This window comes from Mixophyes fleayi, chromosome 2, assembly GCF_038048845.1.
Source record: "Mixophyes fleayi isolate aMixFle1 chromosome 2, aMixFle1.hap1, whole genome shotgun sequence".
Classification (NCBI taxonomy): Eukaryota; Metazoa; Chordata; class Amphibia; order Anura; family Limnodynastidae; genus Mixophyes; species Mixophyes fleayi.
Genome location: NC_134403.1, coordinates 261,552,544 through 261,624,632, shown reverse-complemented (window position 1 = coordinate 261,624,632; position 72,089 = coordinate 261,552,544). Strand labels below are relative to the sequence as shown.

Below are 72,089 nucleotides of genomic sequence, written 5' to 3'. Positions count from 1 at the left end.
TGTATTTTGTGGTCCTGCTACATTGCTGCTCATAATCAAACACAACACCTGTTTTTTTGCACGCTTAATAAAGATGTCACTAAAACTGACCCTCACAAAATTGCTTCTTTCACTGGATAAACTTTGGATTTTAAATGAAATAAATGTATCTAACGCTCTAGTCACTCTCTACACACTATTTTAGGAGCACAACCTGCAAGCCACCTTCCTCCCTACAAGCTGTCTGTTCTAAAATGGCAGATGAGAACATGGGAGTGGGCCAGATGTCGATTGGGAACTGGCGCTGGCAAAAATTCTTGAAGTGGCCTCTTGTGGGCGGGACCAAATCAACTGTAGGTGGGGCCAACACAAAAGTAGGCGGGATTTAGAAGTCTTGGCATTTGGTTGGAGTTACATTTAGGAAAACCTAGATGTGATAACATAGATGTAGATGTGGGATCATTTCTAAAGCAATGCAGGGAAAAGTTGCCAGTCCTATGATATAAAATGATATGAATCCATTTGCATAATCTGCAACTGGTTTATACCTCTGTGCTCAAACTTGTTTAGTTGCCTACTAACACATCCTTCCAATATTCCCTTCATAGAAACATATCTGACTTTGTTTAATAAGTTTAACTATTACGAAACATGTTGGCACAATCATATTTGATCAGTCTGCCAGAGCAGCATATGAGCATCTCACTCACTGTTGCATGTTTCCCTGACGTCATTCTATGCAAACTATCAGCAAATCTCTCTCTTTAATATTTAAAAATGTGTACTGTGTGTTTCAAAAAATGCATTAAAAATAATCCTTATAATAAATGGTTATCCAGTGCGATCACCACAAACATGAAACGCTTCAAGCATCTGCAAGAAAACACTTCTTTTGTAACAATTGTGTATGAGCCCTTAATGTGCCCAGTGATTGGGGGTGGTTTGAATTAAAAACAGTGCAGGAAGGGAAGGCAGACAATGGCATAAGTGAAGGGGAGAGCTATTCAAAGGGTTTGTTGGGGATATAGTAAATGCAAAGGAAGAAGGATTATATTGGCAGTGTAATGGGGGCTGGCCATATGTTCTACAAAGTGATCTGAGAATGGGACCAGTGCATGGTAGAAGGCAGGCAATGGAATTAATGCACAAACCCCTAAAGTATCACCAAAGCTGAAATAAGGCTCTGGGGGACTTGGGGCAAATAAGACAATAGGGTTATCATTTTAGGTACATTTTTTCACAGATGTAGCCCCCCTCACATATAGATATAATATTATAGAATCACATAAAGCGCTAGATATACAGTGGCAGCAGAGATACAGTTCCAAAACAATTGCACATAAGTTGTAGAGATATATGGCACCATTCATGTGAATGTTACTTTGACACATACCACCTACATAAACATTGCGGAAGACCAAGTACACAATTTAATGGCAATGGTATTCCTTGATGACAGTGGCCTCTTTCAGCAGGATAATGCACTCTGCCACACTGCAAAAAATGTTCAGGAATGGTTTGAGGAACATGGCAAAGTGTTCAAGGTGTTGAATTGACCTCCAAATTCCCCAAATCCCAATCTGATCAAGCATCTGTGGGATGGAGGTCCCACCACGCAAGTTACAGGACATAAAGGATCTGCAGCTAACATGTTGTTGTCAGATACCAAAGGACACCTTCAGAGGTCTTGAAAAGTCCATGCCTCAGCCTCGAAGGGTCAGAGTTGTTTTGGAGGCACAAGGGGGACCTACGCAATATTAGGCAGGTTTTTTTTAATGATGTGACTAAAATCACATCATTTGGCACTTTTTTATTTCTACATTATTATTAACCTCAATACGTTAATTTCGCCTGAGAAACTGATCTCATGTACCACTTGAGCTCTCAACTTGCTCAATAGGAGTTGAGATCTGGGTCAGTTGGAAAGGAAGAGAAAATATAGCTCTTAAACCTAGGATCAAGCACAGTCATCAAAATGTAGTGATCTGATGTTGATAACTCTTAGATCCTGAAGAAGCAAATAAAGTTCTTGAGCTACAAGTCTGACATACTTAGCAGAACTGCTTTGTCTAATTAGAGGAATCACTTGACTGATGCTAGCAGTTTCTGAACTCACTTCACAGGTGACTACTTCGAATGGTATCAGCACCTTGCACAACACGGAAAGCATTATCCATTCTGCTGGACTAAAGTACAATCCACCTTTCCCAATGTCATGGCTTGTTGATTAAGCGTGGATGGCTTTTCACCGATCCTCCATCCTACGACGCATATAAAAGGTGAAATTCCACGTTGTTATCAGCAACAGCATGTCTGTTTGCTAAATGCCGAAAATGTCCTGAAATTTTTCAGGCCACAGACAGCATCTCCTGCACGTCCCTGTTTTTTTTTTTAAAAAGCTCAGTAGCGCCAAGTTGATTGTGTGAGCAAAACAGGGAATGTGATAGAATTCACCCAGCTGTAATGGTCACAATATTGGTGGCATTATCAGGAATCACATATCCTGAGGAGATTCCAAGTGGGATAAGCCATGTTGCAATGACATGCCTCAGGTTGTCAGCAGTATTATTATTATTATTGTTATTATTATCATTGTAGATTTATAAGGCGCTACAGTGCAGTAGGAAAGACAAGGACATGCATAAAGCAGAACATACGTAAAACAAGAACAGACAAGGCAGACAAAATGAATGGAGACATGAATACAAAGGGTATGGAGGACCCTGCTCATTAGAGAGCTTACATTCTATAGAAGATATGTCTCTTAGTGTAACGGGTGATGCACAGAGTAGCCTGCCTCTGAAAGATCTGGTGTTGCTTGTTAGATACTGCTGCTTCTGCTGCTGAAAGCGATTCACCAACCCAGTGGGCTGTCATAGTCATATAATTTTTAGTTTGCCCAGTTCCATTTGTCGACATATCTGTGGTTAAGTGTACAGTTGGAAGTGTTATGTTCTTATCTATGATCACCAATAAATATTATCCGATGCGATCACTGTGGTTCCAAAGCACATAAGAGATTTAATATCAATAAGCAGCAAAATACAATAAGAATGCTACAAAGTACAACCTATACATACACTGCTCAACCTGGATCCAGGAACAGCCATTAAAGGTGATGTCTGTTGGCAAAGAGACTGTTCCTGTAACAGAGGACAGTTTATATAATGTTTGGTTTAGAAAAAAACAATGATGATGTTACAAATATACTTTAAGTTCAGTGGTACATTGTTTACGATGTTCCAGTAAACTGTTGGTTATAGGTCAATTTATTTCACCCTCTTTCCAAAGAATGGGGCAACTCAATCCAACTGCTGCATATGTGTCTTCTCGCCGAGAAACCAATTTAAACTGACCCATAAACAGAATGCTTTTGAGTATTAATCTCATACTATTAATAACTCTGCTGATACCGGATTTCTGCTGGTAAAATATGGATCAATACAGAGACCAAACTCCATGCATTTCTGAGGACCTGAACCATAATTACCTTTACTGTAATATTATCTATGTATAAACAATGTTTAATTCATTTATTAATAATTGATTGTGCATTGGAACTTTAGCAAATGTGTACTATTCTAAAAATGTAAGTGTAAATGTAAGTGTGTGTGTGTTGTTTACCTGTGCGATTGCGTTAATAGACGTAGCATACTAATCGCAATCGCACGGTAAAATAATATTAATCAATTTAGTCGACTTCATCCAATTATTTTACTTTGACAGATTGAATGGCATTTTGTAGCCAAATAATTGGGGTTTTTCTAACCTCCTGGTACAGGTGAAGAATTGATTGTCTAGTAAAATGGTGTAGAGATGGAATTTGGTAATTGAGGCACAGGACCTCAATTAACTGTCTAAAACCTCCTGCATTAATTGTGGAAATTGGACATAGATATAGTACTAGCATAGTCGACACGGTGTCTGTGATCCGCTGTGCGACTGGGTGACAGCTGTCATTCTTGCTTTTCCTTGCAAAGGATTGTTTAACAGTCAATTGTTGTAAACTTTAGTAGTTCTCTACTTCTGGAATGAAGATACATATCCAACAGCAGCAGGCCTAACACTCAAAGATTCTTCAGAGGAAATCTGGATAGGGAAGGAGTCATCTAGCCTTAGCAAGAACTAACTCCAATCACTAGCGAGGATATTGATGAGGAAGGTATTGTCGGTGTAGATTAAAGGTGCTGGGATCTAGTTGAGAAAAGGGAGCTAGCTGATGATGGACTGCTTATTGTTATTTTTTTAGCTAGAGATGCTCAGGCTCGGTTTTCTGAAAACCAAGCCCACCCGAACATAGGGGATCCGAGTAGGCTCGCGAGCCGCCTTGTTACTTTTGCAAGTCCTCGGATCTGAATCGAGGCAAAACATCATCGTTGCATTGTCGGATCTCGCGGGTTTTGTATTCCATAAGTACCTCCCTATACAGGAGATCCAGCGCCATTGCTCACACAGAAACAGGGGTAGCAGTGTTCTTGTCCCTCTCCAGTCTCCAGTGCCATTGCTCATACAGAAACAGGAGGTGTTCTTGTCACTTGACAAATATTGACTGGAAATGATTGGAAGTGAATGTTATTGAGGTTAATAATAATGTAGGGATAAAAGAAGAGGATCCAAAACCAAAACCAAAACACACGAGGGCACATGGGGGTCAGTGAACATCTCTATTTTTAGCATAAGTTTCTGATTGTCACGCTCCGGTCCCACATACGGGCACCTGTCTCGTTACCTGCCTCTCACTGATCTTGAAACTGGCATGTCCTGGGGTCAGGCTCACACCATACATTGCTCTACAGTCAGATCTGCGCAGGTGCAGAGTCTGTTTCCCTTCAGGACCTCCTCCTTTTTCCTTATTGGCTAAGAGATATTGGAGCACTATTCAGACCTCCTGGATTCACCTGTCTGACGCCTGTTCTTCAAGCTCACTTCCTGCAGCCTGTGGTTCTGGTTCCTGTTCTCCTTGTGGATTGTGTGTACTTCAGTCTGCTCTCAGCTTGTGGCCTGTGTTGAACTATCGCTGCTCCAGTATCTCTATTACCATCTCCAGAGTACTTCATCGTGACAGCCTTGGTTCTCTCATAGCTACCTCTTAGAGCCGCTACTACTTCTGTGACTCATCAGCTGTTGTCCCGAGTTACCACCGCTGCTTCACTCTGCTCTCAGCTCGTGGCCTGTGTTGAACTATCGCTGCTCCAGTACCTCTATTAACATCCACAGAGTACATTATCATGACAGTTTCGGTTCTCTCTTCGCTACCTCTCAGAGCCGCTACTACTCCTGTGACTCATCAGCTGTTGTTCACAAATTACCATAATTACCTCTGACACTTCTCAGCTTCTGCTCGGCATAGAATCACTGCTGTTCCAGTATGTCAGTTATCATGTCCTGAATACGGTTAGCACGGTGGCTAAGTGGTTAGCATTTCTGCCTCACAGCACTGGAACCAAGTCATGAGTTCAATTCCCATACATGGCCTTATCTGTGAGGAGTTTGTATGTTCTCCCCCCGTATTTGCGTGGGTTTCCTCCTGGTGCTCCGGTTTCCTCCCACACTCCAAAAACATACTGGTAGGTTAATTGACTGCTAACAAATTGACCCTAGTCTGTCTGTCTGTCTGTGTGTGTGTGTTAGGGAATTTAGACTGTAAGCTCCAATGGGACAGGGACTGATGTGAATGAGTTCTCTGTACAGCGTTGCGGAATTAGTGGCGCTATATAAATAAATGATGATGATGATGAGGATGATGAATACTACACTGTGTCAGCATCTTCTCTCTCTACTGCCGTGCAAGCTCCTATTGTTCCTAGTATTCCTCCGTTGTAGTCCTAAGTCCCCATTGTTGCATTCTTCTCTGTGACCATCAGTATATATTACCACTGTTCCAGTGTCTCTACCACTCACCTGCTGGTACCAGTGTAACTTCTTTACATCTCCGGGCTCCTCCACATCGTTCTGTTGTTCACTTACTCGCACCACCGCGACCTGCAGATTTGGTGTCACTGAGACCATACTTCCTTGCGGGGATTCCAGGTGAAAACCACCTTCCTTTTAGACACCGCGCCCGTGGGTGGGCCTAGCTATGCTCAGCAGAGCCTAGGGATCTATTTCCAGTATTGCCAACCGTGACACTGATTTTCCCAAAAGCTTGCCATGAACTCGCTTCAAATTGTGTAACGTGGATGAGGCTCCTAGATGGACTTTGGCTATACAAATGCTACAAATGGCTAGACAACTGTTGTCAGGATTTGGGTAAAAATAATTCCACACATAAGAGGTGGATTTTTTGGTCTTATGCCCAGGCATGACATTGGCCTTTTTCTTATCATGTGCAAGAACTGCTTCCACTGGTGCAGGACTTACTCAAATAACATTATCATCATCATCAACATCCTCATTAGCGCCTTCGTCAGCTACACAAATATCCCCCTCCTCCTGTTGCAATTCCAAAGTGGCATCCTCAATATGTGTATCACTGAATACACTTGTGCTGTTCATCTGCAGAAATTCTGAAAGGGGCCTTCTTTATGGGTACACTATCAAAATGATCACGATTACACATATCACTCGTGGATAAACTCTCCTCAGGTATTTGTATCATTTCTGAATCTGAACATACATTTTACTCTTATGCCTTTCTGTATTCTTCCAGCTTGGCTTTTACACGTAAAAGTATTTGGACACCACTTTTGGAGTCCGAATGACAAGGTCTTGCTTGGTCATGACTGACCTTACAAGAAGATGCCTCAGTCACAGTTGTAGAACTAGCACTCAAAGTGTAAGGCGAAGGCCTCATTCTTTCCTTGCCACTGCGTGTGTAGATTGGCATTTTGGCAATTTTATTTTTTTCTGCAGATAACGTTGCCTGGATTACAGGTCTTTTTTTCTTGACCAAGGTGAAAGGTGTTTTTTTACATTTTTGTTTCCTTGACTTAAAAACACTATGCACTCTAACATAGGCTTTAGCAGATGACGTAGAGGGATTACTATAATCATGGCTGGTGCCAGCAGCTGCTTGGTGCTCCTGGTCTTCTGTGTACTGCTGTGTAACAAGAAGACTCATCCATGTGTCTGTCTGTCTTCCCCTCCCTTTAGATTGTTCGCTCCTTTGAGCAGGGCTCTCCTACCTTCTGTTTCCATCACTTTTAACTGCGCTCTCCAGCTACTCAGCTCACCTCCTCTCAGTCCCTCTGCCCTCTGTCTCCTCTTGCTTCTCTCCGCTCCCCTCAGTGACTCTCAACCTGTCATCCGTGCCCACCCTCTTGGGCCATAGTTACCTGCCTATACTTACTTTTCCCCTCCCTCCCTCTCTTTCATGCTGTGCCTGAGCCCCCAGAGTTATAGTGCTTACTGTTACTTGTACTGTGCTGTTTCACCTTGTACTGTGCCATTGTTTGTCCTTGTACGGCGCTACGGATACTTTGTGGCGCGCTATAAATAAAAATTAATAATAATAATAATAATAATAATACTGCTGTGAATCTATTTTGATAACACAGTACAATGTAACTGCAGATTAAGAACAACAAAGCCAGCCCTATTATTTATATTTCAGCAATGACAATTAGCAATTGAGTAATGGAACTTTCCTCTTTGTGTTTTACCTCTATAACACAGTACAATGTGACTGCAGATTTAGAAGACCAAGCCTGCCAGCCCTATTATTTCTATTTCAGTAATGACAATTAGCAATGGAGCAATAGAGCTTTCCTCTTTGTGTTTTACCTATATAACACAGTACAATGTGACTGCAGACTTAGAAGGACACTGCTAACCCTCCTCTTTCTTTTCTACCTATGATGCTGCCCAACTGCACTAGAGACTGCCAAGAACTGTGCTGCCCCTTCTGTGTCCCTCTGTAAAATGACGCTGGATCGCCATGGAGGGCGGTACTTATAGGATCCAAAACTTGCGAGATCCGAGATCCAACAACGTAACAATGACGTTTTGCCTCCTTTTCAATTCCGAGGGCGCGCAAAAGTACCAAGCCAGCTCAGCTCGGTACTCGGATCTGCTAAGTTCGGGTGTGTTCGGTACTCGGGCACTGTAAACTGGAGAGTAACAAGAACACTGCTACCCGTATTACTGTGGAAGCAGTGGCACTGAGCAATGGCACTGGACAGTGACAAGAACAGTGCTAACCCTGTTTTTGAGTGAGCAATGGCTCTAAGCAATGGCACTGGAGAGTGGCAAGAATGCTGCTACCCCACCTGTTTCTGTGTGAGCAATGGTACAGTAAATAGGACTGGAGACTGGAGAGTAACAAGAACACTGTCATCTCTCCTGTTTCTGTATCAACAATGGCACTGGAGACTGGAGAGTGACAAGAGCACTGTTACCTCTCCTGTTTCTGTGTGAGCAATGGCGCCGGATCTCCGGTGGACGGAGATACTTATGGAATCCAAAACCCATGACAATTGACAACGGGACAATGACATTTTGCCTCGATGTCAAATCCGAGGAAGTGGGAAAGTCGTGGCTTAGTATTCGGATTTATGCTGTTCCGAGGGCTTAGTTTTTAGAAAACTGAGCCTGCGCATCCCTAATATATGCTTGTTTGGTCTTGCTGCAAAAACATGATGCTAGAATATCAGCCAACATCTCCTCTGGGCCATTCTGCACATTTAGCTGCCTGGATAATTAGTGCCTTCTCCATTTAGTGTGTTTTATTGAGCAGAAAGCGAAATCTGGCATCCCTAACCAAAGACACCACTTGTGACACTGGCATCTCTAAGATGACACTCACAAAGTATTTTTGGGTTAACAGCCTGCTGGTTTATTTTATATATAAACCTTAATAACCGCATACTACATCTATAAAGGGGTATAGGTGAGATAACCACCCCTGTGGCTGATAATACCCAGATGAGGAGTGCTTAAACATGAAAAATAAGTTGTTTGCTTTCCTTTGAATCCTGAAATGTGGGTCACCTATGGGCCCAACATCCAACATTACAGGAACCTATAAAATGACTCCTCTCTCAATCTGTACCAGTTTATCGACTGTGAGGAGGCTTAAATTGTTCAAGGTGATTCCAATGGTGGAACAAAAAGTAGTACTGGCTTTAGTCAATTCAGAACTTAACCTTGTGTCCAGCACTGCGTTGTCCAAGACTGTGACCAAAGCGAAGATTCAGGTACTCTGCATACATAGAACCATGGAAACCTACAACAAAATTTTGTTGCTAATTATGGTCAAGGTTCAAATGGTCCCTGCAGTAGTCACCATTGTGCCAAAGGTGCAATTCTTTCTCATTTTAGGATAGGACATTCCATACTTTTGGGAGATTCTATGGGAGCAACTAATGGGGTAGGAAGGTGTCCTAAAGGAATTGTCCTATTGTAAACCCAATCTTGGACATGGGGCAACTAAACCATGGTAAACTTGTCAGGAGAAACCACGTAAAAAGTGTTCACCCTGCTCGACATTGCACGGGACCAGCAAAATGATGCTACCCTGGCTAATGCTTTTAAAGCTGTGGTTGAGGTTAATGGAGGAAAGACTTCTTGATCTACTAAAGGTTCAGTTTATTTTATGGTCAACATAATCTGCTGCACAACCAAGGGGAGAAAATAGATCAGTTGTTGGTCCCACAAGTACATGTTCCAGTGATGTTGAAAATGGTACATTCCCATATATGTAGATGACATCTTGGGGAAGACATAACATGTGAGCAGTTGTTTCATGGGTTCTTCTGGCCAGGGATATATGAGGCAATTGAGAGGTCTTTGAAAGAACCTGTCGTAACCTGCTTACTGAACCTCCCCCCAACCCACTCCTGTTCTGCAAGTCCCTTTTGAGCGTGTTTTATTACACTAGAAAAGTCAGTAGCTGAACATCAGTATATTCTAGTAGTGGTAGTGTATGCCACCTACTATCCAGAGGTGGTACCTCTAAGAAATAAACACTGTAGCACCATAGCCAAATAGTTCACATACAGGGGAATATCTATAGGGATTCTGACAGACAACTGCTCCCCATTTATTTTTAAGTTGATGAAAGACATTTGTCAACTGCTACAGGTAAAAGCTAATTTTACCTCTGTTTACCATCCCCAGATTTGGTAGAATGCTTAAATAAAACCCTAAGAAGTTGGAATATGTTCCTGCCTTACATAATGTTTACATTACGGGAGGTACCTCATGCTCCTAAAGGCTTTGGCCATTTTGAATTGCATATGTGAAACAGTTAAGACGAATATTGGATATTTTAAAAGAGGGGTGGGTGCAACAGACAGCAAGGGAACAAAACCTGATGTTGTTTGTAGCCAGCACGCAAAAGAGGTAACTTAAGATAGCCACTACTGGACAACTACATCTAGAGGAGGCACAAGAAAAGTAGTGGCAGAATCATGACAGGTCATCAGTGATCTCGTCAATTCACTGGGAGATAAAGTGTAGGTGGATAGTACCTACGCAAGAGAGCAAGCTCTTTGATCAGTGGCAAGGGCCTTATGAAGTAATAGAGCCGTTGACCCAGTAAACTATAAAGGCTGTCAACATAACAGGAGAAAAGGGGGTAGATATATCAAGTCAATTTCCTTACATCCTAGCAATAAGAAAACCAAGTACTCGCATTGATTGAGACTGATGAACTTAATAGCCTGTAGGGTTTGATTTGTATCTTTTCCAAAGAGACCAGGCAAAAAAGATGGTGCACAGGTAAAGACATAAAATCATGTCAAGAAAATTTGTGCTTCACACAGAATCTATTTCATCTGAGATAATTGTGGCTGTAATGAGACCACACACAGGCAAAACAGCACACTCGTCCTAATCACCTTTATCTAAGGGAGGTACGATTTATGATGCTTAGGAAAGAGAACACATGAGCTTGATATCTGTCTATCAGATTAGAACTAGGAAGGAGCTTAGGGGTTAAACGGCTTGTGATTGCTGTGGGCAGGGTGATCAATGCTGGAAAAGCTGTCCATCTAATAGACAGATGGTATATGTTAGATTAGTGCTAGTGATAGCCAAGGGGAAATTGATGTTTATGTTAATTTTGTTTACCATCCTGACAATAAAACAGAAGTCTGTTATACCTGAAAATACTCTGCAAGCATCATCTTGGAGATGTCAGTGTCACTATCGGATGCTTGACCATTACACCAACAGGGACTGTAATGACATTGTATTCAAATAGTGTATCTGTGGAAATTTGTGCCCATTCATTCTGTAGAGCATTTATGAGGTCAGGCACTGATGTTGGATGAGAAGGCCTGGCTCGCAATGTTCCTTCCAGTTCATCCCAAAGGTGCTTGATGGGGTTGAGGTCAGGGTTCTGTGCAGGCCAATCAAGTTCTTCCACACCAAACTAATCAAACCATGTCTTTGTAGTCTTTGCTTTATGCACTGGGCACAGTCATGTTGGAATAGAAAAGAGCCTTCCCCAAACTTTTGCCTCAAAATTGCAAGCATAGCATTGTCCAAAATGACTTGGTATGCTGAAGCATTAAGATTGTCCTTCACTGGAGATAAGGGGCCTAGCCCAAACACTGAAAAACAGCCCCATACCATTATCCCTCCTCCACCAAACTTCACATTTCACATAAAACAGTCAGTCAGGTAATATTCTCCTGGCATCTGCCAAACCCAGATTTGCCCATCTGACTGCCAAACAGAGAAGTGTGATTCATCACTCCACAGAACACATTTCCACTGCTCCACAGTCCAGTGTTGGTGTGCTTTACGTCACTCCATCCGACACTTGCCATTGGTCTTGGTGATTTCAGGCTTGCATGCAGCTGCTCGGCCATGGAAACCCATGAGCACTCATTAATTACATTAATGCCAGCTGAAGTTCGGAACTCTTCAGCTATGGAATCAGCAGAGTGTTGGCGACTTTTACGCACCATGCGCCTTTGTAGTCGTTGACCCTGCACTGTGATTTTATGTGGTCTTCCGCTTCGTGGCTGGAGTTGCTGCTGTTCCTAAAAACTTCCACTTTCTAATAATATCCCTTACAGTTGACCGTGGAATATCCAGCAGGGACGAATCATCTTATTGCAAAAGTGGCATCCTATCACAGTACCATGCTTGAAGTCACTGAGCTCTTCAGAATGACCGATTTTGTATCACAAATGTTTGCAAATGGAGACTGAATGGCTAGGTGCTTGATTTTATACACGTCTGGCAATGGGTCTGACTGAAGCGCCTCATTTCAATAATTAACAGGTGTGGCCAAATACTGTTGTCCACTCACACAGAAGTTCAAGGGGTGATGGTCCGGATACCCTAATTTCCAAATATATTAAAGGGTGCTACACTGCTGTGACTGAAAGTACAATACACAATCCAAGATGCAGGTGCACTCTTTATGCACTGAGAGCATATTTAAAGACAGATATATGTTATACTCTGCAGTGATATAAACTCTATAACAGAACTAGAATAAACGTGAGGTTCTTAGTTTATATATATATATATATATATATATATATATATATATATATATATATATATATATATATAATTATATGTACATACACACTAACTATTAAATTCAATTTCAGATTTGTCTTATGTTTCCTTGATAAATAAAAGTGTTAGCTTCAGTGTTTGCTTTGACTTCTTTTACCTTTCCTAATTTTATTCTCTTTTTTTCACAACTCTCCCAACCATCTCCTATTTTCTTATTTTCTGCACTTTCTATTTTCACTGTTCTCTGTGATCATATAGTACTGAGGAATGTTTGGCTGTCTCAGCGGTAGGAAATCTGACTTTTATTAACACAATACAGAACCCAGGGAGCCTAAGAGACCTGCGCTCTAGTCCTGGAGTTTGTTCCAAACAGAAGAATTTTTCTGGAATTGGCCAAATCATTTGCCTATTTCTAATTAATATAGAACTTGTTTTGCACCTCCATGTGGCATTTTGGTGGAAAAGGACAGACTCACTTTGAGTAATGTAATAATTTGCTGCAAGTTATAAATGTATTCCTGATATCCCTTCACTCTCATGATTAATTTAAACCATAAATGAGACTAAAGCAAATGAAAGGAGTGTTACTAAGGGTGTAGGAGGTTGGTGACATTTACACTGAGCCTTAAAACATTTTTCTGAACTATCCGCACATCAAGGTATAATTGTATTTAGCAATTTTTCCCCCCGAATTGGGGAAGAAGGATAAACCTTGCAGTGTTGGAGCAAAGATGCACACTTGTGCAAAACCTAGTTATTTTTATGCACTTCATAAATGACCTCCACTGAGTGAAAGGGCCATAACATTGGTGGCGGATGTCAACAATTGCAGTCTTAAGGCTTGTTGTTGATTTGGATGCATTTGCATCCAAAATGTGCAAATAAAACATTATGAGCCTGAGTCATTAAGGGACGCAAAATGAGCGCAGCGTACGTACATACATGCACTAATGCACGTACTTTGTGGCTGCGAACGGCCGAAGTCATGAAGCTGCGTATTCTCACATACGCAGCTTCATGACTTGCGGCGCAAGTGTTCCTATTCTACCCATTCACGGCCGTACACGCCGGCACATACTTGCATAACGTGCAGAAGCGAACACTACGCTGTTTAGTGCATAGTAACATCATTGGTGTATCTCTCAATTGTTGAATCATGGTGCTGGTTGTAATTAACCGTAAAATATATATTCCCCTTGTTATGCTACTTTGTTTACCCTGTCAAGATGTTTTAGTTTTGATGAATTAAATTTATTGATATGGAAATATTTTCACTGTTTAATCGTATATCATATATCAGTGTATTATGTATATTTGATGTGGTTTTATAATGTCATATGTATTATATTATATATATACATATATTATATTATATAAGCCTTTGGTGTGAGCTGGAAGGAAAAGAATATGAACAGGAATGAAGTAGTTATTCAAATAACCTATGTTTCCAATCCAGAGATTTTCAACAAAGACTTGCACAGACTTCTTCGACTTGTCCATTGCATCCAGGAGACTCAAAAGGATCAGGATACGCCTAAATACTTTCTCAGCCAATTGTTATATGATAGGTGTAAATTATAGTACAACCTTCTTTTGTTCAAACACAAAGTACATCTCTGGTCTGTTTAAGATCAGAGTTTTCAGCATAGAAAAAGAGTGGAAGCTTATTATTTTGTAAATAAACAATGATCCAATTTTATTCGTTAAGTGTCTTTTGCTGAAGGAATTTTTTTATGACTTTATTAACCTATATAACACCAATTATTCCGCTAGCCCTGTTTTCCCTGTGTATCAGGTTGTGTCTTGGTTCTGTTTTCAGTATATGTTTTCGAAAGAGGTTATGTCGTACATAACTGTTAATTCTTTGGGGCCTTATCACATTATATCCCGGATGCGAGGTGTGACCCTATTGGTTGGCCTCTTCTCCATTGGCTTTTAAACAACAGCTTGACTTAAGTGTATAATGCTAATACGTAAATTAGTTAAATGAAATCACACACATACCAGTTTTTCTTTTAACAAAAATATTTTAATTTATAAACTAAAACTATTAAAACTATTTTTTTTTTTGCTTTTTCTTTATGCTTTTTATATATTTTTTCTTGTTTTTTTAATTCACACAAAAGCCTCTGGCTGTGCCTTCGAGGACCCATCGACTCCTCATCAGCTGCAAAAAACGAAAGACAACAATTTAGTAAATGCACTCTTAATACATTAATGTAGTGAAAGGCTAGCTGTCGGTTCTTGTACCTTTGCATTTTGTAAGCTCGGTATAGTGCATAAATGAATGTTACCCAAACACTGGCCCCATTCATTAAATTTTGATAAATGTAGGAGTACATAACATATACTGAAAACAGAACCAAAACACAACATGATACAAAGACAGGTGACAGCAAATCAGATTATCTCTGACAGATAGTGAAAGGGATGGTAGAAATCAGCAAGAAGAAGGCCTAAGCTTAAGAAAACAGTTAAAACAGGCCTATCGAAGAAGGCCAAGAGGGTGAAGGAACTGTAGAAGGAGCACACAACAAAAGAGGGCCATGCGCATGAGAGCTTACAAGGGGGAGACACAAGTAATACGAAGTATATAGTATTATATTGTTTTGGTGTATACATTAACTTTCTGCAAAATTTTGCCAAGGAGAATCTCACCCTCTATGGTGCATTTTTAAAGCCTGCCAGCTGAGTTGGCCTGCGCACAAGACAAGAATTGGTAGGAGGACATTTTTCCCATTGTGGGAACTTAGGATGCCTTGTACTGTGAATGGGCAGTGAAAACTGTTTGTCATGTTCTACCCAAAAAATAAAAAATTCATGTCTTGACAAAAAAAAACACAACTCAAGTATACGAAAATTACCATGTAATGTACTTACTTTCCTCAACCAGCACTTGTGGTTGCTGAGAGGTGGATTCTGGTTGGCTCTGGAATAGCAGAGGTGATGCTGCCAGGTCAGCGGACTGCGGCGAATCCTCCACCACCGCTGACTCCACCTGTGGCTGTTGGCTTCCACCTGGCGCCTCCGGTGTGACCACCTGTTGATGTTGGCAGTGGTGTTGGGAGCTGCGTTGGCGTCCTGTTGGAAACCATGATGTGTTATCTTACGTGTATTTTTGTAATGTATTCACCATACACAGCGAATACCTACATACATGCAGCAAATGGTAGCTTTGAATGCTAAAATGGTACTCATGTCAATAGCATTAAATTTGTCAAAAAATGTACACTAAAATTTTTAACATATATATAATAGGAAATAATCAGAATAATAGCAAATAAGACTAACATTATTCATACGTTTAGTATGAGACTGGTCATAAAATAGGCCTTTTCTGTCCATTTTTCCTGTGAGAAGAAAAAATTACATTGCCATATTATATAGTGTTTGAGCGCGACTTACTAGCAAGAATTTCCGCCCTCAAATCTGCAAGAAGGTCGGGCTGTCGTCTCCGCAGATCACTCCATCGGCGTTGCAACTGCACGATGGAGCGGCGGGTACCAACCTGCAGACGCCTGCGCACGGCTCTGTATGCCTGTAGTTTGTCATAATTTCCCACGTATTCCCCTGCGGGCTCAAAACAACGGTCCATCGTTGCTGTCAGCACCCGCAGTTCGGTACGTGAGAATACTGCAGACCTCGTTTTCTCTCAGAAATGACAGTTTAATATCCTGCTTACCGATTGGTTCTCAGTGCACGTCAGTGCGTCTGCACGTCCATCACGGAACCTGTACTAAGATGGCTGACTGACCTGTCAATCACTGCTCAAGCGTGCCTAGCGTTCTGGCGTGTATGCAACTGAACGCACCACTATAAAATCGCATACAGCATGCGATAGTTCGCCCTGACAATTTCTGCATGGCTTTTCAAAGTTGTTGCTGTCAGGAAATGGTTGATATTGGTGGATATTGAGGTAAGTAACATGGGCCTAGGTCTGCTACCTGACATAACGTCGCAGGAAATGGAATAATTGCACTTTCTCTTTTCCTTTTTTAGATTGTGATCACTTCTGTGGCCAAAAAACAGGAGAACCTTGCTCCATTTTGGGGTAAGTAACATGGGCCTAGGTCTGCTACCTGACATAGCGTCATAGAAAATGGAATAATTGCATTTTCTTTTTTCCTTTTTTAGATTGCGATCACTTCTGTGGCTAAAAAACAGGAGAACCTTGCTCCATTTTGGGGTAAGTAACATGGGCCTAGGTCTGCTACCTGACATAGCGTCGTAGGAAATGGAATAATTGCACTTTCTTTTTCCTTTTTTAGATTATGATCACTTCAGTGGCTAAAAAACAGGAGAACCTTGCTCCATTTTGGGGTAAGTAACATGGGCATAGGTCTTCTGCTTTTTGGTCTAGTGATGGAATAAACTTCTTTTATTTCCATTTGTAGACATGTCTGAACAAGACTCCAATCAGCCATCGGGCTCATCATCTGCTGCTGCTGCAAAAAAAACGCCAGCCAAATTAAAAAAAAAATTAAATCGACATTTTGGTCGAATTGGCTGTTGATAGGCTCCACTCCACTCCGCGTCCACTCTCTGCACCATCCAAAGCAAGAATATGGGAAGAAATTACAAATGAGGTCAATGCCGTGGCTCCAATCAGACGCAAGGTTAATGAGGTCCAGAAAAGGTAAATATTGAAGCGTACAAAAATTTGTTAAATGTGTCAAGATTTTGGGGATAATTTTATCCTGCTAATGTGTCTATTTTGCACACAGGTGGCAAGACTTTAAACGCCGCCTAAAAGATAAAATTTCTGAACACAGCAGACATGCCAGAATGACAGGTGGTGGATCTCCAGCAACGCTGGAATTGACTGCATTGGAGACCAGGGCATTGGCCTGTTTGGATGGGGAGATGGTTCAAGGTGTGGGCCGCATTGACACCGGACGTAGCCCACCCGCCAGCGAGCCTATCACAGCTACAGGTATATACACACACATATATATAAATATATAAATTCACACAAATTTCCTAAGGACGGCATTATTTATTTATTTTTTTCCCCTTTACAGCGGAAGAAATTTCAGAGGATGAGCTGGTGGAGGAGCCACGTGATGTGGAAGAGCATCAGATGAGTGAGGAGGCAGAAGTCAGTGAACGGGAATCACTGCACGCATGCTATCACAGTATTAGAGACACAAATGCCACTATTCAGTCCAATACCACAGATATTGCCACAACCCTCACCCGTATGGAGTACACTTTACACAGTAGCCTCACCCGTATAGAGAACACTATGGACTTAAACCTTTCCTCTATCAACACTACCCTTACCCGTCTCACTAACCTTATTGCAGTGTATATCACCAATCCCCGAACACGCATATCACAGGAATCTTCTCCTACTTCTTTCTCTCCATCTCTTAGTCCCATGTATCAATCATACTACACTTTACCCGATTATCGTTCCACAAGTAGATCTTATCGCGCACACCCGTCTTCACATATTGAACAACTCCACTCTCAAGGTTCTATTGGTTCTAGTCTAAGACCCGAAATGCATCGCCATCATTTACAAAGCAACCCATATGTTGACATTGACCCATATTCACATTCTAATCAGCAATACAACTATTATTTACCTCCACCTGGCCCTTCTGCCATCTCTGCCCCATCTGCCATCTCTGCCCCTTCTGCCCCATCTGCCATCTCTGCCCCATCTGCCATCTCTGCCCCTTCTGCCATCGCTGCCCCTTCAGCCCCATCTGCCATCTCTGCCCCATCTGCCATCTCTGCCCCTTCTGCCATCTCTGCCCCTTCTGCCCCATCTGCCATCTCTGCCCCATCTGCCATCTCTGCCCCTTCTGCCATCGCTGCCCCTTCTGCCATCGCTACCCCTTCTGCCATCTTTGCCCCTTCTGCCATCTCTGCCCCTTCTGCCCCATCTGCTATCGCTGCCCCTTCTGCCCCATCTGCCATCGCTGCCCCTTCTGCCATCTCTGCCCCTTCTGTCCCATCTGCCATCGCTGCCCCTTCTGCCATCTCTGCCCCTTCTGCCATCACTGCCCCATCTGCCATTGCTGGCCCATCTGCCATCGCTGCCCCTTCTGCCATCCTTGCCCCTTCTGCCATCTCTGCCCCTTCTGCCACCCATGCACCCTGTGCCCCCCGTGCCACACAATTGTCGGCTGCTGCACAGTCACTCACTGCTGCTCCACTGGCCTCTGCTTCCTCCCCACTGTTGCCTTCTATATCACGGGTTACCAGAAGCTAGACTCATCCTCGAAGCGATGCAACCATTTTACCAGCAAAGAGGCCCCATAAAAACAAATAATTGTTTGTTTAATGTGTTTTTGTTATTGTGTAAATAAATTGTATAATTATAAACTTATTAGCTATGTATGTTGTATTTTTTAAAAACATAACAAAAACACTTACAAGAGAAGTAGGTGTCCAGGACATATTGCTTGAAAGACACAGCATCAACTGATTCTGGAGGGCTGGGGTCAGCATCTAACACCTCCTGGACAGCAACCTCAGCCTCCTCCACCCAAGGAACCCCACTCCTAATGGCGATGTTATGGAACACCACGCACAGAGCTATGATATCACACACAGTGGATGGAGCATACATTAGAGCACCACCAGACCGATCTAGGCACCGGAATCTGGCCTTTAAAAGACCAAATGCCCGCTCCACAACCGATCTAGTGGCTGTATGTGCGGAGTTGTATGCCATCTCCTGCTCCGTACGTGGGTTTAATAGAGGAGTGAGGAGCCAAGGGCGAAAAGGGTATGTGTTATCTCCTACAAGGGGGGACAAGAATGAAAAAGTTTAAAAATATGAGCGAGTGTCATAATTGTAGACACAAATAACTATATCTATGGCAACAAGACAGGCAACATGGATGACAAATAATGGCAAAAGAAGCAATTAGACACAGATATGACTTCAGAGAAGCTTACATAACATATTCAATGTATTTGTAACCAAGGTTTAATTTTATAAAAAACTTTTCATATGGGCAGCTATCCAGGTAGGATTTTAAGGTAAACATCACAATTAAATGTACTTTTGAATGATATTGCAATGTGCCTTTGTAATATATCTACTTAGCTACCAAAATTAAGACATTACTATTTCCACTTTAAACTACTACATACATGACATGTTTGTTAAATAATAAAAATACCTAAAAGCCACGCATCACCATTCGGCCTTGCACCACCTTGCCTCAGTTGCAATCTTTGCCACATCCCTGATTGCCAGAAGGCAAAGGAGTCATGTGTGCTCCCTGGCCACATAGCTACCAGGTTACGAATCTGGAGAGAGGCGTCACATATAGCTTGGACATTTATAGAATGGAAATGCTTGAGATTTAAAAAATTAGCAGCATTCCCACCGGAGGGGACCAAGGCTACATGAGTCCCATCGACTGCCCCTATGACGTGCGGGAAACCGTCTATGTGGGAAAACTGCCGTTTTATCGGAACCGGGGACTCCTCATCGAGTGGCAGATGTATGAATTGCCTTAGACGCGACACAAACGCCCCCAGAACAACCTTTAGCACACGACTGAAGGACTTCTGGGACATCCCTGAAGCGACTCCCACAGTGGTCTGAAATGACCCTGTCGCGCAAAAGTGCAATACCGCCAACAGTTTAGTCAATGGCGGTATTGCTGTTGGGCTGTTGCGCTTGGGCTCCAGGTCAATCTGCACTATGCGCAGGGTGTCCAGGATGACACGAGGCAGGAGCCGATAACGACGCACCACCTCAGCACCAGACATGCCAAAGAGGCTGACACGTGGCCTGAACACACGCTCCCTGGGTCGGCGACGATGGGTTACTTGCTGATTTTGGGGGCGGCAACGCTGGTTGTCCTACTGTGCTGCCACATGTGCCTCGGCTATTTCTAAGAAACGCTATATTTGAAAAGAGAAGGATGTAAAAAAAATACAATTAACTCATAGTTTGGAAAATGTCACTCCTATTTGCACAGGAAACATTTACAATATACTTACACCAACAAGTGGGTTGGCCAAACTCATAATGTGGCCAAAAAAACAAAACAAAAATTGTCAGAGGGTGAAAAAGAAGTTATGGCATCTGCTTCTATGCTATGTCAGGTTGCAGACCTAGACCCATGTTACTTACCTCAAAATGGAGCAGAATTATCCTGTTCACTTGCAAACAATTGTCAATGGAAAACTAAAAAAGAAAAAATAAAGTAAACAAAATAAAAATAATCTAAAAAGTACTACACAGCCCAATACAAGAAAACTATTATCTGTAACTATTATCTGAAACAAAGTATAACACCCAAAATAACCAAAAATTCCAAGACAAATAAAACAATAAAGCAATAAAATGTTAAAACAAATCAACCAAAGAAACCATAGTAATATCTTAAAATATATCATGCAAACATACCAGTAAATGAATCAGCAGTGAACAGGGCATATCATCTACGCAGAGCTTTATAGCAGTGGTTAATTATCAAAGAGTATGCAGGTGAGGGTCTGCATGCGTCCTGATCACATGGGCGTTCCTTTGGATAATTTGTGTGTGCTCGTGGTTCAGATATGATAGATTAACTAGACCCTTGGCAGGCGCATAGCGTACGCCACCACAAACGCGATCGCCTGCGTTCGCACCAGTATGACTTGGACGTAGTTAGACGGGAACGCCCCTATGAGAAATTGACTACGTCACCACGCCCCAGAACCTCCCTGTTCACGCCCAGAACTCGTAGCTCGTCGCAAATGGGTTTTGCGATCGCGCCCGTACAGTTTTTGCGTTCGCGAAAGTAAACAGGCCCGGCAACCGAGCATGCGCACTAAACTTTTGCGTTCGCTACGCGCTGAAAAGGGACATACGTTCCTTGATGACTAAGGCCCGATGTCATGTTCAAGGCAGCAAAGTATGAGGTCACGCAACAGAGCAATGGCATACGGGGACAATGCGCTCTGTTTGTAGATCGATTGAACAACACCCAGATGGTCGGAAAAGAAAACCGCCTAAAATTGAAGCCCATTGAGATGATTATCGGGAAGTGCTCGAGAACTAAAAGGTAGGACACAATGTCACACTGATGCCAGGATTCTGGGCAGTGCGCGGCGCACCATTCACTGTTCAGGCAAGCAGCAAAGCCTTGGCTCCTGAAGCGTCCGTTTATAGATCTAGTTGTTTGCTAGAAATAGGGGGCATTGGCCAGATACAGTTGCCATTAAATTCTCTAAGAAACCTTAGCCTTACCTGTAGGTTGTCTTTGATTTCGAGAGATAAATGTACAGAATTTTGTTTGGCCTGGTTCTACCTGCCATGGCCCTTTGCAGTTTTCTGCAGAAAACTTGGCCCATGGGGATGATCCAACATGCAAAATTGAAAAGGCCTAAAAGGGACAATTCTTTGCATAACTGTGTCAAATTTGTGCTATGTGTATCCACTATGGATTCTATATTTTTTTGTATTTTCTCTTGGGGAAGTCGATAGCGACCTGCAACAATGTCGATTTCTATCACCAAGAAAGACAAGCGGGCACACCTAACACAACAAATAGCGCTTGCACTGCTGCTACAATGTTACTGCAGGGGAGCCTGCTGGGCCCATTATTAGAAAGTCATCCAAATAATGAGCTATTCCATGATATTCAGTTCCTGCTTGATTGCACAAATGGAGCAACAAACTGAACCTTCAAAGTATGCGCAGGAAATTGAAAAACCCATGTGTAGGCAACAGTTGATGTGAAACCCGTCCCGATGTCTGAAACCCATGAATGTAACGTGCTCTGATCCGGTGTCCAAATTGGCTAGTAGAGCACAGAGACTGTATTCCTGTACTAGTGCCAGTGCAGATTCAAACAACTGCACTATATAAATGATGATAATGATTATAATTCATTGTGCTGTGAAGGAGAGGAGGTCTATGTCATTGTTCACCGAGCCTCTGATACGATAAATGTTGAATTAGCAGGAATTTGTCTGCTGTTTTCTGGGGAACGACCCCTCTTGGGGAAACTACTAGACTGGAAAGGGTTGGGTATTCAAAATGGCCAGCACGCGGCCTAACTTAACCTTAACCTAACTTGGCCTGGTTACTAAGCTGCATCAAATTCATCCAGGTGTCAATATCTTTGAAACCTAGTGGAAGACTTGCCCGGGCGCTCATCTTCATATAAATGTGTCATTGCATGATCGCCATATCGTAGCACCGTCCTATATGTTGTTAATTTTGTGTAAATAGTCTGTGCGTTCGTCTGGTCTATATTCAGTGTAAATGGCTGCGAAAACACAGTAGCTATTCACACAATTGAGGAAGGATCAGTGTGCTTTTTCACCCATGCCATTCTTCTCATGTGCAGCAGCCACATTCTTTTTGCCCATGTCGGGAAACGTGAACATGTCCGCAAAAATGCCTTTATAACACTGGGTCTCATTCCACACATGAGAGCAGTGTTCATGCACTTCGCCATTACGCCAAAGCGTCCTCCTAAATGAATCCCTAAATCTGGATTAGATTAGTCTTGGCTGTTGGCTTGCGCAGCACAGGGCCGTAACTAGGGCTGTGCGACAGGGGTGACCGCCCAGGGCGCAATGCTGAAGGGGGGCGCAATTTAGGAATATTTTAGGTTAATTTGGTTAAAATTGAGGGCTAGGGGGGCGGCATTTGTCTTTCTCGCCCAGGACACTAGAATTCTAAGTTACGGCTCTGGCGTAGCAACTGTGTCTGTAATAGCTTTATCAGCTTGTGCAAGCCCTGGTCTCTGTCTAAGGAGTCCTCGATAATGCTGGCAATAGGGGGGCTAGTGTAAGGTGTAATAGATCCTCACTGGAAATGGAAGCTCCACTTGCCTCAATTGTGTATCCCATTGGTTCTTGCCCTCTTGCCAGCTGATACATGCTTCCGACGACTGTCTGTGGTCTTCTATTGCTTGTTGAGGTCGTCTGGCGTCAGGAATGCTCTGATAATCTGAAAATAGAGACACGTTAATATCCATTGTAACATGACTAATCGCCTCATTTGTGCCTGCTTACGATATGAGGGAAAGTTAAAGACTTCGGGCGGCAGTTTACTGGCCTGGCATCAGGCGCATGTGGGGGTGCGTACCCCATGGCTTGAAAATCACTGAGTCTAGGGTGGTCGCAGCTTGTGTCTTGTGGGGCTGAAACACTGGCCACTGGAGTGGGAGTAGTGGCCAAAATGCTCCAGCATGGAATATCTACGCCTCACTGGGTAAATTGAACCGGGCCTAGTGGGTGATGCTTCATGGTCACATGAAGCAAAGTGTAATTGAGATAGATTGCCCGAGTGTGATGATAATGAACAACCAGCTTGCTTGGGGGGCCCGACAAGGACCTACAGTCATGGCCAAAAGTTTTGAGAATCACACAAGTACTGTGTCATTGTGTATTTTCAAGACCATTTTTATGAACAACACCAAAATGTCTAAGGAGACTATAAAGTATAATGTTGTTTTTAATATTAAAGCAAATGCTCCTGTATTGTAATTTTTAATAATCGTTTAGTCTTCTCTATTTGTATCAAATTACAACCACATTTGCTCATAAAGGCAACAAATGTGGAATTGCATGTAATATGGCTTTTATTTGTAAAGAAATCATTTTTCTTGTCCATAAAGGCAGGTCGCCTCATAGTGTAATATTATAGGGAACAAAACCTATAAATATGGTGGTGTATATTATGCGTACCAGATATCTTCTTGTTTGTTCAACGTATCAGATTTTGGTCCTAACACCTTTACACAGGACGCCATTAAGGATCCCAAAACATGTATAGGAATAACAGAATATGGAAATTCCTGGTACATGCTATTTCTGGTACATATTCTGGGTTTATACTTTAAATAATTACTTCCATTTCCTCCATAATTCACTGTATTTAGCACTTATAAATAGCTGAGACCTTTACCTAGTGCCTTGTGCAATGTTCAGCTCACTCCGTAACAGAAGAGATCCAACACAATAAGCTCTAAGACTTTCAATTACTGATGTGACGCCACATCTAATCTGCAATGGAGAAAGCCAGGCAACACTAAAAGCAATCTGGTAAGGTCCATGCTATCCTATTGCGGTACCGGCACCCCGAACAAAGTGTATTATTGGGATAGTCTGGCATTAGTAAAATTCATATTGTGGGGTCTATTTATCATTTGTGGTTAGTGAGCGTCAGTAAGTATAATTTGTATGCAGTGTTACAAAATATACTGCCGCTGGTATTTACTAAGCCAGGGCTCTTTGGTGAGCCCTGGCAAACCTCCCTCATGAAGTAAAATCTACTTCACCAGCAGCCTAACATTGTCGGTGAAAGGAGGCAGTGATCCCTGTGTGGGAAATTATAATTAAATATACAATTATATGTTTTTGTTGCTATTTATGTTATGGCAAAAGGTTTGCCTACGAGGTGATGCATTTGTAAATGAAACTTCTTGTGCTTCTAGGTTTGGCTGTAAAGACCTTTTTATGAACGTGCAGGTTTTATGTGAATTTGTTCCACTTTATGTATTATTACAAGAATATGCTATCCAGGCAGTTGTGCCTGCATTATATTATTTTAGTCTGGAATCACGCATAGAAAATTGACTTCCCAGCTGTTGTCAGCCATGGCATTCTGCCTTACAGTTGGACACCATCTATAGATCCACTGTTAAATAGAATATACTAGTGTATGTATTATTAGTGAATTAGACTGTCTAAAGGAAGGAGCCAAGTGTAACTGGTGAACTATCTCTCTTTTTCGCAAGATTTATTTTTTTTCAATTTTGATACTAAGAAAAGATTGACATATTCTTTCATACCTACAAACAGTCTCTATTTTCACAAAGGTCCCAATTTTGACACCATAAAGGGGTATGGACTACAGGGAGCTGGACATAGGCTCAGTAAAAATTGCAATGATTTAGCATATCTAAATAGAACGGGGCTTTACTAAAGAGATGGACCATAACATTTTTTGTATTAATATCTTTATATTGCATCAACATACCCTGCATCTGTGGGCAATGCAACAACTTTATTTAGGTAAAGCCTCAGTAGGGCTTACAATCTATTTTGTCCTACACATACCATGACAATGGTTGCAGAGATAGCCTCCTCACAAATGAGAAGCCACTTCAAGTGAGCTTTCTGAGCTTCCCGGACAGGAATTCTTTCACAAGTGATGACACCTGTACCTCTCTTTTCATTATCAGCTGTACTTCTTAAACACTGCATATTGTATCACAAGTACGACTGGTGTGCGCAAGATTTGTCCACACATTACAAGCATAGGAAGTTCTCCAATGTCCTCCAACTCAGAGATGGTGCAAAACTCAAGTCTTTTTGCAGACTGGAAATGGCTGTGTACCCCTGCTGACAGCAAAAAGCCATGCAACTATCTTATTTTATTAATGCAACACCATAAAGTAAAAATATTTTTGCACAGCTCCACAAAACTAGGCATACCGCTGCATCCACTCTGTACTCTGCAGGTTATGGCCAACTGTTCCATCTGCTAGTGCAAACTGCTATGCAAACATCTTACCCTGCTTTAGCGGATACCTGTGTGAAATTGAGGGTAGCGGCAAAGGCCGGCTCTACAATTAGACGAACCAAGGAGCCAATGGTTAGGGGCCACTTAAAAACAGAATGAGTGACATGATGTAAATATAAAAGGCAGTGGGGGTGCAATGCCTGAGGGAGGTGCCAACAAAGCTTGCACCAGTCCTGTGCGCAGTGCCTCCAAAGAGGGTTTTGCACTGTGCCCTGGCAGTTTTGCACTTTGTAGTGAGGTCAATTATCAGTACACTTACTATGATGGAGCATCTCACACTATAGACATAGCAAAGTTAAGCATATTCAGTTAAAGGGTTAATAGTGGTGAGGCATGCAGGTAATCCTTTGGAGACCATTGCATCCACACTTATCATTTACCCAAGTATTGTTATTATTTATTTAGAATTAGATGGCTCACTTTTGATTAAAATGTAACCACCCTTGATTATAAGAAGCAATTGACTGACTTCCCCTATATAACAATTTGCAATCCACATTTAGAGGGCATTTTATTAGGCACATGTACATACTAGCAATTCCCTTTCCCATTTCTCCTTGAACACAATGCACTCCTGCACTTGTCAACAATTCCTGGTCCTCCAGACTAGACTTTTTTTTACAACCCACCTTTGTCCAATGTTTTTGTACATTTGTCTACTGCAACTGTATCTTCTTATGTTTCATTGAAAATAGAGTAACATTGTGGCACACTGCATGAAATACAAGGTGCAAAGAGTTGTGCACTTTGTTAATGATCTTTTGGAACCACACTGCTTTTCGTGTTTCTGACCTCAAGATCACTTTTGGCAGGATGTTTTTTTGGATGGTGACCTATTCATGATACTCCATGACACTGTTGTGTTTAAAACTGCTTAAGTGATATAATCATGTCAGCGAATGAGATGCCCAATACAATCAATTTCATTAAAATCTTTGGTCTTCCCAATTTACACTCTGAAATGTGCAAGCACAATATGCTTGTACCTGCCTATCTACTTTAAATAACACAAGGGTCATTGACAAACTATATAAAATGCTTATTTTTTTTGTCCAAGAGCACTTACACTATATGGACAAAAGGGATGAAGCATTAAGATTGCTCTTCACTGAAGATAAGGGACCTAGCCCAAATCCTGCAAAATAGCCCCATACCATTATCCCACCACCAAACTCCACAGTTGGCATAATGCAGTCAGACAGGTAACGTTCTCCCGGCATCCATCAAACCCAGACTTGCCATCTGACTACCAAACAGAGAAGTGTGATTCGTCACTCAACAGAACACGTTTCCGCAGCTCCACAGTCCAGTGTTGTGTGCTTTACACCACTGCGTTTCGTGGCTGAGTTGCTGTTGTTCCTAAACGCTTCCACTTTCTAATAATATCACTTACAGTTGACTGTGGAATATCCAGTAGGGATGAAAGTTCACAAACCATCTTATTGCAAAGGTGGCATCCTATCATAGTACCACACTTGAAGTCACAGAGCTCTTCAGAACGACCCATTTTGTATAACTAATGTTTGCAAATAGAGACTGCATGGCTAGGTGCTTGATTTTATGCACCTCTGGCAACGGGTCTGATTGAAACACCTCAATTTAATAATTAAAATGTGCGTCCAAATACTTTTGCCCATATAGTGTACTTGTTCCACACTTGCATATTCACTTTCTTGTCCTTGGGATTGCCCCCCAGAAATCAATCTGCACTTAGCTTTGCTGCTTTGTGAACACTCCTGAAAATGTCCATGGTGGAAAGTGTGATTCGTCACTCAACAGAACACGTTTCCGCAGCTCCACAGTCCAGTGTTGTGTGCTTTACACCACTTTACACCACTGCGTTTCGTGGCTGAGTTGCTGTTGTTCCTAAACGCTTCCACTTTCTAATAATATCACTTACAGTTGACTGTGGAATATCCAGTAGGGATGAAAGTTCACAAACCATCTTATTGCAAAGGTGGCATCCTATCATAGTACCACACTTGAAGTCACAGAGCTCTTCAGATTGACCCATTTTGTATAACTAATGTTTGCAAATAGAGACTGCATGGCTAGGTGCTTGATTTTATGCACCTCTGGCAACGGGTCTGATTGAAACACCTCAATTTAATAATTAAAATGTGCGTCCAAATACTTTTGCCCATATAGTGTACTTGTTCCACACTTGCATATTCACTTTCTTGTCCTTGGGATTGCCCCCCAGAAATCAATCTGCACTTAGCTTTGCTGCTTTGTGAACACTCCTGAAAATGTCCATGGTGGAAAGAGTGAAAGATCACTTTAAGATCCACACTACTAACACTCTAGGATTAGAACTAACCGATTTATTTATATAAACCTTTCAGTTTTTCTTAAAATACTGCTCAGTTTAGCTTGGATTATGCTAATGAAGTTCATTATTTCATGTAAATCTTAAAATAATAATTTGTGTGAGAAGTATTATACCTTGTCTTTAATACATGTGTCACTTTTGTGTTTGAAGGTTTTTACTACATTAGTAGGATTGTGTCTAGAAATGTACTTTCCTAAGTGCAAAGTATACGATAAGATCTTTGACACCTTAGAAAAAGTTTTTTTCGTGAGAAAATTGCGATGCGCACTCAGGGTAAACAGGGAATGTCCACCTTAAATGTGTCTGCATTCATTTATCTCATTTAAACAGTCTGTGAGTGCATAAGTAAGTGTCTAGACAACATCCACCCAGCTCCATCAATAGGAAAGTGCAAATAGTGTATTGCTAAATTGGCCTGTAAACCAAGCAGGTCCATTTATGCAAAAATAGGTGCGTAATGCTACAAACAGTATTACTGTACTCTCATCTATTTTGGGACCAATCAAAAGTTTGGAATATAAAATGTTAGATAAGTCTTTGTACCAGATAAAAAGGTGCATGGTTTAGAAGACAAAATATTACTTAAAGATATAAAATGTAAACTGCTGTGATAAATAATGCTGGGCATTTAAATGACTGCACATAGAGCTGACAGCCAATCAAGCAATAACTTGATAACAGACTGTTATGATAAGGTTTTTGTAACTGTCTCATGTGTACTTTAGGCTGAATGAGCATCTTTACTCATTTACTAGAAGAATAATATATACAGTCCTTAGAATATTACAATTTGGTGGGACGTGGCCTGAAAGACAGTTAGAGGTGCCTATTGTGAGCTCCGTACCAGCTTTAGTCAATTTTCCACAATATTTGATTTCCCCCAACCCATTCTCACTTCATATGCTGGGAAAACTGTCATTTACCCCCTGGGGTCGACTTTTAATCCAAATTGGACCAGTACCAGCTCCAACAGAGAACATCAGTGACCCACGGCCTACCACCCCACCAATGGATTTTGTCTTAAGAGACCATCCTAGCCCGAGCCTGCACAAATCCCATCTGAATAGCTAAGACCTATGCAGGCATAGTTGCTGAAGTGACCTACCTGGTGGGAACCTTCATCATCGTTGACAGAAGTTGAGAGTTGGGTCCCGCTTGCAGTCTGCTTCCCCACTGCATGGGTGCAGCCCCTGCACTCTCTTGTCTTTGCTCTGTGTCCAGATATTCCTCTAACGGGATGCTCTTGTTATTCGTGCCAGCAGTAAAAGAGAAGACCTGCTGTTCAGCCCGAAATCGATATCATCTGGAAGAATCCTTCTTGAGAGTGTTTCCAGACTGCTCCTATCTCCTTATCTCACCACAAACATCACAGGACCTATGCTCCACCACAATATAGAAGAGATGGCTCAACTAGCCCCGATCGTCTACACCAGGTGGATACTCAGTAGCCTCTAAATTGTATTTGGCTTCACTACACTTCTGAGCTGCGTACAAACATTAGCGGGTTTTCCAGCCTACTACTACATCCTCCCAAACAAAAGAGTCTTGGTACATAACTAGGGGCGGGCTGCAAAGTTTTAGCCCAGGGGCCAAGGCATGACTCTGAAGTCCATTTTAAAGAAAAAAAAGTACAGGTGGCCCAGTGACCCAGGCCAAGGGAGCCGACTATTGGACCGGCCCAGCCTGCCCTTGTATATAACCACTCAGGATGCACAACCATTCATCAAACTCCAGATAGTAAGCGCCTGGGCCTCGTGAATGCACACCTCGGGCTGCCTCTGGTGAGTCTTCTGTCAGGGCTTCACACAAGAAGGTATACTCATTAATACCCTTTAATAACTCTAATTCCGAATGGGCCCCCCGCTGCTTCTGGTGCCAATATTCGACTTACTCCTTCTAATCCAAAGCCCCACCATGTACACAATAAAGTGGGAACTGACTATACAAGCAGACAAGACTGATCATCCGCCAAGAGCAGGTCACTGATCATTCATCAGTTACAACAGTGCAGACAGATTGTAACCCCCATCCTGGCTGCTGTGAAATAGGTACTATCATCCCCCTGTAGTATTTTCAAGGTCCCGTGGAAAGCTAGACATACTCAGCCGCAGCGGGGTAATACCCCCATTATTAAAGGCTTACTCTACACATTGCCTCTCTACACAAAGCACTGAAAATATAACCTTTGGTAATATTTGTTTTTTTCACCTTGCAGTTTCTGATACTTTCTGCTCATTAAGTGTAATTATCAGATAAACTATCTAAAGCTGGGTACACATTATAGGGTGTTTGTCCAATAATCGGCGCAACCAGCCGACATATGACCGCTCGTTCGAAAGTCAGGTCAGTGCCTGTAGTGACAGGATGGTCCAAAGTCTGCCCAAATGGACGATTGTTGCCTCATTTGGTTGTCGTATCGTTCAATATTTTCATTCCAACCGATTCACAAAAATCCTCCGATACTTCCTCGACCTGGGGGGCGTGTGTATGTAAATTTGTGATGCCTGTACCAGTCCCACGTGGTGCGGTATCCGCACATCACTGACTTGTGTTTTGTATACATGTGTATTGCACCTGTCTGCTTGTACACCATTACACTTGTGTAAAGCACGTGTGTTATCAACCTTTGCATCTATATTGGGAACCTATTCATATTTACCCTTTATAAACTTATACCTTTATAAACTATTAAACTTATAAAGTCATATTAACCTTTATTAACTAATATTTGTAAAATACCCAGAATAAATCACACAGTGTTCATGCAACAGTTTTATTGCAGGAAAAAGTACAATTTTTTTTATTGCAGAATATGACAAGTGAAAAAAATAGTATTACACTTTAAAGGTGCTAGTGGTTGGTGGCAGAAGAGTTCCAAACAGCATACATATTTCAACAAAATTTTTCTCAAGGTTTTTCATTTTTTTCTTGATATTCCCTTTGATCTCTTTACCTACGAAACAAGGATATAAAAAATGCTTACCATTAAACTTCTATATCTGTAATCTATATCCAACACCAGAAACACTCTAATTTGCTCACCTTGCACACTGCTCGAGATCAGTTAATGTTGTGGTCCCTCTGGCACAATCGCAATAATACCAGGCTTAACCTCCATATAATCTGGAAAACAGGCGCCATTTTGGTTATTATAACGGTACAGGTATGTGCCCAAAGCATTTAGTTGTCTACACATGTTCAATGAGATACCTTTCATATTTTGGTATTCAACATCAATTTTTCCTTGTTTGATAACAGGTGTTACATTTGTGATATCCATGGTATCTAAACAGGCCTTCTTACTGTTAATTCTTGCTTCTGACAAAAAAAAACAATGTTACAAATCAGGCGTTTGCATTGCTTCGTGTGAAACTAGATTGATATAAAGTCCTTCAAAGAGGTACACTACACGTGCCACTCACTTTTTTAAATGTCGTAGTCTTACTGGTCCAGTACTTTAACCATCATCTCCACCTCTCTTGGGCTCATTGACTTTGCTCTTTGCTCTTCTTGAGCATCTCCATCCCCCACCTTAACTTTTTCAAAAAATTTTGGCCCTTCCAGTATCATCTCTGACTCTGTCTCCGTCTCCATAGCTGCAACCCCCACTGACACCTTCTCCTCACCCGCCATCTTCTCACATTCCTTGGCGCCAGACAGGCTCCTCTGTCATCTTATACACTCCTCATCATCATCAACATTTATTTATATAGTGCCAGCAAATTCCGTAGCGCTTTACAATTGGGAGCAAACATTAATAAAACAATACTGGGTAATACATACAGACAGAGAGGTAGGAGAACCCTGCTTGCAAGCTTACAATCTATGGGTACACTCAGACAGGGGCGTTCGTTTCTGCTGTGGACCAATCAAATTTGATGTCCGCAGAGAATGGAGCATTTTGGGCGATGCCTATTCATGTATAATAACCTTGTGTATGGAGATTTTGGGCTACTACTTTAACCCGTACAGGACCATTACATACAAAGGGATTTTATTTTCAGGGAATAATTATTGCATTGCACTTTACAAGTTAAATGTTTTTTCTAACTTTTGTGTATGGTAATAAACTTCTACCTTATAGGAATTAATGAAGAGACAGTGTTGCCTTCTCTTTTTATGTGGTTTTGGGTGTTAACTATAGTGAAAGCTCTGTCCCTTTATGCTAATGTCTTTGGTATATCATTACATGCCCCACAAATGTTGCTTCAGTGTGTACGAAATTGCAATCATTGCTCACAACAACATGGCTGTAAAAAGTCGCTAACAGGACGGCCGCTCTTCCCTTTATCGTCTAAAACAAATCTAGTGTGTATGTAATCCATCGACTGAGCGATCTGACCATCGATCAGATGTAAAATTGATCGGCATAAAAAGTTGGAAAATTCTGTAGTGTGTACCCAGCTTAAACTAATGACACTTTCACTTACATCAACTTCTGGAGTGATTATATTAAATACTACTTCACACTGTTTGCAGCCTATCTATTATTCTGATTGCAACTCTGCTGCCATCCACTGGCCAACAGCTTAACTAAGCTAAGAACAGTGAGAGCTCCTTGCCAATAGTAGGAGTTTCTAATTTTCTATCTCCTGTTGATCTCACTTCTTGCTGTGCCAAGAATACTCATCAAGAGTCTTCTTTCTGACTCATACACTGTACTCTGAGCTGTTAATTACTGCATAGCCCTCCTCAGCGAACCACACAGTAAGTTGACTGGCACCCATTTACCATTGGAAAAGGTACTCTCTAAGAGACCTGCAAGTTCAGTTCTTTTTTTATTGCAAATCTTCTGTACATACTGATACCACAATGCAAAAATCATTGGTTAGAAACAAAAAAGACAACACTACGGAGATAACATAGGAATCCCCTGGTCCTTCTCCATCATCCGCTCTAGGTGTACAAGATAACAAGATGCAAATATATAGACATGAAAGAGGTTTTTGCAACCAAAAGAGACATTACAGAATTATTATGGACCAAAAAGTTCCTTTACAAGTGAATATCAAAAAACAGTGTGGGAACTAACGAAAGACATAGCAGAACTTAACCAATGTACGACTGTCCTTGAACAATCTTACACTCATCATCAATGTTTCAAGAAGTGATAAAAAGAGGCAAGAAACAGAGAGTTGAAAATCCTCAAAAACTAAAATAACCTACGTATAAAAAACATCTATCTAGTTAACTATTAGTCATAGAAAGTGTTCATAGGGCCCTCAGACCCAAACCCAAAGACTCTGATCCTCCAGAGATGTAGTTCATAAATTCCTCTACTTCAAAATCAGGGAACAGATTACATCTTCATATAGGAACACCACCTTTATTCTATTCAAATGGTCCTGACTTTGGGTTTTTCAGGACTTAGCTCCTATTAAAATAGCAAACAGTCATGATTATTATTATTATTATATTATCATTTATTTATATAGCGCCACTAATTTTGCAAAGCTGTACAGAGAACTTACATCAGTCCCTGCCCCATTGGGGCTTAAAGTCTAAATTCCCTAACACATACGGACACAGACGGACTCAGATAGAACAGACAGACAGACACAGACTAGGGTCAATTTGATAGCAGCCAATTAAGCTACCAGTATGTTTTTGGAGTGTGGGAGGAAACCGGAGCATTCGGAGGAAATCCACGCAAACACGGGGAGAACATACAAACTCCTCACAAATAAGGCCATGGTCAGGAACTGAACTGATGACACCAGTGCTGTAAGGCAGAAGTGCTAAATACTAAGCCACTGTGCTGCTCACATGATCTGACATAACCAGCTCTCTCCGCAAACATGACTAAATACAGATGGGGATTTCCCTTTCATTTTATAGTGGCCTTAGGAGGAACACAACACATCATCAGAAACATAGAGGAAGGCAAGAGCCTTCTTCCTCTGATCTTCCCTCTCAGGAGGGAGCATCCAGATCCCAATACTGATTCTGGTTTCAGCTTTTTATTCTGGCTAAATGTGTCCGGCACAGGTTTGCACAGGTTAACTGTCTCTATTACCTCACTCACACATGAATCTCCAATGAAGATCCATCATCGTGATATAGTAGTTTGTTTCTGTATACATCCTGTTTGTGACTCTCTGATTTAGATTTTATTACAATTTTTTAAAAAATAATTTTTTTAAGATTTAGGACACCCCCATGGATAAACACTTCTCTGGACCAGGACACAGTATGACAGATTTAAAAGTCTTAATACTGAAAGTTTTTTTTAAAATGACTGGGAGAGAAAAATCTGGGAATTCAAGCTGAACATTCCAGTCATTGACTCAAGGACTCAACCTAACAACTGTATTTATGACCCACTACATGGACACACTTCACATCCCACAGCAGAGTGACTCCAGATCTCTGAACTCCTAGGATTTTCAATCTTCCATCCGTAACGAAAACCTCAGTTTTATTACTTTAGCTTATCTTTATGATGTATTCCTCCCCCTGTACAAATTGCTTGATGTAACATCTCTTAAATGTTGTGCCCTTTTCTCAGTCATTCATTTGTAAAATTGCCTGATGAAGGGGCCTCTGTGTTCTGAAAGCTAGCAAATATAAAAATTTCTTTTGGTTAGCCAATAAAGGTATCACTCCTATAATACTGTTGGGTTTTTTTACACAAAAGTATTAAACATCACATTACAATTTTTTTTAAATGTTTATAAGAGGCAATCTGCCTCCTGCATGGTTTGTTGTATGTTCTCTTCAGTCCGTACTCAATATTGCTGCCCATCTAATCTTTTCTCTCTCACCTTTCTATATCTACCTCCCCCCTCCGTCAAGCTCTACACTGGCTCCCCCTTCACTATAGACTCCTCTTTGAACTCCTCTCCCTGACCTACAATGCCTACTCTATCTCTACTCCTCCTTTTGTCTTCAATCTCATCACTATTCATACTCCCTCTTGCCCTGTATGATCAGCCAACGACCACTGCCTAACCTCCTATCTGGCTACCACATCTAATTCTGCAGACAAGATTTCTCCCGTGCTTCCTCTGTCTCTGGAACGATCTCCCATGTTCTATCAATCTATCCCCTAGCCTGCGAATCTTCAAATGGTCCCTCAAAACTCAACTGTTCAACTCTTCAGCTCCTTTTACTACCCTATTGCTCACCTCCCCTCCAAAGTACTGTCCTCTCACCCTGACACCCCTCTTCATTTCCTGTAAGTCTGCCCCCACCCTTTAGATTTTAAGCTTCCGCGAGCAGGGCCCTCTTTTTTTGTGTTGTCCTCCTCCTGTTACCTCTGCCTTCTGCTTCTTAGCTACATTTTTGCACATCGACAATAGGACTCTGCCCTTGGGTCTTCTTTTCTGCCTTTCCTTCCCATCTCCATCAATTCTCTGTCCCTGTTTGTTGCACCCCACTGCAGGGCTCAGGTCAGCCTATTTTATTCCCCACCTCTCCTCCTTCCCTTTCCTTCCTTTCTGTTACTCACTCATACTGCTTTGTCTCAACTGAGGTTTTTTCTTATTTGCACTCTGCTTTTCTTTATGTAATGCCATGTGTGCTGTATTTTATCCATGCTCTATGTTTGGTGCCACTCACCCTTTGTGGTGCCATATAAATTAAGAATAATAATAATAACCCCGACTTGCTGGTCACAATAAATCGGCAATATTTAGATGTGTTCAGGTTAAGCATTGGGACTAGACATGGCTGCTTTGTGTCCCCTTTAATCTATGCCCTTTGTATTGAACCCTTAGCAGCCAAAATTAGAGCAAACTAGAACATTTCTGATATCCCCCTCGATAACCACCACTACAAAATATCTCTTTGCTGACAATGTGCTTCTTACAATGTCCTACCCGCATATCTCCACACCTAACATTTTATTGGAACTTAAACAATATGGGGCATTATCAGGGTATAAAATAAACAATACCAACTCTGAAACTCTAGTGCTCAATGTTCCTCGCAGAGCCTTGCAATATATTGAATCTAATTAAAATTTCAGTGGCACCCTCTGGCAATTTGTTATCTGAGTTTCTGTATCACATAAAACTGTACTTGTTTGTTCCAAGCTAATTACACCCCCCTGAAAGACAAAATATTTAAGTGGAAATCCTCTTGGATTGGGAGGTTAAATTCTAGTAAAAATGAATATTCTACCACGATTGCTTTACCATTTCCAGACCTTACTGGTACACATCACCATTTCAAATTTCATAAGGGAAAATAAATCAGACTTAACAGAGCTATACTAACAAAATCTATAGAGAGATGGGGCCAAGGCCTTCCTATTCTTTTGAACTACAAGCGTCAGCATTCTCAAATCAGTAAGGAGAGTTATCATGCGCTTATTATTCTATGCCTACCTCTGCCCACCCAATCACTCCCCTGTTCTGAGCTTACAAAAGCACAACAAGGAAATACTTTACAGACTGAGAATGATTCTACGCCGCATGAACAATAAGAAAAAGTGTTTTTTGTTTTTATGATTCAAACTTAAATCCTGACACTACATGACGCCCATAATCTTTACATTAAACCACCATCAAGTTGTGTCAAAATATATTGCAACTTTAAACAATATCTACCACCTCAAACTAACATATGCATATGAACATCCCCATGTAAACAGCACCTAAATGATCTTGAATGTTAAAAGGGCTCTAGGCCAACAACTAAGCTTAAAAGTTAATCATAATAATTTGTTCTGCAAAATGAAAGACATTTGGGCATGTAATCTGGCATATTTGTGCTGTTAACCGGCATTCAGCAAGAAACATGTCCATATCTGTCAACTCCTCTTACTAGTAAGAAAATGTTTGTTCCCCACAGTTCAATCATCAATCAATCTTGATGTGCTAAACCATGCAAGTACCCATAAGAACAGGTCATAGTGCAAATAAGGGCAAACTGTGGCTCATTTAGAGTTGTTCAGTATGATGGATCTCAAGTCTCAAGATACATCCAGTTAAAAAACTATAGCTTTGACACCCAGTGAGAGAAAGGAAAGCTGTGGTTTGATAGTATTAGTAGTAAATGCTAGAGTATTAGACTATTAACCTATTTCTACACATTATACTAACATAATGAAGCATACATAGGAGACAATATTGTCTTGACAGTGTTATTAATAAATGTGAAATTTGCATGTGTCATTTAAAATGTAATTGAATACAAACATGAATACAAAATGTCAATTAAATTAAATACAAATAACTCTCAGTTTCCCCTTTAAAATCAAATGGGAATCTTTTGTGCAGTAGTCCAAATGAAAATGTCAATTAATGAAATAGATGGCAGCAACTTCATGTAATATAGCCACGACATTAATTAATTAATTAAGTAATCAACTGAAAGAGTATAGACACAATCAGCCAATCAGAAGCTGTTAGCTAGTGCTGCTGATGATCATCATCGTTGCATATCCAGCTCCTGCAAGAGATACACCTCCTAAAAGGCATATTTGCAGATGCACCCACGTCTACTTGTGTTGCAATTATTTACATAAAAATGCCATTGCTGTATCATGGGCTACACATGCCAGCCTCAATTCCTCCTCACCAGGCAGAAAGATATGCAAGTCAACTATACACATAGTACATACAGTCCACTTTATGTCTTCAGGACTATTGAGAGTCTTTCTTTCCATCATGCTCTGAGTATTTGCTGGTCTTTAGTGCAGTTTACTGCTGGACCTACATGATGTCTGGTGTTATTCATCACTGTAGGTCAAGTAGACTACAACTAACGTGGAACAGCATTATATTTGGAATTGTGTTTTTCATTTATTTATTTTTTAAATCGGGCAGCAGACATAGGTACTTTCCCATTCATAGTCCATCTGCTCATCCAATATGAGTCATCTTTGCAGTGAAAATGTAATCACTAAGCATGACATATTTCACTAATTTTTTTAGCCCCCAATTAATTTATACTTTTTCCTCTTTCCAATATACTACTCAAATATGTATGCATTATGGAGCATCAGACTTATTTGAAGTTATTGGTAAAGTACTTATTTTTAGTGCCTATGGAGTATGATTTAAGCCAATTTGTTCATCTGAAAAGTTTTACAGTGTCCCCACAATAACACCTTTCCTGATCATGAATATGGGCCTGATTCATTAAGGAGTGTAAAGCAAAAAAAGAAGTAACTTTGCACCTTGGCAAAACAATGTTGCATTGGAGGGGGAGACAAATTTAAAATGTGGGGACAGATTTATAGATGGGGTGGGGCATGTCCTAGATCAACTTTCAATTTCAGTGTGTAAAAAATGCACCACTTGCATTGTAGCATGGTTTGTCCAGGAGAAAATGTACTCCTTTTCTTGCCTTACTTTCTTTAATGAATCAGGCCCTATATGTCATTGCACAAAATGAATCCTGATTTTACCATGATTTTACCCTGTGAAAACATATATAGATGTACTTCACTGTGCCATATCCTAGATAAATAATACCAAGTAAATGTATTCAGCTCATGGTCTATAATGAGTTTCTTGCAAATAGCTGGCAACATATGTGAAGCACGATTAAATTGTTACAGTATAGTCTATCCTCCCCAAAAAAATGGCTGGGAAAAAAAACAAATTTTGGAAGCTGAAATTTATTTGAAAGATAAATGTAAATGTAGAAAAAGTCAAGAAAATATCTTATTAAAATCAGTAAATCAGTAAACCAGGAATTGTTTTTGGCCTGAGGGCCACATTGAGAGATTGTACTTATGTGAAGCGGAGCCATTAAAACTTCTCTTGCTTGAAAGTGTAATATACATGGAATTTGATACAGGACAAAAGGAACCACTTTTAGTTATGCCATATCTAATTTATGCCATACTTCTCAACATTGGTAAAAAGTCACTGTAGAGATAGATGTTTGTTAGCCACCGCAAGCCATTAGTGCACCATCAAGGGGTTTGGTCTTGCAACACAAAAAGTTTGATCATATCACGTAGAGAATATGCCATGCCCTATCACAGTTTGCATCATTCATATCTGTAACACATTTCTTACACCCACCTTTTCCCTGTAACTTCCCTGTAACACATTAACCCCCACCCGGCATTACCTCTGTAGCAACACATTTCTTCCCCCCATTTCCACCCTTCCACTGAAAAACATTCTCCCCTTAATCTGAGGAGTAACAATTTCAACCTTTCCCCTGTAGTAACACATTTCTTCACCATCACTTCCTCCGTCTCTGTAGCAACATATTATTGTTATTATTATTATTATTATTATTATTATTATTAATAATAATAATAATAATAATAATAATAATAATAATAATAATTTATTTATGAGGTGCCACAGATTTCGTAGTGCCAAATACAGCACCAAGTAACAGATAGATGAGTTAATACACATAAGCAAAACAGATGAGTGCGAGTAATGCTATGGAGACTCACACAGAGTGCAGCAAAAGACATGACAGGACATACCAGGGAGTCAGACAGTAGACAGACATGGGACAATAGGTATAGAGGACCTTACATTCTAGAGGGAGGGATGGTGAGAGACAGTATTACTGACTGGGAGAAAACGGAGATAGCAGGTGGAGGAAGAGGAGGTGAGGGATAAGATGGTCAAGAGTTGGTAGAATAGGCAAGCCTAAAGGTGAGTCTTGAGTCAGCATTTGACAGTTGGAAGTGAGTCGAGTGAGGCAACGTAGGGCGTTCCAAACTTTGGGGGTAAAACAGTAGAATTCTTGGAGTCAAGCATGGGAAGAGGTAATGAGAGGTGAGATGAGGTGAAGGTCAGAGGCAGAGTGGAGCAGCTGTGTGGGTATGTACCTTGATACAAGGTCAGAGATGTAAGGAGGAGAAGAGTTGGGGTGGACTTTGTAAGTAATGATAAGGAGCTTGAACTGAATTCTGAAACGGATAGGGAGCCAATGAAAGGATTTATGTAGAGAAGTAGCGGAAGATGAGTGACAGGAAAGGAAGATGAGCTTAGCCACAGCACTCTGGATGGATTAAAGGTCAGAAAAGTAAGAGACAGGAAGGCTAGTGAGAAGGAGGTTGCAATAGTCATGACGAGAAATGATTAGTGAATGGAGCAGGATTGTGGTTGTTTCGTAAGAGAGGAAGGGATGGATTTTCATGATATTGGATGAGGAGGAAGTGACAGGATTTGGTGAGGGACTGGATATGAGGGGAAAAGCTGAAGCCAGAGTCAAGGGTGATTGCAAGGCAGCAGTCTTGGGTGAGAGGAAAGAGAGTTATGTTGTCAACCAAGAGGGAAATATTGGGAGGGATGGCAAAATTGGCAGGAGGATAGATGATGAACTCGGATTTGACGATGTTGAGTTTGAGGAAGCACAGTGACATCTAGGTAGTTACAACAGAGAGACCGCTAGATACTTTAGATTGGAAGGAGGGAGGTCAAAGGAGGAAAGATAAATTTGTGTGTCATCTGCATAGAGGTGGTATTGGAGGCCAAATGAATCAATAACTTTACAGAGGTAGGTGGTAGAGAGAGAGAGAGAGAGAGAGTAGAGAGCAGAGAAAAGAGCCTTGGAGTACTCCAATAGAAAGAGGGAGAGCTGGGAGCAGAGACGCTAGTGGAACGACCAGAGAGGTAGGAGGCAAACCAGGAGAGAGCTGTTTCGCAAAGACCTAGAGTGATGGGTGGTGAGGAGAAGACAATGATCAATGTTGTCAAATGCAGCAGAGAGTTAGAGGAGTACGAGAAGGGAGAAGTGACCTTTGGACTTAGTTCAGACTAAGTCGTTTGTTACTTGAGTATGGGCAGTTTCAGTTGAGTGAAGGAGATGGAAGGCAGACTGGAGAGGGTCAAAAAGAGAGTATGAAGAGAGAAAGTGGGTCAGAGGATAGAAGACAAGTCGTTTGAGAATCTTAGATGCAAAGTGAAGCAGATATGTGGTGATAGTTGGAGAGAGATGATGGGTCAAATTAAGGCCGAGGGGAAGATACCAGTGTAGACAGAGAGGTTAAAGAGGTGAGCAAGGTGACGACAGAAAGAGGGAGTGGAGGAACTTGCAGAGAACAGGGTCAAGAAGACATGTTGTAGAAGAAGAAGAGGAGGATCTCAGACACAGTTATAGGAGGGTAGGAGCCAAGGGTGGCAGAGGGATTGATAGAGAGACCGAGTAGGGGGAGGCAAATCTAGTGGGAACAGATATAATTGTGGATAGAGTCAATTTTGTCATTGAAGTAGATGGCAAAGTCAAGAATGGATGAGGGGGGAGGAGGTGGGTGAGTACACAGTAAAGAATTATTGGTAGTGAAGAGGCGACGGGGCTTGTTGGACAGGGAGGAAACGGGGGAGGGCTGGAAAATTTTAGCCTATTTTAAAGGAAAAAAATGCAAGTGGCCTAGTGACCCAACCCAACCCAAGGTAGTCCAATATGGGACCGGCCCACGGGGAATATGCCCCCTCCACCCAGCCCAGCCAGCCCCTGGGAGGAGATGAGGGGTAGGAGAAATGGAGCAGGATTTTCTCCATTGGCTTTCAGAGGAGCAGAAGCACTTTCGGAGGAGACGAGTAAATGGTGAGTGCCAGGCTTGGAGTTTAGATTGGCAAAGACAAAGTTGGCTTCAAGGTGGCTCTTCAAGGGCAACAGAGAGTTTTGAGTTGTAAAGAGAGACAGTGGCATTGGGGCATGACAGGGAAGAAATGGAAATCAGGAGGGGTTCGAGGGAGAATGCAAAGAGAATGAGGTCAATGCTGTTCAGGTAATGCTGCATGAGAGCAACTCTGGGTGGGTGCAAGGGGTAAAGAGAGGGTAATGAAAACAAGATTGTGGTCAGAGAGGAGGAAGACAGAATTGGAGAAGTTGAAGATGTCACAGAGATGGGAAAACACTAGGTCCAAGGAGTGACCATTACGACAGGTGGCGGAAGTCGTCCATTAGGAGAGGCCATAGAAAGAAGTGAGAGTTAGGAGTTTAGAGGCAGAAGTAGCAATAGGAGAGTCAGTAGGGATGTTAAAGTCCCTGACACTAATAGTAGGAAGACCAGAAGAGAGAAAATGAGAAAGTCAGGCAGCAAAGGTATCAAGAAATTGGGAGGAAGGGCCAGGGGGATGACAGCAACACAAATGTGGAGAGGGGAAAAGAGGCAGATGTAGTTAACTTCAAAGGAGGAGAAGGAGAGGGCAGTTAAGGAGGATAACACTGAAGGTGTAGCCAGGAGACAGTAGGACACCTACACCACCTCCTTGGTGGTCACCAGGACAGAGAGTGTGGGTGAAGGAGAGACCCCCATGGGAGAGTGCACCAGGGGAAGCAGTATCAGAGGTGAGATCGATGTTTCAGTAAGGTCCAAGAGAGCAAAGGAATGGGAAAGGAAGATGTCATGAATGGGATTAAGCTTATTGCAGACAGATTTTGCATTCAAGAGTGTGCAGGACAGGGGAAGTGAAGTGAGAGGAAGGATGGTAATAAGGTCGGCGGGATTGGATGTCCGGGGAACACAAGGTGATATGTGAGGGAGAGGGGAGTGACAGCTGATAGAGGGGATAGGCTTGGGCATGTAGAATGGACTAATGATGTGGGGAGATATGTGGAGGAATGGATGGAAGTGTTAAATAGAGAGTAATAAGGTAATAAAGAGTCATGAAATTGGAGAGTGTGCCAAAGTCCAGTCCAAACCCAGATCACACTCAGTTTCAGCTCTTCATGCTTGTGATGGTAGGCAAAGCCTTGAAAATACAATGATTAAATAGAAGACTCTGTATCAGCTGTTGCAGGGAGGTGAGTGGCTGAGCAGTTAGTCTCTCCCCCCAGCCATAGTGAGTTCCTGTAACAGTGTGGGACAGGACAGATACAGGGTTACTCAAGACGCCACAATGGAAATAGTGCAAAGTATTTTCTGTGCTGACATCCCAGGTCTCCTTGTATCTGCAAGATGCAAAAATGGCTTTGTGGGTCATGGGTTGTGCAATAGTGCAGTACACCATCAAATTAAGCAAGTTAAACACAAAAACTTGCAGAACTCACAATCGTATGCTGATTCTTTATTTAACTACAATATTGGGTGAAGCACCTGGGCACACACTGATGCAAAATCAAGGCATTTTGCAGTGTTCATTAAGTGTGTTTCCTTAATGAGGCCCATTGACAACAAGGCAGAAATATACATTTATGAGAGAAGAATATGCTTCATCCTGAAACCAAATGAAGTCCCTTGCATTTTCGACATTCCCAACTGGGGAAAATGTTGCAGAAGGAGAAAATAAGTGGAGGCCACTTTCACTGCAGAGAGATGGAGTTGACCTGTAGGAGACAGTAGGGAAAGTAAAGGTCAAACTTCATTAAATTATTAAGCTGTGTGACTTATTGTAGTGGTTTGTGTCCCTTTATCCTACTTAGTTAGAGTTATCTTGAGTTATTGTATGATTAGCTAATAATAGATAGGTTCCTCTGTGAGACCTATTACAAAACTTATACAATCCCCCTAAAGGTCTATGAAGAGATGGAAAAGAGAAATTTACTAGCTGTATTGGCCTCAGTCCTTTTAAGTAAAACCTTTTCAGAAGCCTGATAAGGAAAAATATCTGTAAGATATCTCTTGTTAAGGGACAGCAACACTGCCATGGCTGTCCCTTCTAGTTTTCTGCTTCCTGTAAGCAAACCCAAATTAAATTTAACAAATTAAAAAAGCAGGTCTATAACCTAAGAATGACCCTCTAGAAATTGTGAGGATCAATATTAGTGAGCTGAGCGGCAGAGCTGTCCAGCTTTGGGGTATTTGGATATATACAATCTTTTATTGTTTTAATTGGCAACTCAGGTTGCTGACCAAATTGGATGAGGGTCATACAATGATAGACAAAGCAGCACTGTGTAATATTGTATACACTGACTTATATGCATCATGCTATGTCCACCTGATAGTCCTAAATTTTACATCAGTCAATGCAAACGAGCCTAGGTCTTTGAGGGAAGCCAATGAGGCCACATTCCAAATATCTTCTGTCCAACTAGGAACATTTTATTAGTGTGGTTTGGTTGTGTGATGATGCATAGATAGTATAGTACTTTTCATGCCATAAAAAAGGTTTGTAAATAGTTGTCAGAGAATTCTATTGTTAACACAATTTCAACTCACACTGACACACAGAAATGTAAGAGTGCCTTATTGCATGAGAGTAACTCTGGCAATACAGTCAGGGGCAGGAGACAGGGAGGAGCCACAGAAGTTACAAGCGAAGGTTGTAGTTGGCAGGAGAAGGAGGAAAACTTCCATCTTCATCCCAGGTCTCAATTTCCATAAACACCTCGTAAGGACACAGAGGAAGGAGCTCATCAGAGAGCAGAGAGAGAGAGCGTGACAGAGAAAAAGAGGAGAGAAAAAGAGCAAAGCTGAGTGAGTGGGGAAAGTATTTTTTATACTGGGATAAGAAGAAGTGTGGAAGGGAAGAGACAAGGGATACAAAGAAGTAATACTTGGTAACTTGAGAAAGTCACATCATTTATTTGAACACACAGGCACAGCTACTGTGTGTCTATTTATAGCATACAGTATAAGGCAGAACTTAGGTGTAAATCTGCAACGCACCTGGAGACTCAGCCTGCTCATATAATCTTTGAGGATACTATAATATAAATATACCAAGGACACATAAGGTAAGGATATTATCAGATAGCTTGCTATTAAAGGTTCAATATACTGGATTGCATAGTACTGAGGGCATTATTTAAACATTAGTGGTCAAAAACGCATTACAATATATCAATTATTATAATATATCAATTTTGTACTTTGCATATCACTAAATCACTTTCTTTTTCAAAATAAAGTTAATATGCTTTTTGATTTAGCTTTCAGTTAGTGGCACATTGTCGCTCATCTCTTTCCCAATTTTAATGCATCGACATAATACACTAGAATATATTTGCTGGGAAACTCTTGTTAACTCATAAATCTCATATACAGAACTTCACAGGTTATTCATATGTACACACATATTCAACACCAGTGGTCACTCTCTATCTATGCATAACCAGTCACGGTAAAGTTTATATTAATTTGTACAAAGATTGCAACAACTTACAATTTCTTCTTTGCTTGATCAAAATGTTGATGAAGTTTATGCTTCACATTTAAATGTGCATTATGTACCAACTTTACTACCTCTTCTGATTTGCAGAGATGTTTAAAATTATTATACACTATGAAGTGTTTAAAGAATATCCTCTTGGGTCTAGTAAAAGTTACTATTATTTTTTTCCCCCCAGAATCTGCAGAATGAAGTCCCTTGCTATAATTCTTTTGATCTCTTTCTGTAAAGTCTCGTGGTCACAGTATTATGAATATGATTCCAACTGGTGGTTTGCCTATTTACGCAATCAGCAGTACAGTTATGGTGGCCCCTCCTACCCAGCCTATTCCTATGATTATGAGCCAGAACCGGCAGAACCCCCACGCCCATCAGTGAGTGACTGTCCCCAGGAGTGTGAGTGCCCCCCAACTTTTCCAACTGCTATGTATTGTGACGGACGAAACCTACAATATTTACCCTATGTTCCATCTCGAGTTAAATATGCTTACTTCCAGAACAACCGAATTAGTGCTATTCCAGATGGTGCTTTTGACAATGCTACTGGTCTAGTGTGGCTTGCGCTGCATGGGAATCAGATTCAGAGTGATAAGGTGGGCAGAAAGTCCTTCTCCAAGCTTCGAGATTTGGAGAGACTGTATCTCCAGCACAATAATCTGACCCGCATACCCAGTGGGCTGCCTCGTTCAATCCGTGAACTACATCTTTCTTCCAATCAGATAAACCGAGTTCCCAACAATGCTTTGGAGGGTCTAGAGAATCTCACTGCCCTGTATCTTCATGAGAACAAAATTCAGGAAGTGGGGCAATCATTGAGGGGTCTGAAGTCCCTGGTGCACTTGGACCTCAGCAACAATCAGCTTCGAAGACTGCCAGATTCACTTCCTGACTCTCTTGAACAAGTATATTTAGAGTACAATCAACTAAGCTCGGTGCCAAATGACTATTTCAAAGCTTACCCAAAGCTACAATATGTTAGAATCTCACATAATAGACTGACCAGCGATGGGGTTCCAGGAGCCACATTTAATACAAGCAGCCTAGTGGAGCTGGATCTGTCTTATAACCAACTGCATCGTATACCACCGGTTAGCATCAGACTGCAGCATCTATACTTGCAAGGAAACCAGATCGCAGGTGAGACAAGTAATGCATGTATAAAGAAAATGACTTATGCAAATAAATTTAGCAAAAACAATCCTCAAATAAACAGCGAACACTGTATAGAACATATTTATAAATACACTTACTATACCATTTCACTTTACAACTATGAATGTTAAACATTTTAATATTTTATAATCATCTATACATTAATTTACTATAATTGTGCCACATGTGCTTGCCTGTGTTGGGAAAGCATCTAAACACCAAAAATACATATTAATGGATACAGCAGAAGCATAAAAGTAAAATACACTATCATTCTAACACTGACATTTCACTGCAGCAATATTAATACATAAAGTTTCATAATTGCCTCCTGCTTCCATCAGAAATAGCTACAGCTATTACACACCATCTAAACTGGTGCTTACAAAAGACAAAAATAATAACGTTACCATTCCAGTCATGTTTTCCATTTCCCTGTTTATAAATTTTCAGTCTGTACAGTAAAATTCCGATACTTTGGAATCCAGCAAGCTACATAAGATCTGTCTTTTGAACTGCCTCAGAACGATGCAAGGTGTAGATGCACCACCCTTCTAATGTCTGTCCTCATGTCTGCGTTCTCTGAATTATAAAACAGATAGGATCCGAGATAGAATTAGTGAAGTATAAACAAATTAATTAAGTACTTTAAAGTGTAAGCGAGCCCAGGTGCCCATACCCTGTTACAACACATAGAGTAACTTGCAACTGTATGTCAAAAGTAGGATCTATCATGTTTTCTCAAGAGAGTAGTAGAAGATGCAAGAAATATTTTTTTCTTTATGATTTCAGTTGAAATTCTGGTTGTGAGTGTTTCTTAAATTTATAGAATTTGGGGAAGCAAGATTAAATCTCTTTAGGACTCAAAATAGTTTTATAGGTTGGTCTAGTTGTATGGTTAGACATAGGCTTCAACTAGGGAATGGTTAATGCTAAGTCTAGAGTTAAAGCTTGAGGTAGATTAGATATATGACTTTGTAATATTAGACTAATATAGAGGTAGGGTAAAGATATTTGCCTCCAATGCAGTGCTACTCCAATGCATAAGGTCCACTGAAGGATCTTATCATCCAACGCTGCAATCCTTCCCCTTACTACCTCTTGTTTTATTCAAGCAGATTGTGGTGTTTCCAATGCCCGTCTTCTATGAACTTCCCATTCACATGAATGGGAAGTTCACAGGGAAAGGACATCAACACCCACTGAGCCAGTTTACAACTAGCCTGCCATAGTAAGAGATAGGATTGCAGATCTGGACTGCTACATCAGGACAACATTGGATGGTGGTAACACCGCACCTACAAACTCTATGGATGAAAATACATTTAGGTGGTGTTTTACTTGAACACTATTTGTTACATTTTTACCACTTATACCACATTGGTTAAGCTCACTTGAATGAGGAGACATGGAAAATCTATGAAACAAGTGGTCTAATCTGCCTAAGATACCAGAGGGGGGAAACAGATGTTCATTTAGGGCCTCTCTTATGCCAAATCCATCACTTACATGTTGATCCTTTATTAAAACAGATCTGACTAGTTATGTCAGATATATTATTTAGCTCAATTATACACAGACTTTGATATATGGCAAAGTCCTAAATAGCTTTACTTGTGCTTTAAACCTGATTTTCTCTAGCCTTAACAGGCTATATTTTGAGCATTTCCTTAAAATACTATGCGCAAGTGAAGTAATCTAGTTGACAGAGACAATAAGTATCATTCATGTTTCCACAGAGAAAGTATCTAGACATGGACAGCTTTACTAATTTGGAGAAGGGGCAAGAAACTGAGTCATAAAAAGACCTTTTAATGGTTAAAGACAACACTTAGGGACTGTGCCCAGCTACCATGGATCCTGCAATTTTTGGTGGGTAGGGCATATTAAAGGATAATAGCAACCAAAACTAAAATAACCTAATGAATCCTAGTCTCCAAATGTTACTTACCTGGGGTCCAATATTAAAGCTTTATGGTGGATCTCCCAAATTCCAGGTTCTGCCTGTTTCAAAGCAGACTGGGTCAATAGGAGTGACAGGAGTCTTATTCCAACTTGATCACATTTCAGACACACAATGTGTTGTCCACATGCTACATGCTGCCTGCGGGAGATTGCAGAGAGCAGTGAGTGGCTGTGCAAGGTATTGGAGTACCCACTAAATAAACTAAATGCTTGAGTCCTAGTAACCTCCTAACCTTTGTGGCTGGGTTTTACATAGGGTTTGTAAACTGTCCAGATTACCGCAGGTCTTAACTAAGTCAGGGAATTTAGTACATTTGCTAAAAGTCTAAACTGAGTAAAGCCCTTCCTACTTGGAGTAAATCATGGTATTTATGTTTGCCATTGCCAACAACTCAAGAAGAAAAAATATGAACTTCTATTTTTTCTAAAAGTTGATAAATACAAGAAATGTGTGAATAATATTCAAGGGTTTTTCTGGTGCTGCAGTAAGGCAATGAAAATATGTGGTGTAGAGCCCCATAATTACTCAGTTTTCCACCTGGCGAATCCACATTGATTAGAATAGACCTCTGTCCCTAGACACACACAAGGCGATCTATGAGGTGGACAATATGTGGGGAAAACACCCTCATTGTTAACAATATTTCCGGCAGACATTTGAATTAAATTTTATCCAGGTATTTTTCTGATTTCCGAGAAAGAAAATGTGGTTGAAAGACAAGCGATCTTGACAATACATGTTTGTACTCCACTCCATGGATGGTTGGAAGTTCAGTGTTTTGTGCATTCTAATTAAATAAGACTGGAGGCAGATTATAATTCTCAGGATCTCCATTGATCATACTTATAATGTGATAATAATGTAAGATTTTTCTTACTATCAATATGATAAAAACAAATGCATTGTGCTAGTGAGTAACCCTATATACATTTATATATACATTTTGGATGTATGGAAATAATTGACACAGTAAATTTATATAAATACATCTTTTGGTAAAAAAAACATTACATTTGGGGGCAAATGGGATGAACCCCACATGTCCAAAAGTCACACATACACTCTCAGGGGCAGACAAATAATGCAGCTTGAGCATCTCCAAGTGGGATCTTGTTGGTTAAAGGCCATACAGATGTAGAACTATAATTAATTGTGTATAGCACTGTTGCTGTACAGTCTGTTCCCACATCTGTTGGGATTGGAAATATTTCTCATTGAGAGGGCGCAGATACACATTTAGCTTGTCGTAAAAGTGGGTGGATTATCCTCCAATCAGCTGGCTGGCAGAAATAAATGTAAGGAGATTCGTTCTCTGCCTGTACAGCATCTAATCACAGGCTAAGGGAACAGACAACCCTGAGCCCAGTTTTTATCCCTGTAACGGAATGTTTGTTAAAGTGTGACTATGGGCCTGCAGCCCTCTTGTTACCATCCTCCTTCTAGTTTTCACTGTGCTGCTAAATACTTGTACGCCTAGCTGCTAAACAATGACTTGATGTTCTAGTTTCCCATAACCTACTTGGTTCATTCCAACCTGGCTTTTACAGACATCGCTCAACAGAAGCTGTACTTGTGACAGTGGCCAATGACCTAAATTACTCCATACTACTTGCATTGACAGCTCCCTCCTCTCTAATGTTCTTCAAGTACTTGGGTTCCCTGGCACTGCTAATTCTTGGTCGAGTTCATTTAGTGTTTTTTTTATAAAAAATACTTTTCAATTGTTTAATTCTTGATGTAACTTAAAAATGAATGACTGGGTCTCACTATTTTCTCTAAATATTTTTTGCTCCTCGTCAAATCCATTTCATTTAGCTGCCACCCGTATGCTGATGGCACAGCTCTATTTGTCTGTACCAAAAATTACACCAGAGGTTCCAACAATAATGATCAAAGGCCTGAAGCTGAGTTGGATAAATGTGCATTACAAAAAGTTCAAAAACACATGTAAAAAAATTGTCTTTATGTCCATATGCTGAATTGTAGGCATCTCAAGATGCATCCAGCTCTGTACCAGTAGCATAGGCAGCTGTATGTTATACAGTACGCAAGCACACACTTACTGTCCTTGGCCTACAGTAGACTGTCCTTTCATTCCCCTGAACTGCCTCTCCAGCTTTAAGGAAGTACGAGTGTCAGATGTGAACAAATAGTACGACTTTGTGCTCATGTACTGTATGGAAAGCATAGTTTATGGTAAAGAAACAGTCTTACGTCTAACTCAGCTGCAGCCCCCAAATGTCTATCAGGAATTCTAAGTGAGTAGCTCGCCTACACCTGAAGCTTAATGTGAATAAAAGAGCTTACGATTTTCCCCCTAACCCTGGTCCTGAAGTTCCATTTACAGTTAGATTCAATACCTCCTTATTGAGGCAATTTCCTATGGTCGTTGGCTAGGTGTCATACAGGAACTGTACAGATGGAACATACACAGTGTTCATAGACTACATTGCCAAACCAACCAACTACTCCTGTTCCTGTGACTAGTGGAGGTCCAGCGAAGATGTCGATAGCTATAGTGTTAATCCGCTATCTGTGTAGCATGGGGTATCTTGGGATACAAACTCCATGACAATTGCAACTTTTGTGACCTCAATAGTAACTACACTGTCAGTTCTAAATGTAAAGCTTAATATTAAGACTAATGAAACATTTGGCCACATTCTGCAGTAATAGACCATATGCTACTGCTTTGTACATTATGTAATTTAATGCCATGATTGTGCTGTGGCCCTGTTTACTGTTTTGTGAATTCATACTTACTGGTTGATTGGAGTACCAAAGGTAAATCTTGTTTTGAAATCCTAACGGTTTTAGTTCTACACATGTCACGTTTATATTAGTGCCTTGTTTTTTTTCTATTGAAATAGTATATCAGCTGCTGGTGTTTATTTTGCTACATTACTGCTAAATCTCTAAATCCATTTGTAAGAAAAAATAGTGTAGCTGCTAATTCAAGAAAGCCAAGTGGCAGATACCTTGCATGCTTGCTAAAATAAATGTCTGATCAAACTGCGCATCTGGAATTGTTAGTTAGAAATAAGCAATCTGATATAATTGGCACTTCAATGACACTGTTGGATAACACTCACGACTGGGCAATAAACAGAAAAAACTAAGTCGTGCCTAGAAAATGACTAAAAGTAATTGGAGTATGCTCTTATATGAAACTTTTTTTAAGCCAAGTTCAAGAGCAGTCCAATAAAATATTTTTTTATTTTAAAATATGTACCTTATAGTGTGGCATAGTGAGGTCTTACAAGGGCCACATGATGACTTTGTTCTGATTGCTTTTGCACACTTTCTGATATAATGACAGATCATTCATATTTTACATACAGTCTGACCAAAATCCATAAGATCCTCATTAGATTATGAACAGGCAGGATAAAAGTGCAACACTGAGCAAAATTCAGTAACTCATAATACTGTATCAATTGAAAATTAGGCAATACAGGGGGATATTTTGCCAATAGATAATATCACACAGTCAAAATGTTAGAGTTAGAGGGGGTTTGCATGGGCAGCACGTTGACTGAGTAGTTAGCACTTCTGCCTCACAGCACTGGGGTCATGAGTTTGATTCCTGACCATGGCCTTATCTGTGTGGAGTTTGTATGTTCTACCCGTGTTTGCATGGGTTTCCTCCGGGTGCTCTGGTTTCCTCTCACACTCCAAAAACATATGGATAGGTTAATTGGCTGCTATTAAATTGCCCTTAGTCTCTCTCAATCTGTGTGTGTGTGTGTGTGTGTGTGTGTGTGTGTGTGTGTGTGTGTGTGTGTGTGTGTGTGGGTGTATGTTAGGGGATTTAGATTGCAAGCTCCAGGGGCAGTGACTGATGTGAATGAGTTTGCTGTAGATGATGATGATGATTGTGCAAAGTAAAGACAATAGGCCTGATGCTGAGTTAGGAGCAAAGCAAAAAAAGAAGTACATTTTCTACAGGACAAACTATGTTGTAATGTATCCTTGAATCCTCCATCTCCTTCAAGCCTCACAATATGTCCCTCTCAAAATCCTGCTACTTCCACCTTCGGAATATATCCAAAATTCGCCCCTTTCTCACCACGGAAGCTATGAAAACCCTCATTCACGCGCTTGTAATCTCTCGTCTTGACTAGTGTAACCTCCTTCTCTGTGGTCTACCTGATTCTCGCCTTGATCCTCTTAAATCTATCCTCAAAGCTGCTGCCCGCCTCATTTTTCTCTCCCGACGTTTTATCTCTGCTGTCTCCCTCCAACAGTCACTACATTGGCTCCCCATGGCCTACAGAATTAAATTTAAACTTCTCACCCTCACCTTTAAAGCTCTCAATCAATCCTCCCCTCACTACATCTCCAATCTCAACTCTACCTACACTCCTAGCTGCCCCCTCCGCTCTGCCTCTGACTGCCGCCTCACTGCTTCACTGATCACCTCTTCTCACTCCCATCTCCAGGACTTTGCCCAGGCTGCTCCCCAGCTGTGGAACGATCTTCCACGTTCCATCAGGTTAGCATCTACTCTCAAAGGCTTCAAGCGTGCCCTTAAGACTCATTTCTTTATTCAAGTCTATCAGTCCTCCTCCTAACTCTCTCCCCCAGTTAGTACAACCCTATTTGTGTCTCCCCTTTCCTTTAGGATGTAAGCTCTTAGGAGCAGGGCCCTCTTTCCTTGTGTGCTCCTTTTACTATTCCATCACCCTCTGTACCTCTTGACCTGCTTCCCTAGCCCTATTTTCTTAAGCTTCGGCCTACTTCTCGCTGATGTCTACCATCACTTTCACTCATTGTCCCAGTAATAATTTGATTTGCATTACCTTGTTACCTGTGTCTGTGTATATATTTTTGTTCATTTTTGTTCTTTCTGTATCATGTTGTGTCATGGCTCACTGTTTTTGGCATGTTATGTACAGTGCTGCGGACCCTTTGTTTGTGGCGCCTTATAAATTAAAGATAATAATAATAATGTAAGCAGTAAAAATGATTTTTTTGAATGCAGGAAATACTAGCTGCTTTTTCATCCATTAAACAAATACTGGACAGGTTTATTCTTACATAGCATTTTAAAGTTGATCTAGAACACGTCATATAAAGAAATTAAATGTGGACAGTTTCACTCATTCCTATACCAGAGTGATGCTGCACGATAGAGAAACTCAGGCTCCTGCACTGTATCAAACACGTCTGATTTCAACAAAGGTGTGAGACAGATAAAATACTGGACATATTTAGTGAACACTAAACATAAGGTATATCAGGTATTATAGTTATATTTTATATATATATATATATATATATATATATATATATATATATGTCTTAATTTTCAATAGTGGGTTTAATCGTTCTTTGAACTCTATAAATTTGGATTGTGCAGTTTTATTGTCATCCATGTCCTGATATTCATACTTGTTCCCTGATATCAACATCAGGCACTGTGTAGGCACTAGCCTGCAGTCTTTTCCAAAAATAATGAACATTACAAAAGAAAGTAAAATAATACCTTACTAGTCTTGGACTTGGCGTTGCATAATTACATGTCTAGAAATACAGTATAGATACCATATAGTTGGACATGCAGCCATCAGTCCTATTGCATTCTCATGAAATTCTTTTCATAGACAAATCATAACCAAACTTCGTTGATTGTACTTTGGGTATACACTAAGCATGCATTACCTAAAGCTATCTAATGCATAACTATACTCCATTTTCTTAGGTTGTCAATCTTATGCATCTAAGCCATACTCTCTTATAGCCTACATATGATTTGGCTCATATTGCTATTGATAACAATGAAATCATTTATTAATACATCTAGATTGACATTAAATCAAATAATAACACATATGGTTAATACAATTATACTAAAACATATCCTGTGGAAAATATGCATGTGGTATAAAATGTTTCTATGTGCTACAATGCATGGTTTACAAAAGAAAAGTGACATGACATTTCCATTTTTATCATTTCCAGAGTTCTCAGTTAAAAGTTTCTGCACGTTTGTGGATATCACCACCTTCTCTCAGCTGCAGGTTTTACGCCTGGATGGTAATGAGATCCAAAGTAACGGTATCCCGCCAGACACACCACTTTGCCTGCGAAAAGCTGACATCATCCATATGTAATCAACCGAAGGAGAACTTCCTCCCCATTTGCTGTATCCTCTTCTCTTCTGCTAGCAAGTCTCTTATAAGCTTAAGTGACATATGGAACAAAGGCAGGCACTGCACTACCCACCCCAGCAGTTACAATGACCCTCCAATTGACATGCAAAATATTAGATTAGTTAAGAGGTTTTTTTTATCAGATTACTCAAAATAATCGAAAAATAAACTAGTGAAATAAATAAAATAAACTTTTTTTTTACTGCTGTGCTGCAAATCTAGAGCATAGTAACCTATGTTTCATACAGAAGAAGTGGGATTGACTGTGTGACATCAGTTGCATCATCAAGTGTGTGAGGCAATGTGTATGATTATGCCAATTGCTGTGTTCACTGAGATGGCCGTGGCTTGATGTTGCAACTTGTGCCAGCGCTGTGTGTTCCCACCACCCCTGCAGGCAGGAAAGCTCCCTTCTCAGAGAACTACCTTCTTTTGGGGGAGTCAGAGGAGCCTCTTCCTAATTCTTTAGTATCCCTGACAGACTGTGACTATGATCTAGTGCAGCAAAATGGTCCCAAATCACAGGTATCATTGATTGGAAGTAAATTCATGTTCATAGTTCAGGTTGGAAATTCCTCCATAGAAAGAATTAATGCAGTTATACCAAAGCCTTAATGTACATGAGACCCTTAAAGAATCCCTTTTGCTTTCATATACCCACAGCAGCCATTTTGTGGGCTGAATCAAACAATTCACTTGGAACCAATTTCTGTTATGAATGTTGGTCATGAAGTGCCTGAGTGAAGACACTATTTCCTAGACAACATTCTCATAAGAATTGGTTCAGTTATCAGAGTAACTGCCTTATTTGTATGTAGGAGATGGCGGCTCCTTACACAATAGATTCTGTGTATTTGATGTACAGAATTAGAGTCTGTCAGTACTTTTTGTGGGAGATAAAGGATTATTCCCCTTGACCTATTTACAGATATACCTTCACAGTACATGCCTTTCTGGTATAATGGACCCCCTTTAAAGGGTTAATTCACTGCTTTATTCAATGTACTCAGCTTTGCATATATTTTCAGAGCAACTGTATATATAAATTCATCAATAAACACATTTTTATTCATTCAATCTGCAAGTCTTAATAATGTGTGCCAGGGATTTTCTGTAAATATAGCAACCACTGCTGCTAGTGCTATTTACAATTGTCACTTTATCTTTATATGTATTTACTGTCTTTTTCCTCAATCAAGAGACTCATACTGTTTTTCCAGAATCCGTGTGCTTGTATGTGTTAAAAAAAAAACAGGTTCCATACCCACTTGTATGACGTCATTTATTGTTGTAACACACGCTGGCTCCGCCACTCTGAGGGGTGTTGCAGGAAGTGTGCTGTGTAAGTGTGCATTCCTTCGCCTCTTTCATCCTCAGTGGCTTCACCCGAATCTTCTCCAAAGCTTGCGTAGATGTGGATTCTTCCACCAGGAGACTACTCAGGATACCACTTGTAGCTCAAATGTCCCTATGGGCACCCACACAGACTCTTTAGTTTGTGTAAAAACCACCTTGGTATGCTTATTACAAGGTATAAAGGCAAGTTGGGAATGATAAGAAGTGTATGCAACAATGGACAATGAAACATAGACAGCAGATTAAAGACAATGTCAGTTTCAAATAAACAATAGAAACGTATTAAGTAAATGAATAGAATAGACTTACAATTCTACAACCCTACCGCACTGACCAACCGCCTAGTCTGTTCACATTCTAGCACTCCTGTATAGCTGATGGATGTTAACAGGACAATGTCTTATCTGCTCCAGCAATCCTCAGGCTAAAGGAACCACAATAATGAATACTGTGACCAGAATCCCTCCACGCTTATAGTAACACCAGCTCTCTCTCTTTCTGTCTCTGGGTAGCAATTGCTAAACATTATAAATATCAATTTAGTTAATGCATGGTACTGTTGGTGCACATGAGTTGGTTACCCACTTAGACTTGCAAGGTAAGGATGTATATGTATAATGTCTCAAGTAATCCTCCTGGTTGATTAATTAAATGTAGACAGAGGAAGACTTGTAATAAGCACTACAATTCATTATCATCATCATCATCATTTATTTATATAGCGCCAGCAAAGTCTGCACTGCTTTACAATTGGGAACAAACATTAATAATTACTTAGTAAAACATACAGACAGAGAAGTAAGAGGGCTCTGCTTGCAAACTTACAATCTATGGGACAATGGGAGTTTGAAACACAAGGGCATGTGCTACATCATATTGCACATTGGACCAGCTAGAATGCAAAGGTAAAAAGTATTGATTGGGCTGTGTGATCAGTCAGAGGGTTGTTGTCTTGTTTTAGCTATGTAGATGGTGGTAATAGGGTAACCTAGGGAGATTAAGATGCTGGTTGAGGAATATTATAAGCTTGTCTGAAGAGGTGGGTTTTTAGAGAACGCTTTAAGGTTTGAAGACTAGAGGAAAGTCTTACTGTTCATGGGAGGGAATTCCACAAAGTGGGTGAAGCCCGAAAAAAGTGCAGTAACCGGGAACGAGAGGATGTGATGAGAGTGGAAGAAACATATGTATCTATCCCAGTGTTGGTTAACCTGTGACACTCCAGGTGTTGTGAAACTACAAGTCCCAGCATACTCTTCCAGAAACAAGCTGCTTTATATTGGCAAAGCATGCTGGGACCTGTAGTTTCACAACACCTGGAGTGTCACAGGTTAGCCAACACTGGGCTATCCTATACATATACTTATAGCTCAGTCTCATAGATGTAGGATATAGCGTTGTGCCATATGGTAATACACTTATTTGTCATCGGCGTACACATAGCGGATGGACACAGACCAGGGGGTAAATGTATCAAGCTGAGAATTTCCCAGCGGGTTTGAAAAGTAGAGATGTTGCCTATAGCAACCAATCAGATTTTAGCTATCATTTTCTAGACTGTAACAAATAACTGATAGCTAGAATTTGATTAGTTTTTCAAACCCGCCGCGTAAAACTCTCAGCTTAATACATTTACCTCCTGATCTCCTCTTGCTCGTAGTCTTCCATGCAGAGGTGGAACTTGCGAGCTGGGGGCCCAGATGCAATGAGGCAGGGAGGAGGGAATTGGGGCCCCTACCCTCTGCATATTCCAAGCACCGCACCTGCCACACAGAGGTAGTTCCACTACTTCTTCCATGCTCACCTGCAATTCACCAAGCTAAGGAGCCCCCCTCTCTAACCAGGAACTCCCTTTGAATGCCCCCTGAAGCAGCTGGTCGCAAGGCTCTCCTGGAAGTTCATTGGTTCTAGTCTCAGTGAAATCACTCCCCATATTCAATACTATAGTTCTACAAGTGCCAGCATGCTCAAACACTTTAGATATGCCAGAACTTGCTGGGACCTGTAGTGCACCACAATAAAAACTGAATTAAGTTTTTCTACTTTTTTACCCCACACACACCTCCCCATAGGTGTTTGGTAAGGCTCTAAGCTGTTTTCATCTGGGGGGGGGGGGCTTCATTTTTTGTGGTTTCAATTCCCCTGTGCTGAACAGAATAGAGCTGTTGACATTATATCACTTTCCCTGTTCTAGTGTCATCAGCTCAGGCTGACATAGCATGATGCTGGTAGTGGCTTTTTCTTGGGTTTTCACTGTTCGTCTCCCTACAATTAATGCACTGGCTATAAGCACTGTGGCAGCACTTTCGGGGAAAGACATGCTGTTTATTTATTTAATTAATTTAGAATGGATCTTGCTCCAAGGATCAAGCACACACAGATATGCCGTCTCTTGACCTCTAAATAGAAGGCAAGTATGTAAACATGTCCTTACTGTGCTTGCCCTAGGCTAAAATGCTACTTCCAGGGTATCTGCCAGATACACATTGCTCTTCATGTCTGCACTACTATGTTGCACCACTGTGTTGTTTTCCTGTGCTGTTTTGCAGCCTGCTGTAAAACATGTTAAAATGCTTAACGGCTGATAACCTTTCCTTACCTTATACTCTTAAACCATTTAACTATAACCATAAAATAAAACACAGACAACTTAAATGTGGCGAAAGCAAAGGAAATTTATTGTAAGGTATGGTGGTGGAGAAAGAGAACAGTCAAAGTCGACATCCGCCAGGCAAACCAGGATGCCCCAGCATTTACCATGGGACAGCTGCAAACAGGGGACAACTAACACACCCCAAGGTGCACATATCCACCTCAATGGGGCCAACGCCCAGTGCACTACAAAACCCTCCCCCTTTCTAGGCTAGCAGAAGCAACCACAAGCCAACCCGCTCAGGCGGTACTTGGACTGAGACTAATAGCCCATTCCATTGAAAAAAGGTGGGTTAAGTGTGCCCGCTACCGTAATGTGCCCTTACCACTGGCCGTCGACTGTACTGCGATTTCCAGCCTTGCCCGATTCCTTTAGAGCCGAGGCCGCCACCACACCTACAAAACTTCCGCTACACCCTTATAAATATCTCCTATAAACAAACACATGCCTTCCTCATTCAAATGAACACCATCAGCCCGATAAAGACCCAGATTCTGAAAACAGATAAACGGAAGCTCAATACGTACTCCACCTAATGAGAAAGTGAAACGAGCAATCACTGAGTTCACCTTTTTCTGTACCTCATCAGCCACTCTGCCATCCTTGAAGTATCGCCATGTCAACCTAGGCACTATATCAGACCAGCATATAATAAGGTCAGGCCAGGAGGCACGGAACCAAGCCAACTCAGACCGAATTGCGTTAATCAGATCTAAAGACATGCCTTTACCCAAGTCATTTCCTCCAAGATGAACAACAACACATGAGGCACACCACGTTTTGCAATCTCGCCCACCAAAAGCTTCCTAAAACCTGTCCACCTTAAACCCCTCTGACCAATCCACTGAACCATAACTGACCCCAGAATAGTTGATGTATCCCCTGCTGCCCTATGCAATGCAACCCAATGCACATACGAGTGTCCCAACACCCAGATCAGCCGCGGGGTCTTGTGTTCTGTAAGAGGCAGTGAAAAACAAACATAAGCGTTAGCAAACATCATACCAAAAGCACGTCCAGCAACTAGAATGGAAAAATAAAAGAAAACCAGCAAAAGAACCAGAATGGCCCATAGACTTAATGATGCACATTCATGCCAGTCCACCACATAAGAAGTACACATTCTCACAAGTAAAAGAAGGAAACAAAGAGGGGAGCCCAAACACAAGGGAAGGTGAAACCATAAACCTTGTGGTGCCAAGTGCCAATCAGGCCCCACTTTTAAGGAAAAAATGGACAAATCCCTTTGCGCCCTGCTTCCAAAAGCACGAGCAGCCAAAACCCTGTGAATCCACAGCAGATTAAGTTCAGGAGAGCAGAAAAGTCAAGAAGGAAGAGAAGGTCGAACATAACATTTATAAACATCAGTTTTCCACCCGCCTAGCTCCTTTATGGCGGGCTCTGAGGCAGCCCCGATGCGGAATGAATGCATGCCAAACTGAGAACAATTCAGACCCACAGCCATCAGAGTGCGTTTAAACACCACAGAAAATTGGTACCTGGTGAGAACCATCATCATGCACCAACCAAGGGAGCGCCCCACTCTGCCTCAGGGAAGCAAATTGACTGATTATCACAATAGGGCATACATAGCAACCAACCCTTGGGACCATTGTAATCCAGCGCCCCCACCCCAACTGGTCAGATTTAGATTTTCTCACCTTACAACACACCGAACTGCTAGATATAACCACATGCTGCCCAAGCATGCCTGACAAGCGGGAGGACCTGGAAGAAGCAACTAGCTCACTCACCCGCAGAGCACCAAAGTATAGCATAACAAAAGCTGCACGAAACAAAGCCACCTTGTGGCTATCCCGAGCTACCCTTGGGATAGCAGCCAACAGACTGCCTAACAGAAAGTCACTAATAGGCCTCCTCTGATCTGGCGGTACTGGTTGATCCCTCGTCCCAACCCCTGAGCGCCCTGAAAAAAAACTCATTGTATAGTCCGTCTCACCCTTCAACCTAGCAAAGAAGGATATCCCCGCCAGTGTCCCTGCCATAGTGTCAAATTAGCCGTCCAGCCGGACAGCACCCACTCCTCAGGCCAGAGAGCAGCACACCACTCCCTGGCAAAATATGCCCCGAAACCTACCGACCCAGACGCATCCATAAAGAGCTCCAGCTTTTGACTGGACACCGAAGGCCCTGGCCACAATGCACGCCATTAAACTCCTGAAGGAACAGGTCCCACACCGTCAAATCTCACTGATTTCCTCCGAGAGTGTGATTTGGCTATACGGACGCCTACACCCAGCCGTCGCCCACTCCAGCTTCCGACAAAATACTCTTCCCATGGGAATCACACAGCAGGCAAAATTAAAATGCCCCAATAACGCCTGAGCCTGTCGCAAGGTCACTCCTCCCGGCCCTAGCACCTCCCTTATTGCTACCCGCAGCTTATCCACTTTGTCAAGTGGTAAACAACAGAGGGCCAGGACAGTATCTATCTCAATCCCCAGGTATGATAGCCAGATGGTGGGGCCTTCGGTTTTCTCCCCCGCAACTGGCACTCCCAGAGGATGAAAAAGAACCCTAACCGCAAACAGCATATCCTTGCAAGTCTCGTCCCCACACCCCCCCACCCTACCACCAAGAAATTATCCAAATAGTGTGCGACTCCTTTATGGCCCGTGCCCGCGCAGATACACCAGTGCAAAAACAAACTGAAGCACTTGAAGAATGCACAGGACACCGCACATCCGTCCACGTAATAACCCTCATCCAACCTAAAACCCATAAAGGGAAAAGAATCCGGATGAAGCAGAAATAAACGGAAAGCCAACTCGACATAAACTTTCCCAAGCAACGCCCCTTTACCAAACCCCTGCACCATGTCGAGTGCAGACTCGAAAGACTGGTACGTGACCCTAGAAATTTCTCCGGGATCGCATCTTTATACACCTTAGCTGCCAACACCTCTGGGAACAAACTGGCCGATTTCAAATTTGCTCCACTACCCGAATGAACAGCCCCTCGATGGGAACCCGAAAACCAAAAAGAAAGCCTTCCCTCAAAAATTCTGCCTCATACTTCCGCGGGTAGCCGCTGAGTCATCGGCTTCCATACCTGAAACTTCTCCCGCAGCCTTAGCTTGCTGGTAAGGTGACACTCAAACCTTCCTTCTAAAAGGGAGCTCTCATCAGATGTTTTATTTGCCCTGACTTCTGACACACCTTATCAACCTGCTGTGGGAAAGACATTTCAAACCGTGTAAGTTAAACCAGACAATTTGTCACACATACGTCTGCCACCTGTTTGTCTTCAAACTAGATGTGTAAAGGTGTACATCTATTTGCATCCTTTCTCTGTAGATTGCCATATAAATTACTCCCTTTGTTACAGCTGCTCGGCCATGAAAATCCATTTCATTAAGCTCCCGCCGCACAGTTTTTGTGCTTACAGGAGAGGTCCATTGCTAATTGTCATTGCTGAAATAGAAATAATAGTGCTGGCAGTCTTGGTCTAAATCTGCAGTCACATTGTACGATGTTATATAGATCACACACAAACAGGCAAACAGGAAAGCTCAATTGCTCAATTGCTTATTGTAGTTTCTGAAATAGAAATAATAGTGCTGGCAATGTTGTTCTTAATCTGCAGTCAAATTGTAATGTCTTATCAAAATGGATTCACAGCAGTACACAGAAGACCAGGAGCACTAAGCAGCTGCTGGCACCAGTCATGATGATAGTAAGCCCTCCACATCACCTGCTAAAGCCTATGTTAAAGTGCACTGTGTTTTTTTGTCATGGAAACAAAAATTTTAAAAAACACTTTTTACCTTATGTCGAAGTCAACAAATTGGATAAAGTCATTTCAATTAATTTCGAGCAAACTTGGTTGTCTTTGTCTGAAAAGATGCGTAGAGCACGCTACGGCGTGGAAGGGCATATCCAGTCACAACATGTGGCAATAACAGTTTTTACTCTTTTACACACATTCACACAAACACACACATTTGTAATTAGTACACATTAATTGTAGTTGCAACACATAGTTATTTATGTTGAAATATAGTAGTATTTATGTTTAATATTATAAGTTATATGCATGTTAGTAAAACATATGGTTCAGGTTATAGGAAATGCGTTATGTCTGGTATCATTTTAATCCCCTATTTATCAGCAGTTGTCCGGTTCATTCGCTGAAGAGATCGCACATTGCATACTCTAGTTATTGATGTTAGGGAATAAATGTTTAAAATAATACTGATAATAAAATGCTAATAGACTAGTTGAGACTGGATTCTTGGTGGGAAAGTCGGAGCACATCCCCTGGAGAGATGACCCCCACCTTTGGATATTTTGGTTTGAACTGGCCTATGATCTGCAACATCCTGGACCTTCATGAAACCTGGACCAATAGAAGCAAGCCACATCATCTGCATTGTTTTACTGTATTTCTGACTGCATATAAGCAGGAGCTTTTCATCTAGTGAGCAGTCTTCTTTGACCACAGACTTCAGACCTGAATGACTGTTCACTGGATCCAGGGCACCTGCGATAAGTAACGGCTGTGCTTATTTTATTTCACTCAATCTATTCTGCTACTTTTGGATAATAAATCTTTGTGCGTTGGAAACACAAATTGAGATTCGACAATCGTTATTGGATAGCGACAAAACGTGCATAACAATTTTGGCGCTCGCAGCGGAAGTTACGCTACTGGACGATACGCAAGACCAGCGGATTTTGGTTCCCCAACAAAGGGTGGATTGACGCGTCATATACGGGTAAGAACGCAAAGTGTTCAAAACCTGTTTATAACTCTGTTTTGTGAAACCGAATGTCCGTTTTTGCATAATCCGAAGGAGCGCTAACTTGAATCTAGGGACAAAAGAGAAAACTGTTTCTTTTTATTGTCATATTGCGTTTTAAATGTGTTGCATTGCTTAGCATATGTGTACTTCCTGAATTGCGTATGTGAACTTCCGGTATTGTTGCCACGTGTTTAAACAGTTGTGTTCATAGTCTGTTATATATGCATAGTGTAATCACTTGGTAAAACCTCTGAAAAGATAGTGCTATTGTTTGGGAAATTTATTTTCTGGGCAGAAAAGGTGTATGTGTTTGTGAATTGTATGATTTTGAAGTGAAAGTTGATTTACTGTTGAAAGATGCAGGGATATCGGTTGCTGTCTGACAGGCGGGCTGAACAACTAAGGTTAGATATACACAGCAGGTATACTGGCAGCAAAAGCTCTGTTTGAAACGAGAACAGTTAAAAAGGCTTTTGAAACGTACTCCCCAATAGTAATCGCAAAGTTAGATGTAAGATAGCTAGTATCGCTAAGCGGTGTGATTGGACCGCATGGTTTATCGTGCAACCGTGATTGTGAATTGGGTGGAGATGCGGGAGGAATTACGCTGGTAAAGCGGGTAAACTCCGATGCTACCAGTTAAGTAAAATACTCAACAGATTTTGTGGAGAGCCAGGATATCGAGGAGCTGATATTTCTGTTGTTCATTGTGATGTTTCTGTGTTAGGAGATGGGTGGCGTAGTCTGATTAAATCGTCCACGGTTAATCTCTAGTAGGCTCTGTTTGAAACAAAAACAGCTAAAAAGGCCCTTTTTGTGTAGCGTTGAGAAATAGGTTGTTTTCACAATGGGTGTGAAGCAAACGCTAGAGATGGTTGATGTTGTACTGCCTAAGGAGAGTTTGATTGGTTCGGCGAGGTTCCTTATGTTTAAAAAGTATGGTGCATACGCAACGGTGTATTGCGACAAATGGGTCAAGATGACAAAGGATTGTGTGAAACCTTTCCCAAAGATTGGCACATTTGATTCTGAGGTACTAAATGATGTAAGAAATAAAGTTTGGTTCATTAAATCAACAAAATTAAGAATTGAACATGATGACTGTTTGAAACTGTTGCTAATGGAAGGCAACATGTGGCAAGTCAGCGCGTGCACAGAGGAAGTAGGCGTGGCGAAAAGCGGGCACATAGCGGAAGTACCCATTGAGAAGCGTAGGGAACTTAGCGCAAGTGCGCCCCCGCCGCCCTATGTGGTGTGGCAAGGGGCGTAAGTATAGCCATTATTAAAAATGAAAAAAAGGAAATTGCTAAGTTATATCCTGTTTTAACTCAGTTTAAAGTAGAGATGGTCACTGACCCCCGTGTTTTGGTTTTGGATTCGGTTTTGGATCTGGATTACCGTCGTGTTTTGGTTTTGGTTTTGGTTTTGCAAAACCGCCATTGGGTGTTTTGGTTTTGGTTTTGTTTGGTTTTGTTTTGCTATTTTGTTGGAAAATCAATGTTTTTGGGCCTAAAATAACCCAATTTAGTGCTCCAACTGTTTCATAGATAAGTAATCTATTTGTAGACGTAATAAATCATCCAAAAAACTGTTTAATTCCTGGTAGGTAGGCCTTCATTTATTCTACACACAAAACAGATTGTCTTCCTCTCCATCTATGCATATTGGCAATGCAGCCATCGTCTTTGGATGTATATTACACCCTACACTTATAGTTAAATATGTAAAGAAATGGAAAAAGGCAGTTTGCTTTCTGTCTCTATACTCTATACTCTAGACTCCGCGCCCTATGTAAGCCTGTGCTAATACTGACTAAGGCATCAAAATCGTAACAACTACCTCTTGAAAGTAATCCTCCACCATCCTTTGCATGTTTATACTCGTATTGGATGGAGTTATGGGCAAAGTGATACATTTTTTCGAAAAATCCTTCAAACCAGCCCAGATGTTAAATTGTTCTGGTCTGCCCCCTGCGTCTTCCCTGCTTCTTTTTGGGAAATTTAATTTGTTACGAGCAGCAGCAGCTTGAGAAAGTGAAGGAGGACACGTCTTCAAGCCGAGGCCCAGTTCAGCGGCCAACTTGCTGAGCAATAGCTCCTTGCAAAAGTTCACATCTCGCTCATTTACAAGTAAAGACTCAAACCTTGGATCAAGCACAGTGGCCAAAACGTACTGATCCGAGTTCAAGATCTTAATAACTCGAGGATCATTGTGAAGCGAATGAAGTACTTGATCGACAAGGCCAACATACTTTGCTGAATTGCTTGCTTTCAGCTCCTCCTTCATTTTCTCAAGCTGCTTTTCCAATAGTCTAAATAAAGCAATGACTTGGCTCAAACTAGCAGAGTCTGCACTCACCTCACATGTCACAACTTCAAATGGTTTCACCACCTTGCACAGCACTGAAAGGATTCCCCACTGTGCAAGAGTGAAATACATCCCCCTCCTTTCCCAATGTCATGGCTTGTGCAATATGCTTGGATGGCACTGCGCTGTTCCTCCATCCGCTGAAGCATGTACAGGGTGGAATTCCACCTAGTTACCGCCTCTTGCTTAAGTTGGTGGCAGGGCAAGTTAAACTGCTCTTGGAGCTGCTGTAATCTCCTACATGCTGTGGCTGAATGCCTGAAATGGCCTGAAATTTTACGGGCCACCGAAAGCATCTCCTGCACCTCATGGTTATTTCGTAGGAAGCTCTGCACCACGAAGTTGATGGTGTGAGCAAAACAGGGAATGTTTTGGAAATCACCCAGCTGTAATGCTCGCACTATATTGTTGGCGTTATCAGAAATGACATACCCTGGGGAGAGTCCAAGTGGTATAAGCCATGTATAAATCACATCTCTCAGTTTGCGTAACAAATTGTCAGCTGTATGCCTGTTAGTGAAGCCGGCAATACAAAGAGTAGCCTGCCTGTGACAAATGTTACTTAGTGGTGTACATGCTGCTGCTGTTCCTGCTGGTGAAGGTGAATGACCAACCCAGTGGGCTGTCACAGTCATATAGTCTTTGGTCCGCCCACTTCCACTTGTCCACATATCTGTGGTTAAGTGGACAGTGGAAAGAATGGCATTTTTCAGCGCAATCTCTACATTTTTACACACTTTTTGGCATAGTTGTGGAATTGCTTTACGGGAGAAATGGTGTTGCGATGGAATTCTGTAACGCGGACACAAAACCTCAATTAACTGTGAAAAACCAGCTGCGTTTATTGTGGAGATTGGACGCAGATCTAACACTAACATTGCAGCCATGGCGTCTGTGATTTGCTTGGCGACTGGGTGACTGCTGTCATATTTGCTTCCCCTAGCAAATGATTGTTTCACAGTTAATTGCTGAAATGTAGGACTGCTCATTTTCTTGACCTGCCTCTGGGCTGATGATTCACCCCCAGCAGCAGCAACAGCAGCAGCAGCAGTGGGACTAACGCTTTCTTCAGAGGAATCAATAATAGTGCAGGAGTCATCCAACCTTAATAAGTGGGATGCTGGGCTAACTCCGAGCGCTACTGAGGATATTGATGAGGATGGTGTGGTGGGTGTATTTTGTAGCCGGTGGGATGTCGGTGAGCGGAGGGTCTTAGCTGATGATGGAGTGCTTGTAATTTTTGGGGAAGAACTTTCAGCTTTTCCCAACACTTTGCCATGAACTCTCATTAAATGTTGTAACATAGACGAGGTTCCAAGATGGTTAAGGTCCCTCCCTCAACTGACTGTGGCTTGACATACACTACAAATGGCTATACAATTGTTGTCTGGATTTGGGTAGAAATAATTCCACACATAAGAAGTGGATTTTTTTGTTTTATGCCCAGGCATGACAATGGCCTTTTTCTTGTCACATGCCAGAACTGCTGCCACTGGTGCAGGACTTACACAAACAACCTCATCCTCATCAACATCCTCATTAGCGCCCTCGTCGCCTACACAAATCTCCCCCTCATCCTCTTCGGATTCCAAAGTGGCATCCTCAGTTTGTGTATCACCGGCTACACTCGGGCTATTAAGGCACACATCAGCAGAATGCTCACGATTAGACATCTCACTGTTGGATGGACTCTCCACAGGGATTGGTGTCATTTCTGAATCAGAGCAAACATTATCCTCTAATGCCTTTCTGTTATCTTTCAGCTCGGCTTTGACACGTAACAGTAGTTGTGCACCAATTGTAGGCTCTGTAACTTTTTGGGATCTGCCACTAATAGCCAAAGGTGAAGGCCTCATTCTCTCTTTGCCACTGCGTGTGTAGAATGGCATGTTGGCAAAAAATTTTTTATCGGCACTTAACTTTTGCTCAGTAACACTTCTTTTTCACTTCAACACAGTAAAAAAAATTTTGTTTTTGGTTTTTTGGACTGATTTCGAAACACTGTGTAGTTTTACATCGCCTTGCCCAGATGACGTACTGGAAACACTAACATCAGGACTGGTGACAGAACCTGGTTGCTCATTCTGATCATATGTGGGCTGCTTTGAATCCATTCTGAGCCCAAAGCACTTGTAGTGCTAAAAAATTTTGGTAAGATACTGCTGACAGATAGTAATTTTGACAGCCAGAAATATTTATGCACAATTATGGGGGACACCCCAAAAGCACTGGGGAGTGCTAAAAATTAGTTGGTAGATACTGCTGACAGATAGTAATTTTGACAGCCAGAAATATTTATGCACAATTATAGGGGACACCCCAAAAGCACTGGGGAGTGCTAAAAATTAGTTGGTAGATACTGCTGACAGATAGTAATTTTGACAGCCAGAAATATTTATGCACAATTATGGGGGACACCCCAAAAGCACTGGGGAGTGCTAAAAATTAGTTGGTAGATACTGCTGACAGATAGTAATTTTGACAGCCAGAAATATTTATGCACAATTATGGGGGACACCCCAAAAGCACTGGGGAGTGCTAAAAATTAGTTGGTAGATACTGCTGACAGATAGTAATTTTGACAGCCAGAAATATTTATGCACAATTATGGGGGACACCCCAAAAGCACTGGGGAGTGCTAAAAATTAGTTGGTAGATACTGCTGACAGATAGTCATTTTGACAGCCAGAAATATTTATGCACAATTATGGGGGACACCCCAAAAGCACTGGGGAGTGCCAAATATTGAAAAAAGAAAATCTCTATCCTCCTCTCTTCTCTAGCGATTTTTGTTACAACAATTGGAATCAGAATATTGGATTCTCTGTCCCTGCTCTAATCAGCCTGTGACTACTGCTCTCTCCCTTTGTCAAATGGTGATGGATTGCTGTGGAGGCAGGTATTTATAATCTTGAAGTATCGCGAGAACCGAGCCCCGAGATCCGACAGTGTCACGATGACGTTCGGCCTCGATTTGGATTCGGAGCGGGCGGGAGAGTACCGAGCTACTCAGCTCGGTACTCAGATACCCAAAGTTCGGGTGGGTTTGGTTCTCGGGGAACCGGACCCACCCATCTCTAGTTTAAAGCAAATATTTCTGAAGAAGAGGATGAACACACTGTAATTTCAGCCATTTCCCATGCTGTTAATATGCTAGAGGTTCAGCTTAAGTATGGAAAGGGGGCAGTGGCTGAGTTAGGTGAGAGTAGAGGAGTGACCACTAGGAGGGAAAACATCCAAGGCACTGAAGCAACAACTCCTGTAATTAATCCTGAAGGTAGTAACCCGGTAGGTACTTATCCTGTCCGCACAATAGCAGTTCGCAATGGGAAGGCGGATAAGGATTGTATTGTATCTGTAAGAAATGTTAAAATGCATTGTCCTTGGACTAGATCAGAATTACGTTCCATTATGACTGAATTCCCAGATCCTAGAAAAGAGTTGGCTAAGTGTCAGAAGTTTGTTAAAGACTTAGGAAATGCACACGAACCAACCAATAAGGATTGGCGGGTAGTGTTGAGGGCATGTCTTCCTCCCAATCATCATCATCATCATCATCATTTATTTATATAGCGCCAACATATTCCGTAGCGCTTTACAATTGGGGACAAACGTAATAAACTAATAAACAAACTGGGTAAAACAGACAAAGAGGTGAGAAGGCCCTGCTCGCAAGCTTACAATCTATGGGACAATGGGAGATTGACACATGAGGTTAAGTATACATTTTGCATCTTGGCCCAGCCAGACTGCAAAGGTAGGGTGACTCATAAGCTAAATGATCCTGTCACACAACAATGTTGGTCCGGGGGTAGTTGTCTTGTGTGAAATTGTGTAACAGGCTAAAGGTAGTGAGGTTAAGATGGTGGTTGAGGAATATTATAAGCTTGTCTGAATAGGTAGGTTTTCAGAGAACGCTTGAAAGTTTGTAGAACAGAGGAGAGTCTTATTGTGCGAGGGAGAGAGTTCCATAGAGTGGGTGCAGCCCGAAAAAAGTCCTGTAACCGGGAATGGGAGGATGTAATGAGGGTGGATGAGAGACGCAGATCTTTTGCAGAACGGAGTTGCCGAGTTGGGAGATATTTTGAGACAAAAGAGGAGATGTATGTTGGTGCAGCTTTGTTGATGGCCTTGTAGGTTAGTAAAAGTATTTTATATTGGATTCGGTAGAAGACAGGCAGCCAGTGTAGAGACATACAGAGTGATTCAACAGAGGAATAGCTATTTGCAAGGAAAATACTAACATACAAAAATGTATTAAAGATTGTTTGTTGGAGGCAGATGACACCTTGACAGATGAAGGTAATCAAGAAAATATTGAGAAAATTATCTCACAATTAGCCATCTATTTTCCTGTCGTAGTAAATTGGAGTAAGATTTTCACCATAAAACAAAAAGATAGTGAAACTGCAGTGGACTATTTTGCTAGAGCTCTTGCATCAATGACGCAGTTTACTGGGATAACAGATATAAGGGAGAATCCACATCATAGGGAGGTGGCTGTAACAATACTTATGCATGGTTTAAAGGAAAATTTAAAAGCGAGAGTACAAACCTCATTACCTAATTGGAGAGGCATCACAGTAGATCCCCTTAGGGAGTCTGCTGTGGAGCATGACAAAAATATTTTTAGAAACAAGGTAGAAAACAGTGATAGGTTAATGACGGTAAGTATACATGCTTTAGAGGGAATGCATACACAACCGCAAACATACCATGCATACAACACAGGTAATAGGGCAATGATATGTTTCAACTGTCATAAAGAGGGACACATAAGAAGAGCTTGTCTAGAAAGAAGAAGAGAAACACCTAGAGGGGGGTCACATAGATACCCACCAAGGAGGAACACACATAACAAAGAGAACACACAGCTATCCGCGCATGTTATAGCAACAAATATTGCGCGGGAAAGTGATAGTCAGAGATAGAGGTCAGGTCATACCTGTAGTCTACAACCAGTGAGGTTAACAGTGAGTCTGAGGGAAGAACCAACAATGATAGTTGACATAGCTGGTAGGAAGCAAACTTTTCTTGTAGATACAGAGGCGGCCAGATCTGTGATAACCTCTCCTTTCAATCTACAGGTGACCAGTAAAACTATTCCAGCTATGGGGGTAACGGGAAGAGTGTTGCATTATCCTTTAACTAGACCCATAGAAGTTACTATCGGGCCTCTGCATACCAAACACTTGCTTCTCTTGGCTGCAGCAGCTCCTACTAACTTGCTGGAAAGGGACTTGTTATGCAAAATAGGATGTGTCATATACCGTACCCCTGATGGTGTATTCCTAGATATACCAGAGAAGGTTGCGCATGAGATACAGGATATATTGGACACCCCACAAAGGTTAATGTTACACTCTACTGTTATAGAACAAAGTCCCTCTCAAGTAAAGGGGATGTTGCTGGAGATACTGGGTTCCCTATGGACCAAAGATGGACAGGACACTGGATTGATGGCAAATGTAGCTCCTGTGATGGTAAATCTAAAAAGTGGTAGGATAGCTCCAAAAATCCCACAGTATCCATTAAAACTGGAGGTGGAACTATGGGTATATCCTGTTATTGAGAGGCTGTTGCAACAAGGGATTTTAATTCGTACAACCAGCACAGCAAATAGTCCCATTTTCCCTGTGAAGAAGAGTGGGGGGAGGGGCTATAGATTAGTAAAGGACTTAAGGGGAATTAATAAAGTTGTTGAGAGCCAATTCACCATAGTGCCCAATCCAGCTGTCATCCTCATGCAGATTCCACCGTCTGCTAGTCATTTTACTGTCATTGATCTGTGTTCTGCCTTCTTCTCAGTCCCTCTTCACCCTGACTGCCAATACCTTTTTGCATTCTCCTACAGGGGGGTGCAATATACATGGACTAGACTTCCCCAGGGGTTCATTGACAGCCCCAGTATTTTCTCCCAAGCCTTACGTGACTGTTTACAATCCTTTCAGCAAAGCAATGGGTCTGTTCTGATTCAATATGTGGACGATTTGTTGTTGTGCTCTGATTCTTTTATGTCATGTTTGCATGATACTAAATTGCTGTTGCTCCATCTCTCGCAAACAGGGCACAAGGTGGAAAAGGACAAGTTACAGCCATGTCAGACTAAGATCAAATATTTAGGACACTGTCTCACCCAGGGGCTAAGACACTTGATGACCGACAGAACAGAGGCCATACAACACATGACTCTGCCGCAGAGCCAGAAGAAAATTATTGGGGATGTGTGGATACTGTAGATCCTGGATCCCAGGTTTTTCTATTCTGTCATTACCATTGCAGGAGCTAGTCTCTTCCTTATAACCAGAACGTGTCGTACACACAGAGGAGTCAGAGCAAGCATTCTTTAATCTTAAAGATAGTCTGACAAGAGCACCTGCATTGGGAATACCAGATTATGAAAAGCCTTTTGAGCTATACTGTACGGAAGCTGATGGTTGTGCAGCAGGTGTCCTCAC

At 41.5% G+C, this 72,089-nt stretch overlaps 1 protein-coding gene across 2 annotated transcripts; it reads left to right on the top strand.

The window, feature by feature from the left end:
• The first annotated feature begins 44,390 nt into the window (after positions 1 to 44,390).
• FMOD (fibromodulin) lies at positions 44,391 to 55,542 on the top strand. Of its 2 annotated transcripts, none has more exons than XM_075196037.1 (3): positions 44,391 to 44,526; positions 45,399 to 46,357; positions 54,303 to 55,542. In XM_075196037.1, the coding sequence occupies exons 2-3, from the start codon at positions 45,409 to 45,411 to the stop codon at positions 54,452 to 54,454; spliced, it is 1,101 nt and encodes a 366-aa protein (XP_075052138.1). In that variant the 5' UTR covers positions 44,391 to 44,526; positions 45,399 to 45,408; the 3' UTR covers positions 54,455 to 55,542. The 2 variants fall into 2 exon arrangements, with proteins under 2 accessions (XP_075052138.1, XP_075052139.1); XM_075196038.1 differs by having other exon boundaries at positions 44,391 to 44,786.
• The last annotated feature ends 16,547 nt before the right edge of the window (positions 55,543 to 72,089 follow it).

Excerpts from the sequence above, each read along its gene's own strand:
- FMOD (XM_075196037.1), top strand. The coding sequence starts at position 45,409 with ATGAAGTCCCTTGCTATAATTCTTTTGATCTCTTTCTGTAAAGTCTCG. Across the intron at positions 46,358-54,302 it reads GCAAGGAAACCAGATCGCAG|AGTTCTCAGTTAAAAGTTTC; the intron begins GTGAGACAAGTA and ends TATCATTTCCAG.